The sequence below is a fragment of the Megalopta genalis genome, unplaced genomic scaffold (genome assembly GCF_051020955.1).
Source record: "Megalopta genalis isolate 19385.01 unplaced genomic scaffold, iyMegGena1_principal scaffold0059, whole genome shotgun sequence".
Lineage (NCBI taxonomy): Eukaryota > Metazoa > Arthropoda > Insecta > Hymenoptera > Halictidae > Megalopta > Megalopta genalis.
The window spans coordinates 162245-234333 of NW_027476128.1; positions in this window are offsets into that span (position 1 = coordinate 162245).

The window sequence follows — 72089 nt, forward strand, 5'->3', positions numbered from 1 at the left end:
CTTAATCATTTGTTCCGAATGGATTAGAAGCTAAGCCTTCTACTTCGCATTGATTTGAACCTAAATCATTTGTTTCGAATGGATTTCAACTAAGCCTTCTACTTCGCATTGATTTGAAGCTTAATCATGTGTATCGCATGGATTTTGAAGCTAAACCTTCTACATCGCATTGATTTGCTGCTAAATCATGTGTTTCGCATGGATTTGAAACTAACTCTTTTGTTGCGCATGCTGATGAATCTAAATAACGTATATCACAAGTATTTGTAGCTAAACCATTTGTTCCGTATGGATTTGAAGCTATTCCTTCTACTTCGAATTGATTTGTAGCTACATCATTTGTTTCGCATGGATTTCAAGCTTACTCGTTCGTTTCGCCTGCATTTGATGCTATATCACTCATATCGCAAGTATCTGATGCTAAATCATTTGTTTCACATGGATTTGAATCTAAACCTTCTACATCGCATTGATTTGCAGCTAAATCATGTGTTTCGAATGGATTTTGAAGCTAACTCGTTTGATTCGTCTGCAATTGAAGCTATATCACTTATATCCCAAGTGTTTGAAACTAAATCATTTGTTTCGCATGGATTTGAAGCTAAGCCTTCTACATCGCATTGTTTTGCAGCTACATCATGTGTTTTGCAAAGTTTTGAAGATAACTCGTTTGTTTCCTCTACATTCGAATATATATCACTTATATCCCAAGTATTTGAAGCTAAATCATTTGTGTCGCATTGATTTGAAGTTAAACCTTCTACATCGCATTGATGTGAAGCTAAACCGTCTACATCGCATTGATTTGAAGCCTAATCATTTGTTTCGCATGGATTTGAAGCTAACTCGTTTGTTTCCCCTGCATTTGAAGATATATCACTTATATCGCAAGAATCTGAAACTAAATTATTTGTCACGCATGGATTTGAAGCTAAGCCTTCTACTTCTTATCGATTTGAAGCTAAATGATGTGTATCGCATGGATGTTGAAACTAACTCGTTTGATTCGACTGCATTTGATCGCAAGGATTTGAAGCTAAATCATTTGTTTCGCATGGATTTGAAGCTAAACCTTCTACATCGCATTGATTTGCAGCTAAATCATGTGTTTCGCATGGATTTGAAGCTAACTCGTTTGTTTCGCATGCAGTTGCATCTATATCACCTATATCCCAAGTGTTTGAAGCTCAATCATTTGTTTCGCATAGATTTGAAGGTAAACCTTCTACATCGTATTAATTTGATGCTAAACCTTGTGTACCGCATGGATTTCAATCTAAACCTTCTACATCGCATTGATTTGCAGCTAAATCATGTGTTTTGAATGAATTTTGAAGCTAACTCGTTTGATTCGTCTGCATTTGAAGCTATATCACTTATATCCCAAGTGTTTGAAGCTAAATCATTTGTTTCGCATGGATTTGAAGCTAAACCTTCTACATCGCATTGATTTGCAGCTAAATCATGTGTTTCGCATGGATTTGAAGCTAACTCGTTCGTTTCGCCTGCATTTGACTCTATATCACTCATATCGCAAGTATCTGATGCTAAATCATTTGTTTCTCATGGATTTGAATCTAAACCTTCTACATCGCATTGATTTGCAGCTAAATCATGTGTTTCGAATGGATTTTGAAGCTAACTCGTTTGGCTCGTCTGCAATTGAAGCTATATTACTCATATCCCAAGTGTTTGAATCTAAATCATTTGTTTCGCGTGGATTTGAAGCTAAACCTTCTACATCGCATTGATTTGAACCTAAATCATTTGTTTCGCATGGATTTGAAGCTCAACCTTCTAAAGCGCATTTATTTGCAGCTAAATCATGTGATTCTCTTGTATTTGATACTATCTCGTTTGTTTCGATTGCATTTGAAGCTATGTCACTTATATCGCAAGTAACTGGCGCTAAATCATTGGTTTCGCATGATTTGAAGTTAGCTCGTTTGCTTCATCTGCATTTGAAGCTATATCACTTAAATTGCAAGTACCTGAAGCTAAATTATTTGTTACGCATGGATTTGAAGCTAAGCCTTCTACTTCTTATCGATTTGAAGCTAAATGATGTGTATCGCATGGATGTTGAAACTAACTCGTTTGATTCGACTGCATTTGATGCTATATCACTTATATCGCAAGGATTTGAAGCTAAATCATTTGTTCCCAATGGATTAGAAGCTAAGCCTTCTACTTCGCATTGATTTGAACCTAAATCATTTGTTTCGAATGGATTTGAAACTAAGCCTTCTACTTCGCATTGATTTGAAGCTTAATCATGTGTATCGTATGGATTTTGAAGTTAAACCTTCTACATCGCATTGTTTTGCAGCTAAATCATGTGTTTCGCATGGATTTGAAACTAACTCGTTTGTTGCGCATGCCGATGGATCTAAATAACGTATATCACAAGTATTTGTAGCTAAACCATTTGTTCCGTATGGATTTGAAGCTATTCCTTCTACTTCGGATTGATTTGTAGCTACATCATTTGTTCGCATGGATTTGAAGCTAACTCGTTTGTTTCGCACGCAGTTGCAGCTATATCACCAATATCCCAAGTATTTGAAGCTAAATCATTTGTGTCGCATTGATTTGAAGTTAAACCTTCTACATCGCATTGATGTGAAGCTAAACCGTCTACATCGCATTGATTTGAAGCCTAATCATTTGTTTCGCATGGATTTGAAGCTAACTCGTTTGTTCCCCTGCATTTGAAGATATATCACTTATATCGCAAGAATCTGAAACTAAATTATTTGTCACGCATGGATTTGAAGCTAAGCCTTCTACTTCTTATCGATTTGAAGCTAAATGATGTGTATCGCATGGATGTTGAAACTAACTCGTTTGATTCGACTGCATTTGATGCTATATCACTTATATCGCAAGGATTTGAAGCTAAATCATTTGTTTCGAATGGATTTGAAACTAAGCCTTCTACATCGCATTGATTTGAAGCTTAATCATGTGTATCGCATGGATTTTGAACCTAAACCTTCTACATCGCATTGATTTGCAGCGAAACCATGTGTTTCCGATGGATTTGAAACTATCTCTCTTGTTGCGCATGCTGATGAACCTAAATAACGTATATCACAATTATTTGTATCTAAAGCATTTGTTCCGTATGGATTTCAAGCTATTCCTTCTACTTGGAATTGATTTGTAGTTACATCATTTGTTTCGCATGGATTTGAAGCTAACTCGTTTGTTTCGCATGCAGTTGCAGATATATCACCTATATCACAAGTGTTTGAAGCTCAATCATTTGTTTCGCATAGATATGAAGCTAAACCTTCTACATCGCATTGATTTGCTGCTAAATCATGTGTTTCGCATGGATTTGAAACTAACTCTTTTGTTGCGCATGCTGATGAATCTAAATAACGTATATCACAAGTATTTGTAGCTAAACCATTTGTTCCGTATGGATTTGAAGCTATTCCTTCTACTTCGAATTGATTTGTAGCTACATCATTTGTTTCGCATGGATTTCAAGCTTACTCGTTCGTTTCGCCTGCATTTGATGCTATATCACTCATATCGCAAGTATCTGATGCTAAATCATTTGTTTCACATGGATTTGAATCTAAACCTTCTACATCGCATTGATTTGCAGCTAAATCATGTGTTTCGAATGGATTTTGAAGCTAACTCGTTTGATTCGTCTGCAATTGAAGCTATATCACTTATATCCCAAGTGTTTGAAACTAAATCATTTGTTTCGCATGGATTTGAAGCTAAGCCTTCTACATCGCATTTTTTTGCAGCTACATCATGTGTTTTGCAAAGTTTTGAAGATAACTCGTTTGTTTCCTCTACATTCGAATATATATCACTTATATCCCAAGTATTTGAAGCTAAATCATTTGTGTCGCATTGATTTGAAGTTAAACCTTCTACATCGCATTGATGTGAAGCTAAACCGTCTACATCGCATTGATTTGCAGCTAAATCATGTGTTTTGAATGAATTTTGAAGCTAACTCGTTTGATTCGTCTGCATTTGAAGCTATATCACTTATATCCCAAGTGTTTGAAGCTAAATCATTTGTTTCGCATGGATTTGAAGCTAAACCTTCTACATCGCATTGATTTGCAGCTAAATCATGTGTTTCGCATGGATTTGAAGCTAACTCGTTCGTTTCGCCTGCATTTGACTCTATATCACTCATATCGCAAGTATCTGATGCTAAACCATTTGTTTCTCATGGATTTGAATCTAAACCTTCTACATCGCATTGATTTGCAGCTAAATCATGTGTTTCGAATGGATTTTGAAGCTAACTCGTTTGGCTCGTCTGCAATTGAAGCTATATTACTCATATCCCAAGTGTTTGAATCTAAATCATTTGTTTCGCATGGATTTGAAGCTAAACTTTATACATCGCATTGATTTGAACCTAAATCATTTGTTTCGCATGGATTTGAAGCTCAACCTTCTAAAGCGCATTTATTTGCAGCTAAATCATGTGATTCTCTTGTATTTGATACTATCTCGTTTGTTTCGATTGCATTTGAAGCTATGTCACTTATATCGCAAGTAACTGGCGCTAAATCATTGGTTTCGCATGGCTTTGAAGCAAAAATTCTACATCGCATAGATTTGAAGTTAGCTCGTTTGCTTCATCTGCATTTGAAGCTATATCACTTAAATTGCAAGTATTTGAAGAAAAATCATGTGTTTTGCATGGATTTGAAGCTAACTCGTTAGTTGCGCCTGCATTTGAAGCTATATCAGTTTTATCGCAAGTATCTCAATCTAAATCATTTGTTTCGCATGGATTTGACGCTATACCTTCTACATCGCATTGATTTGCAGCTAAATCATGTGTTTCGAATGGATTTTGAAGCTAACTCGTTTGATTCGTCTGCATTTGAAGCTATATCACCTATATCCCAAGTGTTGAAGCTCAATCATTTGTTTCGAATAGATATGAAGCTAAACCTTCTACATCGCATTGATTTGATGCTCGACCTTGTGAACCGCATGGATTTCGATCTAAACCTTCTACATCGCATTGATTTGCAGCTATATCATGTGTTTCGAATGGATTTTGAAGCTAACTCGTTTGATTCGTCTTCATTTGAAGATATTTAAACTATATTCCAAGTGTTTGAAGCTCAATGATTTGTTTCGCATAGATACGAAGCTAAACCTTCTACATCGCATTGATTTGATGCTAAACCTTGTGTACCGCATGAATTTGAATCTAAACCTTCTACATCGCATTGATTTGCAGCTAAATCATGTGTTTCGAATGGATTGTGAAGCTAACTCGTTTGATTCGTCTTCATTTGAAGATATTTCAACTATATTCCAAGTGTTTGAAGCTCAATCATTTGTTTCGCATAGATATGAAGCTAAACCTTCTACATCGCATTGATTTGATGCTAAACCTTGTGTACCGCATGAATTTGAAGCTAAACCTTCTACAGCGCATTGATTTTCAGCTAAATCATGTGTTTCGCATGGATTTGAAGCTAACTCGTTCGTTTCGCCTTCATTTGATGCTATATCACTTATATCGCAAGTATCTGATTCTAAATCATTTGTTTCGCATGGATTTGAAGCTAAGCCTTCTACTTCGTATCGAGTTGAAGCTAAATGTTGTGTATCGCATGGATGTTGAAGCTAACTCGTTTGATTCGTCTGCATTTGATGCTATATCACTTATATCGCAAGGATTTGAAGCTAAATCATTTGTTTCTCATGGATTTGAATCTAAACCTTCTACATCGCATTGATTTGCAGCTAAATCATGTGTTTCGAATGGATTTTGAAGCTAACTCGTTTGGTTCGTCTGCAATTGAAGCTATATTACTTATATCCCAAGTGTTTGAATCTAAATCATTTGTTTCGCATGGATTTGAAGCTAAAACTTCTACATCGCATTGATTTGAACCTAAATCATTTGTTTCGCATGGATTTGAAGCTCAACCTTCTAAAGCGCATTTATTTGCAGCTAAATCATGTGATTCTCTTGTATTTGATACTATCTCGTTTGTTTCGATTGCATTTGAAGCTATGTCACTTATATCGCAAGTAACTGGCGCTAAATCATTGGTTTCGCATGGCTTTGAAGCAAAAATTCTACATCGCATAGATTTGAAGCTTGCTCGCTTGCTTCATCTGCATTTGAAGCTATATCACTTAAATCGCAAGTATTTGAAGAAAAATCATGTGTTTTGCATCGATTTGAAGCTAACTCGTTAGTTGCGCCTGCATTTGAAGCTATATCAGTTTTATCGCAAGTATCTGAATCTAAATCATTTGTTTCGCATGGATTTGACGCTATACCTTCTACATCGCATTGATTTGCAGCTAAATCATGTGTTTCGAATGGATTTTGAAGCTAACTCGTTTGATTCGTCTGCATTTGAAGCTATATCACCTATATCCCAAGTGTTGAAGCTCAATCATTTGTTTCGAATAGATATGAAGCTAAACCTTCTACATCGCATTGATTTGATGCTCCACCTTGTGAACCGCATGGATTTCGATCTAAACCTTCTACATCGCATTGATTTGCAGCTAAATCATGTGTTTCGAATGGATTTTGAAGCTAACTCGTTTGATTCGTCGGCATTTGAAGCTATATCACTTATATCCCAAGTGTTTAAAGCTAAATCAATTGTTTCGCATGGATTTGCAGCTAAACCTTCTACATCGCATTGATTTGCAGCTAAATCATGTGTTTCGCATGGATTTGAAGCTAACTCGTTCGTTTCGCCTGCCTTAGATGCTATATCACTTATATCGCAAGTATCTGATGCTAAATCATTTGTTTCTCATGGATTTGAAGCTGAACCTTCTATTTCGCATTAATAAGCATATAAATCATGTGTTTCGCTTGGATATGAAGCTAACTCGTTTGTTTCGTCTGCATTTGAAGCTATATCATTTATATCGCAAGCATCTGATGCTAAATCATATGTTTGGCATGGCTTTGAAGGAAAATTTCTACATCGCATAGATTTGAAGCTAGCTCGTTTGCTTCATCTGCATTTGAAGCTATATCACTTATATCGCAAATATTTGAAGAAAAATCATGTGTTTTGCATGGATTTTAAGCTAACTCGTTTGTTTCTCCTTCATTTGAAGCTATATCACTTAAATCGCACGTATCTGATGCTAACTCATTTGTGTCGCATGGATATGAAGCTGAACCTACTGCATCGCATTAATTTGCATATAAATCGTGTGTTTCGCTTGGATATGAAGCTAACTCGTTTGTTTCGTCTGCATTTGAAGCTATATCATTTATATCGCAAGCATCTGATGCTAAATCATTGTTTTCGCATGGCTTTGAAGCAAAAATTCCACATCGCATAGATTTGGAGCTAGCTCGTTTGCTTCATCTGCATTTGAAGCTATATCACTAATATCGCAAGTATTTGAAGAAAAGTCATGTGTTTTGCATGGATTTGAAGCTAACTCGTTAGTTGCGCCTGCATTTGGAGCTATATCAGTTATATCGCAAGTATATGAAGCTAAATCATTTGTTTCGCATGGATTTGAAGCTAAACATTCTACATCGCATTCATTTGCAGCTAAATCACGTGTTTCGCATGGATTTGAAGCTACCTCGTCAGTTTCGCCTGCATTTGAAGCTATGTCACTTATATCGCAAGTATTTGAAGAAAAATCATGTTTTTCGCTTGGATTTGAAGCTAAGCCTTCTACTTCGCATTGATTTGAAGCTAAATAATATGTTTCTCATGGGTTTGTAGCTACCTCGATTGTTTCGCCCGCATTTGAAGATATATCATTTATATCGCCAGCATTTCAAGATATATCATTTGTGTCGCATGGATTTGAAGCTAATCGTTCTACTTCGCATTGATTTGAAGCTAAAACAAGTGTTTCGCATGAATTTGAACCTAGATCTTGTCTTTCGCATGCATTCGAAGCTTAATCATGTGTTTTGCATGTATTTGAAGCAAACTCGTTTGTTTCTCCTGCAGTTGAAGCTATATCATTTATATCGCAAGTATCTGAACCTAAATCACTTGCTTCGCTTTGACTTGAAGCTAAACCTTCTACATCGCATTGATTTGCAGCTAAATCATATGTTTCGCGTGGATTTCAAGCTACACCTTCTACATCGCATTGATTTGTAGCTGAATCTTGTGCATCGCATGGATTTGGAGCTAACTCGTTTGTGTCTCCAGCATTTGAAGCTATATCACCTATATCCCAAGTGTTTGAAGCTAAATCATTTGTTCCGCATGGAATTGAAGCTAAGCCTTCTACATCGCATTGATTTGCAGCTAAATCATGCGTTTCGCTTGGATATGAAGCTAACTCGTTTGTTTCGCATGCAGATGAAGCTATATCACATATATCGCAATTATCTGAAGCTAGATCATTTGCGTCGCATGGATTTGAAGCTAAACCTTCTACATAGCATTGATTTGAAGCTTAAGCATGTGTATCTCATGGATTTGAAGCTAACTCGTTTGTTTCGCCTGCATTTGAAGCTAAGTCATGTATATCACAAGTATTTGAAGCTGAACCATTTTTTTCGCATGAATATTAAGCTAATCCATGTGTTTCGAATGAATTTGAAGCTAAATCATGTGTTTCGCTTGGATTTGAAGCTAACTCGTTTTTTTCGCCTGCATTTGAAGCTATATCACTTATATTCGTAACTATTTGAAACTAAATCATTCGTTTCGCTTGTATTCGAAGCTAATCCTTCTACTTCGCATCGAGTTAAAACTAACTCGTTTGTTTCGCATGCAGTTGAAGCTGAATCATGTATATCACAAGTATTTGAAGCTAGACCATTTGTTTTGCATTGATTTGAAGTTAAGGATTCTACTTCGCATTGATATGAAGCTAAATCATGTATTTCGCTTGGAATGGAAGCTAACTCGTTTGTTTCGCATGCAGTTGAAGCTATATCATGTTTATCACATGTATTTGAAGCTGAACCATTTGATTCGCATGAATATTAATCTAAACCACGTGTATCGCATGAATATTAAGCTAAAACATGTGTTTCGCATGAATTTGAAGCTAAATGGTGTGTTTCACGCGGATTTGAAGCTAACTCGTTTGTTTCCCCTGCATTTGAAGCTATATCACTTATATCGCAAGTATCTGAAGCTAAAACATTGGTTTCGAATGGATTTGAAGCTAAACATTCTACATCGCATTGATTTGCAGCTAAATCATGTGTTTCGCATGGATTTGAAGCTAACTCGTTTGTTTCGCATGCAGATGAAGCTATATCACAGATATCGCAATTATCTGAAGCTAAATCATTGGTTTCGCATGGATTTGAAGCTTAACCTTCGACATCCCATTGATTTGCTGTTAAATCATGCGTTTTGCATGTATTTGAAGCTAACTCGTTTGTTTCCCTTGCATTTGAAGCTATATCACTTATATCGCAATTATCTGATGCTAAATCATCAGTTTCGCATGGATTAGAGTAAAACCTTCTACATCGCATTGATTTGCAGCTAAATGATGTGTTTCGCACAAAGTTGAAGCTAATAGATGTGAATCGCATTAATTTTAAGCTAAATCATGTGTTACGTATGTAATTGAAGCTAACTGGTTTGTTTCGCATGCATTTGAAGCTATATAGCCTATATCCCAACTGTTTGAAGCTCAATCATTTGTTTCGCATGGATTTGAAGCTAAGCATTCTACATCGCATAGATTTGAACCATGCTCGTTTGTTCCGTCTGCATTTGAAACTATATCACTTATATCGCAAGTATCTGAAGCTAAATCATGTGTTTCGCATGGATTTGCTGCTAACTCGTTTCTTTCCCCTGCATTTGAAGCAATATCACTTATATCGCATGTATCTGATGCAAAATCATTTGCGTCGCATGGATTTTGAAGGTAACTTGTTTCGCCTGCATTTGAAGTTATATCACTTGTATCGCAAGTATTTGAAGAAAAATCATTTTTTTCGCACGGATTTGAAGCTAAACCTTCTACATCGCATTGATTTGCAGTTCAATCATGTGTTTCGCATGGATTTGAAGCTAACTCGTTTGTTTCGTCTGCATTTGAAGCTATATCACTTATATCCCAAGTGTTTGCAGCTCAATCATTTGTTTCGCATGGATTTGAAGCTAAACCTTCCAAATCGCATGAATTTTAAGCTCAATCATGTGTTCCGCATGGATTTGAAGCTAACTCGTTTGTTTCGTCTGCACTTGAAGCAATATCACATATATCGCTAGTATCTGAAGCTAAATCATTTGTTTCGCATGGATTTGAAGCTAAACCTTCATCGTCGCATTGATTTGCTTCTAAATCATGTGTGTCGCATGGATTTGAAGCTAAGCCTTCAACTTCGCTTTGATTGGAAGCTAAATCATATGGTTCGCATGGATTAGAAGCTAATTCGATTGTTTCGCGTACATTTGAAGTTATATCACTTATATCGCAATTATCAGAAGATAAATCATTTGTTTCTCATGTAGTTGAAGCTACTCCTTCTACTTCGCATTGATTTGAATCTAAATCATGTGTTTCGCTTGGATTTGAAGCTAACTCGTTTGTTTCCCCTGCATTTGAAGCTATATCACTTATATCGCAAGTATCTGATGCTAAATCATTTGTTTCGCATGGATTTGATGCTAAACCTTCTACATCGCATTGATTTGCAGCAAAATCATGTGTGTCCCTTGGATTTGAAGCTAACTCGTTTTTTTCATCTGCATTTGAAGCTATGTCACTTATATCGCAAGTATCTGAATCTATATCATTTGTGTCGCATGCATTTGAAGCTAAACTTGCATCACGGCATTGATTTGAAGTTTAATCATGTGTTTTGCATGGTATTGAGGCTAACTCGTTTGTTTCGCATGCAGTTGAAGCTATATCACATATATCGCAAGTATCTGAAGCTAAACCTTCGACATCGCATTGATTTGCTGTTAAATCATGTGTTTTGCACGGATTTGAAGCTAACTCGTTTGTTTCCCTTTCATTTGAAGCCTTACCACTTATATCGCAATTATCTAATGCTAAAAAATTAGATTCGCATGGATTTGAAGCAAAACCTTCTATACCGCATTGATTTGCAGCCAAATCATGTGTTTCGCACTAATTTGAAGCTAATAGATGTGTTTCGCATTAATTTTAAGCTAAATCATGTGTTACGTATGGAATTGAAGCTAACTGGTTTGTTTCGCCAGCATTTGAAGCTATTTAGCCTATATCCCAAGTGTTTGAAGCTCAATCATTTGTTTTGCATGGATTTGAAGCTAAACCTTCTAAGTCGCATTGATTTCAAGCTATATCATGTGTTTCGCTTGTATATGAAGCTAACTCGTTTGTTTCGCCTGCAGTTGAATCTATATCACTTATATCGCAAGTATATGAAGCTAAATCATTTGTTCGCATGCATTAGAAGCTAAGCCTTCTACTTCACATTGATTTCAAGCTAAATCGTTTGTGTCGCATGGATTTGGAGCTAACTCGTTTGTTTCGCCAGCATTTGAAGCTATATCACATATATCGCAATTATCTGGAGATAAATCATTTGTTTCTCATGTAGTTGAAGCAAATCCTTCTACTTCGCATTGATTTGAATCTAAATCATGTGTTTCGCACGGATTCGAAGATAAGCCGTATACTTCGCATTGATTTGAAGATAAATCGTGTGTTTCGCATGGATTTGAAGCTAACTCGTTTGTTTCGCCTGCATTTGAAGCAAAATCGTGTATATCACAAGTATTTGAAACTGAACCATTTGTTTGGCATGAATATTAAGCTAAACCATGTGTTTCGAATGAATTTGAAGCTAAATCATGTGTTTCGCTTGGATTTGAAGCTATGCCTGCTACTTCGCATTGATTTGAAGAAAAATCATTTGTTAAGTATGGATTTGAAGCTAACTCGATTATTTCGCCTCCATTTGAAGCTAAATCATGCATATCACAAGTATTTGATGCTAAACCATTTGTTTCGCATGGATTTGAAGCTAAGCCTTCAACTTCGCTTTGATTGGAAGCTAAATCATGTGGTTCGCATGGATTAGAAGCTAACTCGATTGTTTCGACTGCACTTGAAGCAATATCACTTATATCGCAATTATCTAAAGATAAATCATTTGTTTCCCATGTATTTGAAGCTAAGCCTTCTACTTCGCATTGATTTGAAACTAAATCATGTGATTCGCATGGATTTGAAGCTAACTTGTTTGTTTCGCCTGCATTTGAAGCTAAATCATGTATATCACAAGTATTTGAAGCTAAACTATTTGTTTCGCACGGATTCGAAGACAATCCATCTACTTCGCATTGATTTGAAGATAAATCATGTGTTTCGCATGGATTTGAAGCTAACTCGTTTGTTCCCCTGCATTTGAAGATATATCACTTATATCGCAAGAATCTGAAACTAAATTATTTGTCACGCATGGATTTGAAGCTAAGCCTTCTACTTCTTATCGATTTGAAGCTAAATGATGTGTATCGCATGGATGTTGAAACTAACTCGTTTGATTCGACTGCATTTGATGCTATATCACTTATATCGCAAGGATTTGAAGCTAAATCATTTGTTTCGAATGGATTTGAAACTAAGCCTTCTACATCGCATTGATTTGAAGCTTAATCATGTGTATCGCATGGATTTTGAACCTAAACCTTCTACATCGCATTGATTTGCAGCGAAACCATGTGTTTCCGATGGATTTGAAACTATCTCTCTTGTTGCGCATGCTGATGAACCTAAATAACGTATATCACAATTATTTGTATCTAAAGCATTTGTTCCGTATGGATTTCAAGCTATTCCTTCTACTTGGAATTGATTTGTAGTTACATCATTTGTTTCGCATGGATTTGAAGCTAACTCGTTTGTTTCGCATGCAGTTGCAGATATATCACCTATATCACAAGTGTTTGAAGCTCAATCATTTGTTTCGCATAGATATGAAGCTAAACCTTCTACATCGCATTGATTTGCTGCTAAATCATGTGTTTCGCATGGATTTGAAACTAACTCTTTTGTTGCGCATGCTGATGAATCTAAATAACGTATATCACAAGTATTTGTAGCTAAACCATTTGTTCCGTATGGATTTGAAGCTATTCCTTCTACTTCGAATTGATTTGTAGCTACATCATTTGTTTCGCATGGATTTCAAGCTTACTCGTTCGTTTCGCCTGCATTTGATGCTATATCACTCATATCGCAAGTATCTGATGCTAAATCATTTGTTTCACATGGATTTGAATCTAAACCTTCTACATCGCATTGATTTGCAGCTAAATCATGTGTTTCGAATGGATTTTGAAGCTAACTCGTTTGATTCGTCTGCAATTGAAGCTATATCACTTATATCCCAAGTGTTTGAAACTAAATCATTTGTTTCGCATGGATTTGAAGCTAAGCCTTCTACATCGCATTGTTTTGCAGCTACATCATGTGTTTTGCAAAGTTTTGAAGATAACTCGTTTGTTTCCTCTACATTCGAATATATATCACTTATATCCCAAGTATTTGAAGCTAAATCATTTGTGTCGCATTGATTTGAAGTTAAACCTTCTACATCGCATTGATGTGAAGCTAAACCGTCTACATCGCATTGATTTGCAGCTAAATCATGTGTTTTGAATGAATTTTGAAGCTAACTCGTTTGATTCGTCTGCATTTGAAGCTATATCACTTATATCCCAAGTGTTTGAAGCTAAATCATTTGTTTCGCATGGATTTGAAGCTAAACCTTCTACATCGCATTGATTTGCAGCTAAATCATGTGTTTCGCATGGATTTGAAGCTAACTCGTTCGTTTCGCCTGCATTTGACTCTATATCACTCATATCGCAAGTATCTGATGCTAAACCATTTGTTTCTCATGGATTTGAATCTAAACCTTCTACATCGCATTGATTTGCAGCTAAATCATGTGTTTCGAATGGATTTTGAAGCTAACTCGTTTGGCTCGTCTGCAATTGAAGCTATATTACTCATATCCCAAGTGTTTGAATCTAAATCATTTGTTTCGCATGGATTTGAAGCTAAACTTTATACATCGCATTGATTTGAACCTAAATCATTTGTTTCGCATGGATTTGAAGCTCAACCTTCTAAAGCGCATTTATTTGCAGCTAAATCATGTGATTCTCTTGTATTTGATACTATCTCGTTTGTTTCGATTGCATTTGAAGCTATGTCACTTATATCGCAAGTAACTGGCGCTAAATCATTGGTTTCGCATGGCTTTGAAGCAAAAATTCTACATCGCATAGATTTGAAGTTAGCTCGTTTGCTTCATCTGCATTTGAAGCTATATCACTTAAATTGCAAGTATTTGAAGAAAAATCATGTGTTTTGCATGGATTTGAAGCTAACTCGTTTGTTTCCCTTTCATTTGAAGCCTTACCACTTATATCGCAATTATCTAATGCTAAAAAATTAGATTCGCATGGATTTGAAGCAAAACCTTCTATACCGCATTGATTTGCAGCCAAATCATGTGTTTCGCACTAATTTGAAGCTAATAGATGTGTTTCGCATTAATTTTAAGCTAAATCATGTGTTACGTATGGAATTGAAGCTAACTGGTTTGTTTCGCCAGCATTTGAAGCTATTTAGCCTATATCCCAAGTGTTTGAAGCTCAATCATTTGTTTTGCATGGATTTGAAGCTAAACCTTCTAAGTCGCATTGATTTCAAGCTATATCATGTGTTTCGCTTGTATATGAAGCTAACTCGTTTGTTTCGCCTGCAGTTGAATCTATATCACTTATATCGCAAGTATATGAAGCTAAATCATTTGTTCGCATGCATTAGAAGCTAAGCCTTCTACTTCACATTGATTTCAAGCTAAATCGTTTGTGTCGCATGGATTTGGAGCTAACTCGTTTGTTTCGCCAGCATTTGAAGCTATATCACATATATCGCAATTATCTGGAGATAAATCATTTGTTTCTCATGTAGTTGAAGCAAATCCTTCTACTTCGCATTGATTTGAATCTAAATCATGTGTTTCGCACGGATTCGAAGATAAGCCGTATACTTCGCATTGATTTGAAGATAAATCGTGTGTTTCGCATGGATTTGAAGCTAACTCGTTTGTTTCGCCTGCATTTGAAGCAAAATCGTGTATATCACAAGTATTTGAAACTGAACCATTTGTTTGGCATGAATATTAAGCTAAACCATGTGTTTCGAATGAATTTGAAGCTAAATCATGTGTTTCGCTTGGATTTGAAGCTATGCCTGCTACTTCGCATTGATTTGAAGAAAAATCATTTGTTAAGTATGGATTTGAAGCTAACTCGATTATTTCGCCTCCATTTGAAGCTAAATCATGCATATCACAAGTATTTGATGCTAAACCATTTGTTTCGCATGGATTTGAAGCTAAGCCTTCAACTTCGCTTTGATTGGAAGCTAAATCATGTGGTTCGCATGGATTAGAAGCTAACTCGATTGTTTCGACTGCACTTGAAGCAATATCACTTATATCGCAATTATCTAAAGATAAATCATTTGTTTCCCATGTATTTGAAGCTAAGCCTTCTACTTCGCATTGATTTGAAACTAAATCATGTGATTCGCATGGATTTGAAGCTAACTTGTTTGTTTCGCCTGCATTTGAAGCTAAATCATGTATATCACAAGTATTTGAAGCTAAACTATTTGTTTCGCACGGATTCGAAGACAATCCATCTACTTCGCATTGATTTGAAGATAAATCATGTGTTTCGCATGGATTTGAAGCTAACTCGTTTGTTCCCCTGCATTTGAAGATATATCACTTATATCGCAAGAATCTGAAACTAAATTATTTGTCACGCATGGATTTGAAGCTAAGCCTTCTACTTCTTATCGATTTGAAGCTAAATGATGTGTATCGCATGGATGTTGAAACTAACTCGTTTGATTCGACTGCATTTGATGCTATATCACTTATATCGCAAGGATTTGAAGCTAAATCATTTGTTTCGAATGGATTTGAAACTAAGCCTTCTACATCGCATTGATTTGAAGCTTAATCATGTGTATCGCATGGATTTTGAACCTAAACCTTCTACATCGCATTGATTTGCAGCGAAACCATGTGTTTCCGATGGATTTGAAACTATCTCTCTTGTTGCGCATGCTGATGAACCTAAATAACGTATATCACAATTATTTGTATCTAAAGCATTTGTTCCGTATGGATTTCAAGCTATTCCTTCTACTTGGAATTGATTTGTAGTTACATCATTTGTTTCGCATGGATTTGAAGCTAACTCGTTTGTTTCGCATGCAGTTGCAGATATATCACCTATATCACAAGTGTTTGAAGCTCAATCATTTGTTTCGCATAGATATGAAGCTAAACCTTCTACATCGCATTGATTTGCTGCTAAATCATGTGTTTCGCATGGATTTGAAACTAACTCTTTTGTTGCGCATGCTGATGAATCTAAATAACGTATATCACAAGTATTTGTAGCTAAACCATTTGTTCCGTATGGATTTGAAGCTATTCCTTCTACTTCGAATTGATTTGTAGCTACATCATTTGTTTCGCATGGATTTCAAGCTTACTCGTTCGTTTCGCCTGCATTTGATGCTATATCACTCATATCGCAAGTATCTGATGCTAAATCATTTGTTTCACATGGATTTGAATCTAAACCTTCTACATCGCATTGATTTGCAGCTAAATCATGTGTTTCGAATGGATTTTGAAGCTAACTCGTTTGATTCGTCTGCAATTGAAGCTATATCACTTATATCCCAAGTGTTTGAAACTAAATCATTTGTTTCGCATGGATTTGAAGCTAAGCCTTCTACATCGCATTGTTTTGCAGCTACATCATGTGTTTTGCAAAGTTTTGAAGATAACTCGTTTGTTTCCTCTACATTCGAATATATATCACTTATATCCCAAGTATTTGAAGCTAAATCATTTGTGTCGCATTGATTTGAAGTTAAACCTTCTACATCGCATTGATGTGAAGCTAAACCGTCTACATCGCATTGATTTGCAGCTAAATCATGTGTTTTGAATGAATTTTGAAGCTAACTCGTTTGATTCGTCTGCATTTGAAGCTATATCACTTATATCCCAAGTGTTTGAAGCTAAATCATTTGTTTCGCATGGATTTGAAGCTAAACCTTCTACATCGCATTGATTTGCAGCTAAATCATGTGTTTCGCATGGATTTGAAGCTAACTCGTTCGTTTCGCCTGCATTTGACTCTATATCACTCATATCGCAAGTATCTGATGCTAAACCATTTGTTTCTCATGGATTTGAATCTAAACCTTCTACATCGCATTGATTTGCAGCTAAATCATGTGTTTCGAATGGATTTTGAAGCTAACTCGTTTGGCTCGTCTGCAATTGAAGCTATATTACTCATATCCCAAGTGTTTGAATCTAAATCATTTGTTTCGCATGGATTTGAAGCTAAACTTTATACATCGCATTGATTTGAACCTAAATCATTTGTTTCGCATGGATTTGAAGCTCAACCTTCTAAAGCGCATTTATTTGCAGCTAAATCATGTGATTCTCTTGTATTTGATACTATCTCGTTTGTTTCGATTGCATTTGAAGCTATGTCACTTATATCGCAAGTAACTGGCGCTAAATCATTGGTTTCGCATGGCTTTGAAGCAAAAATTCTACATCGCATAGATTTGAAGTTAGCTCGTTTGCTTCATCTGCATTTGAAGCTATATCACTTAAATTGCAAGTATTTGAAGAAAAATCATGTGTTTTGCATGGATTTGAAGCTAACTCGTTAGTTGCGCCTGCATTTGAAGCTATATCAGTTTTATCGCAAGTATCTCAATCTAAATCATTTGTTTCGCATGGATTTGACGCTATACCTTCTACATCGCATTGATTTGCAGCTAAATCATGTGTTTCGAATGGATTTTGAAGCTAACTCGTTTGATTCGTCTGCATTTGAAGCTATATCACCTATATCCCAAGTGTTGAAGCTCAATCATTTGTTTCGAATAGATATGAAGCTAAACCTTCTACATCGCATTGATTTGATGCTCGACCTTGTGAACCGCATGGATTTCGATCTAAACCTTCTACATCGCATTGATTTGCAGCTATATCATGTGTTTCGAATGGATTTTGAAGCTAACTCGTTTGATTCGTCTTCATTTGAAGATATTTAAACTATATTCCAAGTGTTTGAAGCTCAATGATTTGTTTCGCATAGATACGAAGCTAAACCTTCTACATCGCATTGATTTGATGCTAAACCTTGTGTACCGCATGAATTTGAATCTAAACCTTCTACATCGCATTGATTTGCAGCTAAATCATGTGTTTCGAATGGATTGTGAAGCTAACTCGTTTGATTCGTCTTCATTTGAAGATATTTCAACTATATTCCAAGTGTTTGAAGCTCAATCATTTGTTTCGCATAGATATGAAGCTAAACCTTCTACATCGCATTGATTTGATGCTAAACCTTGTGTACCGCATGAATTTGAAGCTAAACCTTCTACAGCGCATTGATTTGCAGCTAAATCATGTGTTTCGCATGGATTTGAAGCTAACTCGTTCGTTTCGCCTTCATTTGATGCTATATCACTTATATCGCAAGTATCTGATTCTAAATCATTTGTTTCGCATGGATTTGAAGCTAAGCCTTCTACTTCGTATCGAGTTGAAGCTAAATGTTGTGTATCGCATGGATGTTGAAGCTAACTCGTTTGATTCGTCTGCATTTGATGCTATATCACTTATATCGCAAGGATTTGAAGCTAAATCATTTGTTTCTCATGGATTTGAATCTAAACCTTCTACATCGCATTGATTTGCAGCTAAATCATGTGTTTCGAATGGATTTTGAAGCTAACTCGTTTGGTTCGTCTGCAATTGAAGCTATATTACTTATATCCCAAGTGTTTGAATCTAAATCATTTGTTTCGCATGGATTTGAAGCTAAAACTTCTACATCGCATTGATTTGAACCTAAATCATTTGTTTCGCATGGATTTGAAGCTCAACCTTCTAAAGCGCATTTATTTGCAGCTAAATCATGTGATTCTCTTGTATTTGATACTATCTCGTTTGTTTCGATTGCATTTGAAGCTATGTCACTTATATCGCAAGTAACTGGCGCTAAATCATTGGTTTCGCATGGCTTTGAAGCAAAAATTCTACATCGCATAGATTTGAAGCTTGCTCGCTTGCTTCATCTGCATTTGAAGCTATATCACTTAAATCGCAAGTATTTGAAGAAAAATCATGTGTTTTGCATCGATTTGAAGCTAACTCGTTAGTTGCGCCTGCATTTGAAGCTATATCAGTTTTATCGCAAGTATCTGAATCTAAATCATTTGTTTCGCATGGATTTGACGCTATACCTTCTACATCGCATTGATTTGCAGCTAAATCATGTGTTTCGAATGGATTTTGAAGCTAACTCGTTTGATTCGTCTGCATTTGAAGCTATATCACCTATATCCCAAGTGTTGAAGCTCAATCATTTGTTTCGAATAGATATGAAGCTAAACCTTCTACATCGCATTGATTTGATGCTCCACCTTGTGAACCGCATGGATTTCGATCTAAACCTTCTACATCGCATTGATTTGCAGCTAAATCATGTGTTTCGAATGGATTTTGAAGCTAACTCGTTTGATTCGTCGGCATTTGAAGCTATATCACTTATATCCCAAGTGTTTAAAGCTAAATCAATTGTTTCGCATGGATTTGCAGCTAAACCTTCTACATCGCATTGATTTGCAGCTAAATCATGTGTTTCGCATGGATTTGAAGCTAACTCGTTCGTTTCGCCTGCCTTAGATGCTATATCACTTATATCGCAAGTATCTGATGCTAAATCATTTGTTTCTCATGGATTTGAAGCTGAACCTTCTATTTCGCATTAATAAGCATATAAATCATGTGTTTCGCTTGGATATGAAGCTAACTCGTTTGTTTCGTCTGCATTTGAAGCTATATCATTTATATCGCAAGCATCTGATGCTAAATCATATGTTTGGCATGGCTTTGAAGGAAAATTTCTACATCGCATAGATTTGAAGCTAGCTCGTTTGCTTCATCTGCATTTGAAGCTATATCACTTATATCGCAAATATTTGAAGAAAAATCATGTGTTTTGCATGGATTTTAAGCTAACTCGTTTGTTTCTCCTTCATTTGAAGCTATATCACTTAAATCGCACGTATCTGATGCTAACTCATTTGTGTCGCATGGATATGAAGCTGAACCTACTGCATCGCATTAATTTGCATATAAATCGTGTGTTTCGCTTGGATATGAAGCTAACTCGTTTGTTTCGTCTGCATTTGAAGCTATATCATTTATATCGCAAGCATCTGATGCTAAATCATTGTTTTCGCATGGCTTTGAAGCAAAAATTCCACATCGCATAGATTTGGAGCTAGCTCGTTTGCTTCATCTGCATTTGAAGCTATATCACTAATATCGCAAGTATTTGAAGAAAAGTCATGTGTTTTGCATGGATTTGATGCTAACTCGTTAGTTGCGCCTGCATTTGGAGCTATATCAGTTATATCGCAAGTATATGAAGCTAAATCATTTGTTTCGCATGGATTTGAAGCTAAACATTCTACATCGCATTGATTTGCAGCTAAATCATGTGTTTCGCATGGATTTGAAGCTAACTCGTTTGTTTCGCATGCAGATGAAGCTATATCACAGATATCGCAATTATCTGAAGCTAAATCATTGGTTTCGCATGGATTTGAAGCTTAACCTTCGACATCCCATTGATTTGCTGTTAAATCATGCGTTTTGCATGTATTTGAAGCTAACTCGTTTGTTTCCCTTGCATTTGAAGCTATATCACTTATATCGCAATTATCTGATGCTAAATCATCAGTTTCGCATGGATTAGAGTAAAACCTTCTACATCGCATTGATTTGCAGCTAAATGATGTGTTTCGCACAAAGTTGAAGCTAATAGATGTGAATCGCATTAATTTTAAGCTAAATCATGTGTTACGTATGTAATTGAAGCTAACTGGTTTGTTTCGCATGCATTTGAAGCTATATAGCCTATATCCCAACTGTTTGAAGCTCAATCATTTGTTTCGCATGGATTTGAAGCTAAGCATTCTACATCGCATAGATTTGAACCATGCTCGTTTGTTCCGTCTGCATTTGAAACTATATCACTTATATCGCAAGTATCTGAAGCTAAATCATGTGTTTCGCATGGATTTGCTGCTAACTCGTTTCTTTCCCCTGCATTTGAAGCAATATCACTTATATCGCATGTATCTGATGCAAAATCATTTGCGTCGCATGGATTTTGAAGGTAACTTGTTTCGCCTGCATTTGAAGTTATATCACTTGTATCGCAAGTATTTGAAGAAAAATCATTTTTTTCGCACGGATTTGAAGCTAAACCTTCTACATCGCATTGATTTGCAGTTCAATCATGTGTTTCGCATGGATTTGAAGCTAACTCGTTTGTTTCGTCTGCATTTGAAGCTATATCACTTATATCCCAAGTGTTTGCAGCTCAATCATTTGTTTCGCATGGATTTGAAGCTAAACCTTCCAAATCGCATGAATTTTAAGCTCAATCATGTGTTCCGCATGGATTTGAAGCTAACTCGTTTGTTTCGTCTGCACTTGAAGCAATATCACATATATCGCTAGTATCTGAAGCTAAATCATTTGTTTCGCATGGATTTGAAGCTAAACCTTCATCGTCGCATTGATTTGCTTCTAAATCATGTGTGTCGCATGGATTTGAAGCTAAGCCTTCAACTTCGCTTTGATTGGAAGCTAAATCATATGGTTCGCATGGATTAGAAGCTAATTCGATTGTTTCGCGTACATTTGAAGTTATATCACTTATATCGCAATTATCAGAAGATAAATCATTTGTTTCTCATGTAGTTGAAGCTACTCCTTCTACTTCGCATTGATTTGAATCTAAATCATGTGTTTCGCTTGGATTTGAAGCTAACTCGTTTGTTTCCCCTGCATTTGAAGCTATATCACTTATATCGCAAGTATCTGATGCTAAATCATTTGTTTCGCATGGATTTGATGCTAAACCTTCTACATCGCATTGATTTGCAGCAAAATCATGTGTGTCCCTTGGATTTGAAGCTAACTCGTTTTTTTCATCTGCATTTGAAGCTATGTCACTTATATCGCAAGTATCTGAATCTATATCATTTGTGTCGCATGCATTTGAAGCTAAACTTGCATCACGGCATTGATTTGAAGTTTAATCATGTGTTTTGCATGGTATTGAGGCTAACTCGTTTGTTTCGCATGCAGTTGAAGCTATATCACATATATCGCAAGTATCTGAAGCTAAACCTTCGACATCGCATTGATTTGCTGTTAAATCATGTGTTTTGCACGGATTTGAAGCTAACTCGTTTGTTTCCCTTTCATTTGAAGCCTTACCACTTATATCGCAATTATCTAATGCTAAAAAATTAGATTCGCATGGATTTGAAGCAAAACCTTCTATACCGCATTGATTTGCAGCCAAATCATGTGTTTCGCACTAATTTGAAGCTAATAGATGTGTTTCGCATTAATTTTAAGCTAAATCATGTGTTACGTATGGAATTGAAGCTAACTGGTTTGTTTCGCCAGCATTTGAAGCTATTTAGCCTATATCCCAAGTGTTTGAAGCTCAATCATTTGTTTTGCATGGATTTGAAGCTAAACCTTCTAAGTCGCATTGATTTCAAGCTATATCATGTGTTTCGCTTGTATATGAAGCTAACTCGTTTGTTTCGCCTGCAGTTGAATCTATATCACTTATATCGCAAGTATATGAAGCTAAATCATTTGTTCGCATGCATTAGAAGCTAAGCCTTCTACTTCACATTGATTTCAAGCTAAATCGTTTGTGTCGCATGGATTTGGAGCTAACTCGTTTGTTTCGCCAGCATTTGAAGCTATATCACATATATCGCAATTATCTGGAGATAAATCATTTGTTTCTCATGTAGTTGAAGCAAATCCTTCTACTTCGCATTGATTTGAATCTAAATCATGTGTTTCGCACGGATTCGAAGATAAGCCGTATACTTCGCATTGATTTGAAGATAAATCGTGTGTTTCGCATGGATTTGAAGCTAACTCGTTTGTTTCGCCTGCATTTGAAGCAAAATCGTGTATATCACAAGTATTTGAAACTGAACCATTTGTTTGGCATGAATATTAAGCTAAACCATGTGTTTCGAATGAATTTGAAGCTAAATCATGTGTTTCGCTTGGATTTGAAGCTATGCCTGCTACTTCGCATTGATTTGAAGAAAAATCATTTGTTAAGTATGGATTTGAAGCTAACTCGATTATTTCGCCTCCATTTGAAGCTAAATCATGCATATCACAAGTATTTGATGCTAAACCATTTGTTTCGCATGGATTTGAAGCTAAGCCTTCAACTTCGCTTTGATTGGAAGCTAAATCATGTGGTTCGCATGGATTAGAAGCTAACTCGATTGTTTCGACTGCACTTGAAGCAATATCACTTATATCGCAATTATCTAAAGATAAATCATTTGTTTCCCATGTATTTGAAGCTAAGCCTTCTACTTCGCATTGATTTGAAACTAAATCATGTGATTCGCATGGATTTGAAGCTAACTTGTTTGTTTCGCCTGCATTTGAAGCTAAATCATGTATATCACAAGTATTTGAAGCTAAACTATTTGTTTCGCACGGATTCGAAGACAATCCATCTACTTCGCATTGATTTGAAGATAAATCATGTGTTTCGCATGGATTTGAAGCTAACTCGTTTGTTTCGCCTGCATTTGAAGCAAAATCATGTATATCACAAGTATTTGAAGTTGAACCATTAGTTTGGCAGGAATATTAAGCTAAACCATGTGTTTCGCATGAGTTTGAAGCTAAATCATGTGTTTCGCTTGGTTATGAAGCTAACTCGTTTGAGTCGCCTGCATTTGGAGCTAAATCATGTATATCACAAGTATTTGAAGCTAAACAATTTGTTTCGCATGGATTCGAAGGTGAGCCTCCTACTTCGCATTGATTTGAAGAAAAATCATGTGTTACGTTTGGATTTGAAGCTAACTCGATTATTTCGCCTCCATTTGAAGCTAAATCATGCATATCACAAGTATTTGATGCTAAACCATTTGCTTCGCATGGATTTGAAGCTAAGCCTTCAACTTCGCTTTGATTTGAAGCTAAATCATGTGTTTCGTTTGGATTTTAAGCTAACTCGTTTGTTGTGCATGCAGTTGAAGATAAGTAATGTAAAGAACAAGTATTTGAAGCTAAACAATACGTTTCGCATGGATTTGAAACTAAGCCTTCTACTTGGCATAGATTTGAAGCTGAATTATGTGTTTCGCTTGAATTTGAAGCTAACACGTTTGTTTCACGTGCAGTTGAAGCTAAATCATGTATATCACAAGTATTTCATGCTGAACCATTTGTTTCGCATGAATATTAAGCAAAACCATGTGCTTCGAACGAATTTGAAACTAAATCATGTGTTTCGCATGGGTTTAAAGCTAACTCGTTTGTTTCGCCTGAATGTGAAGCTGAATCATGTATATCTCAAGTACTTGAAGCTGAACCATTTGTTTCGCATGGATTCGAAGATAAGTCTTCTACTTCGCATTGACTTGAAGCTAAATCATGTGTTTCGCATGGATTTGAAGATAACTCGTTCGTTTCGCCTGCATTTGAAGCTGTATCATGTATATCATAAGTATTTGGACCTGAACCATATGTTTCGCGTGAATATTAAGCTAAATCATGTGTTTCGAATGAATTTTAAGCTAAATCATGTGTTTCGCATCGATTTGAAACGAACTTGTTTGTTTCGCATGGAGTTGAACCTAAATCATGTATACCATAAGTATTTGAAGCTAAACCATTTGCTTCGCATGGATTCGAAGATATGTCATCTACTTCGCATTGATTTGAACTAAATCATGTGTTTCGCATGGATTTGAAGCTTACTCATTTGTTTCGCCTGCATTTGAAGCTAAATCATGTATATCACAAGTATTTGAAGCTAAACCATTTAATTCGTATGGATTTGTAGCTAAATCTTCTTCTTCGCATTGATTTGAACAAAATTATGTCTTTCGCATGGACTTGAAGCTAAGCCTTCCACTTCGCATTGATTTGAAGCTAGATCATGTGTTTCGCTTGGATTTGAAGCTGAATCATGTGTTTCGCTTGGATTTGAAGCTAAGTCGTTTGCTTCGCATGCAGTTGAAGCTAAATCATGTATATCACAAGTATATAAAGCTGAAACATATCTTTCGCATGAATATTAAGCTAAACGATATGTTTCGTTTGAATTTGTAGATGAATCATGTGTTTCGCATGGAATTCAAGCTAACTCGCTTGTTTCGCCTGCATTTAAACCTATATCACTTATATTCGCAAGTATTTGAAACTAATTCATTCGTTTCGCGTTGATTTGAAGCTAAGACTTCAACATCGCATTAAATTGAAGATAAATAATGTGCTTCGCGTGGAATTGAAGCTAACTCGTAAGTTTGGCATGCAGTTGAATCTAAATCATGTTTATCACAAGTATATGAAAATAAACAATCTGTTTCGCAAGAATATGAAGCTATGAAGCTAAACCATGTGACCCGCATGAATGTGAAGCTAAATCATGTGTTTCGCATGGATTTGAAGCTAACTCGTTTGTTTCGCCTGCATTTGAAGTTTTATCCCTTATAATCGGAAGTATTTGAAACAAAATCATTCTTTTTGCATGGATTTGAAGCTAAGCCTCAACTACGCAGTGATTTGAATCTAAATCATGAGTTTCGCATGGATTTGAAGCTATCTCGTTTGTTTCGCCTGCATTTGAAGCTATATCACTTATATTCGCAAGTATTTGAAACTAAATCATTCGTTTCGCGTGGATTTGAAGCTAAGCCTTCAAATTCGCATTGATTTGAAGCTAAATCATGTGTTTCGCTTGCATTTGACGCTAACTCATTTGTTTCGCATGTATTCGAAGCTAATCCTTCTACTTCGCATGGATTTGAAGCTAACTCGTTTGTTTCGCCTGCATTTGAAGCTAAATCATGTATATCACGAGTATTTGAAGCTAAACCATTTGTTTCGCATGGATTTGTAAATAAGCCTCCTACTTCGCATTGATTTGCAGCTATATCATGTGTTTCGAATGGATTTTGAAGCTAACTCGTTTGATTCGTCTGCATTTGAAGCTATATCACCTATATCCCAAGTGTTTGTAGCTCAATCATTTGTTTCGCATAGATATGAAACTAAACATTCTACATCGCATTGATTTGATGCTAAACCTTGTGTACCGCATGGATTTGAACCTAAACCTTCTACATCGCATTGATTTGCAACTCAATCATTTGTTTCGAAAGGATTTTGAAGCTAACTCGTTTGACTCGTCGGCATTTGAAGCTATATCACCTATATCCCAAGTGTTTGAAGCTCAGTCATTTATTTCTCATAGATATGAAGCTAAACCTTCTACATCGCATTGATTTGATGCTAAACCTTGTGTACCGCATGGATTTCAATCTAAACCTTCTACATCGCATTGATTTGCAGCTAAATCATGTGTTTCGAATGGATTTTGAAGCTAACTCGTTTGATTCGTCTGCATTTGAAGCTATATCACTTATATCCCAAGTGTTTGAAGCTAAATCATTTGTTTCGCATGGATTTGAAGCTAAACCATCTATATCGCATTGATTTGTAGCTACATCATTTGTTTCGCATGGATTTGAAGCTAACTCATTTGTTTCGCATGCAGTTGCATCTATATCACCTATATCCCAAGTGTTTGAAGCTCAATCATTTGTTTCGCATAGATATGAAGCTAAACCTTCTACATCGCATTGATCTGATGTTAAACATTGTGTACCGCATGGATTCGAATCTAAACCTTCTACATCGCATTTATTTGCAACTCAATCATTTGTTTCGAAAGGATTTTGAAGCTAACTCGTTTGATTCGTCTGCATTTGAAGCTATATCACCTATATCCCAAGTGTTTGAAGCTCAATCATTTATTTCTCATAGATATGAAGCTAAACCTTCCGCATCGCATTGATTTGATGCTAAACCTTGGTGACCGCATGGATTTCAATCTAAACCTTCTACATCGCATTGATTTGCAGCTAAATCATGTGTTTCGAATGGATTTTGAAGCTAACTCGTTTGATTCGTCTGCATTTGAAGCTATATCACCTATATCCCAAGTGTTTGAAGCTCAATCATTTGTTTCACATAGATATGAAGCTAAACCTTCTACATCGCATTGATTTGATGCTAAACCTTGTGAACCGCATGGATTTCGATCTAAACCTTCTACATCGCATTGATTTGCAGCTAAATCATGTGTTTCGAATGAATTTTGAAGCTAACTCGTTTGATTCGTCTGCATTTGAAGCTATATCACTCATATCCCAAGTGTTTGAAGCTAAATCATTTGTTTCGCATGGATTTGAAGCAAAACCTTCTACATCGCATTGATTTGCAGCTAAATCATGTGTTTCGCATGGATTTGAACCTAACTCGTTCGTTTCGCCTGCATTTGATTCTATATCACTCATATCGCAAGTATCTGATGCTAAATCATTTGATTCTCATGGATTTGAATCTAAACCTTCTACATCGCATTGATTTGCAGCTAAATCATGTGTTTCGAATGGATATTGATGCTAACTCGTTTGATTCGTCTGCATTTGAAGCTATATCACTTATATCCCAAGTGTTTGAAGCTAAATCATTTGTTTCGCATGGATTTGAAGCTAAACCTTCTACGTCGCACTGATTTCCAGCTAAATCATTTGTTTCGCATGGATTTGAAGCTAAACCTTCTAAAGCGCATTTATTTGCAGCTAAATCATGTGATTCTCTTGGATTTGATGCTATTTCGTTTGTTTCGTCTGCATTTGAAGCTATGTCACTTATATCGCTAGTTTCTGACGCTAAATCATTGGTTTCGCATGGCTTTGAAGCAAAAATTCTACATCGCATTGATATGAAGCTAGCTCGTTTGCTTCTTCTGCATTTTAAGCTATATCACTTATACTGCAAGTATTTGAAGAAAAATCATGTGTTTTGCATGGATTTGAATCTAACTCTTTAGTTGCGCCTGCATTTGAAGCTATATCAGTTAGATCGCAAGTATCTGAAGCTAAATCATTTGTTTCGCATGGATTTGAAGCTATACCTTCTGCATCGCATTGATTTGCAGCTAAATCGTGTGTTTCGAATGGATTTGAAGCTAAATCGTTATTTTCGCCTGCATTTGAGGCTATATCACTTATATCACAATTATCTGACGCTAGATCATTTGAATCTAAACCTTCATGGATTTGAAGCTAAACCTTCTACATAGTATTGATTTGAAGCTAAATCATGTGTATCGCATGGATTTGAAGCTAACTCGTTTGCTTAGTCTGCATTTGAAGCTATATCACTTATATCGCAAGTATCTGAAGCTAAATCATTTGTTTCGCATGGATTTGAAGCTAAACCATCTGTATCGCATTGATTTGCAGCTAAATCATGTGTTTCGCATGGATTTGAAAGTAACTCGTTATTTTCGCCTGCATTTGAGGCTATATCACTTATATCACAATTATCTGACGCTAGATCATTTGAATCTAAACCTTCATGGATTTGAAGCTAAACCTTCTACATAGTATTGATTTGAAGCTAAATCATGTGTATCGCATGGATTTGAAGCTAACTCGTTTGCTTAGTCTGCATTTGAAGCAATATCACTTATATCGCAAGTATCTGAAGCTAAATCATTTGTTTCGCATGGATTTGAAGCTAAACCATCTGTATCGCATTGATTTGCAGCTAAATCATGTGTTTCGCATGGATTTGAAAGTAACTCGTTGGTTTCGCATGCAATCGAAGCTATATCACTTATAACGCAAGTACCTGAACCTAAATCATTTGTTTCGCATGGATTTAACGCTAAGGCTTCTACTTCGCATCTATTTGAAGCTAAATGTTGTGTATCGCATGGATTTTGTAGCTAACTCGTTTGATTCGTCTGCATTTGAAGCTATATCACTTATATACCAATTGTTTGAAGCTAAATCATTTGTTTCGCAAGGATTTGAAGCTAATCCGTTTGTTTCTCCTGCATTTCAAGTTATATCACTTGTATCGCAAGAAGTTGAAGAAAAATAATTTGTTTCGCATGGATTTGATGCCAAATCGTTTTTTTCTCCTGCATTTGAAGCTATATCACTTATATCGCAAGTATCTGAAGCTAAATCAATTGTGTCGCATTGATTTGAAGCTAAACCTTCTACATCGCATTGATTTGCAGCTAAATCATGTGTTTCGCATAGATTTGAAACTAAACCTTCTACATCGCATTGATTTGCAGCTAAATCATGTGTTTCGCATGGATTTGAAGCTAAACCATCTACATCGCATAGAATTGAAGCTAAATCAAGTATTTCGCTTGTATTTGAAGCTAATTCGTATGTTTCGTCAGCATTTGAAGCTATATCACAAATTTCGAGAGTATTTGAAGCTAAATCATTTGTTTTGCACAGATTTGAAGCTAAACCTTCTACATCGAATTGATTTGAAGCTAAAACTTTTACATCGCATGGATTTGAAACTAAACCTTCTACATAGTATTGATTTGAAGCTTAATCATGTGTCTCGCTTGGATTTGAAGCTAACTCGTTTGATTCGCCCGCATTTGAAGCTATATCACTTGTATCGCAAGCCTTTGAAGAAAAATCATTTGTTTCGCATGGATTTAAAGTTAAGCCTTCTACTTCACATCTATTTGAAGCTAAATGTTGTGTATCGCATGGATTTTGAAGCTAACTCGTTTGATTCGTCTGCATTTGAAGCTATATCATTTATATCGCAATTATCTGAATATAAGTCATTTGTTTCTCATGTATTTGAAGCTATGCCTTCTGCTTCGCATTGATTTGAAGCTAAATCATGTGGTTCGCGTGGATTTGAAGCTAACTCGTTTGTTTCGCATGCAGTTGAAGCTAAATCATGTATATCACAAGTATTTGAACCTATACCATTTGTTTCGCATGTATTTGAAGATAAGCCTTCTACTTCGCATTGAGTTGAAACTAAATCATGTGTTTCTCTAGAATTTGAAGCTAATTCATTTGTTTCGATGCAGTTGAAGCTAAATCATGTATATCACAAGTATTTGAAGCTATACCATTTGTTTCGCATGGTTATGAATATAAGCCCTCTACTTCGCATTGATTCGAAACTAAATCATGTGTTTCGCTTGGATTTGAAGCTAACTCGTTTGATTCGCATGCAGTTGAAGCAATATCACTTATATCGCAAGTATTTGATGCTATATCATGTGTGTCGCATGGATTCGAATCTAAATATTCTACTTCGCATTGATTTGAAGCTAAATCAAGTGTTCGCATGGATTTCAAGCTAACTCGTTTGTTTTGCTTGCAGTTGAAGCTAAATCATGAATATCACAAGTATTAGCAGCTGAACCATTTTTTCGCGTGAATATTAAGCTAAACCATGTGTGTCGAATGAATGTGAAGCTAAATCATGTGTTACGCATGGATTTAAAGCTAACTCGTTTGTTTCGCATGCAGTGGAAGCTAAGTCATGTATAAAACAAGCATTTGATGCTAAACTATTCATTAACCATGTGTTTCGAATGAATTTGAAGCTAAATCATGTGGTTCGCATGGATTAGAAGCTAACTCGATTGTTTCGACTGCACTTGAAGCAATATCACTTATATCGCAATTATCTAAAGATAAATCATTTGTTTCCCATGTATTTGAAGCTAAGCCTTCTACTTCGCATTGATTTGAAACTAAATCATGTGATTCGCATGGATTTGAAGCTAACTTGTTTGTTTCGCCTGCATTTGAAGCTAAATCATGTATATCACAAGTATTTGAAGCTAAACTATTTGTTTCGCATGGATTCGAAGGTGAGCCTCCTACTTCGCATTGATTTGAAGAAAAATCATGTGTTACGTTTGGATTTGAAGCTAACTCGATTATTTCGCCTCCATTTGAAGCTAAATCATGCATATCACAAGTATTTGATGCTAAACCATTTGCTTCGCATGGATTTGAAGCTAAGCCTTCAACTTCGCTTTGATTTGAAGCTAAATCATGTGTTTCGTTTGGATTTTAAGCTAACTCGTTTGTTGTGCATGCAGTTGAAGATAAGTAATGTAAAGAACAAGTATTTGAAGCTAAACAATACGTTTCGCATGGATTTGAAACTAAGCCTTCTACTTGGCATAGATTTGAAGCTGAATTATGTGTTTCGCTTGAATTTGAAGCTAACACGTTTGTTTCACGTGCAGTTGAAGCTAAATCATGTATATCACAAGTATTTCATGCTGAACCATTTGTTTCGCATGAATATTAAGCAAAACCATGTGCTTCGAACGAATTTGAAACTAAATCATGTGTTTCGCATGGGTTTAAAGCTAACTCGTTTGTTTCGCCTGAATGTGAAGCTGAATCATGTATATCTCAAGTACTTGAAGCTGAACCATTTGTTTCGCATGGATTCGAAGATAAGTCTTCTACTTCGCATTGACTTGAAGCTAAATCATGTGTTTCGCATGGATTTGAAGATAACTCGTTCGTTTCGCCTGCATTTGAAGCTGTATCATGTATATCATAAGTATTTGGACCTGAACCATATGTTTCGCGTGAATATTAAGCTAAATCATGTGTTTCGAATGAATTTTAAGCTAAATCATGTGTTTCGCATCGATTTGAAACGAACTTGTTTGTTTCGCATGGAGTTGAACCTAAATCATGTATACCATAAGTATTTGAAGCTAAACCATTTGCTTCGCATGGATTCGAAGATATGTCATCTACTTCGCATTGATTTGAACTAAATCATGTGTTTCGCGTGGATTTGAAGCTTACTCGTTTGTTTCGCCTGCATTTGAAGTTTTATCCCTTATAATCGGAAGTATTTGAAACAAAATCATTCTTTTTGCATGGATTTGAAGCTAAGCCTCAACTACGCAGTGATTTGAATCTAAATCATGAGTTTCGCATGGATTTGAAGCTATCTCGTTTGTTTCGCCTGCATTTGAAGCTATATCACTTATATTCGCAAGTATTTGAAACTAAATCATTCGTTTCGCGTGGATTTGAAGCTAAGCCTTCAAATTCGCATTGATTTGAAGCTAAATCATGTGTTTCGCTTGCATTTGACGCTAACTCATTTGTTTCGCATGTATTCGAAGCTAATCCTTCTACTTCGCATGGATTTGAAGCTAATTCGTTTGTTTCGCCTGCATTTGAAGCTAAATCATGTATATCACGAGTATTTGAAGCTAAACCATTTGTTTCGCATGGATTTGTAAATAAGCCTCCTACTTCGCATTGATTTGCAGCTATATCATGTGTTTCGAATGGATTTTGAAGCTAACTCGTTTGATTCGTCTGCATTTGAAGCTATATCACCTATATCCCAAGTGTTTGTAGCTCAATCATTTGTTTCGCATAGATATGAAACTAAACATTCTACATCGCATTGATTTGATGCTAAACCTTGTGTACCGCATGGATTTGAACCTAAACCTTCTACATCGCATTGATTTGCAACTCAATCATTTGTTTCGAAAGGATTTTGAAGCTAACTCGTTTGACTCGTCTGCATTTGAAGCTATATCACCTATATCCCAAGTGTTTGAAGCTCAGTCATTTATTTCTCATAGATATGAAGCTAAACCTTCTACATCGCATTGATTTGATGCTAAACCTTGTGTACCGCATGGATTTCAATCTAAACCTTCTACATCGCATTGATTTGCAGCTAAATCATGTGTTTCGAATGGATTTTGAAGCTAACTCGTTTGATTCGTCTGCATTTGAAGCTATATCACTTATATCCCAAGTGTTTGAAGCTAAATCATTTGTTTCGCATGGATTTGAAGCTAAACCATCTATATCGCATTGATTTGTAGCTACATCATTTGTTTCGCATGGATTTGAAGCTAACTCATTTGTTTCGCATGCAGTTGCATCTATATCACCTATATCCCAAGTGTTTGAAGCTCAATCATTTGTTTCGCATAGATATGAAGCTAAACCTTCTACATCGCATTGATCTGATGTTAAACATTGTGTACCGCATGGATTCGAATCTAAACCTTCTACATCGCATTTATTTGCAACTCAATCATTTGTTTCGAAAGGATTTTGAAGCTAACTCGTTTGATTCGTCTGCATTTGAAGCTATATCACCTATATCCCAAGTGTTTGAAGCTCAATCATTTATTTCTCATAGATATGAAGCTAAACCTTCCGCATCGCATTGATTTGATGCTAAACCTTGTGTACCGCATGGATTTGAACCTAAACCTTCTACATCGCATTGATTTGCAACTCAATCATTTGTTTCGAAAGGATTTTGAAGCTAACTCGTTTGATTCGTCTGCATTTGAAGCTATATCACCTATATCCCAAGTGTTTGAAGCTCAATCATTTGTTTCGCATAGATATGAAGCTAAACCTTCTACATCGCATTGATTTGATGCTAAACCTTGTGAACCGCATGGATTTCGATCTAAACCTTCTACATCGCATTGATTTGCAGCTAAATCATGTGTTGCGAATGAATTTTGAAGCTAACTCGTTTGATTCGTCTGCATTTGAAGCTATATCACTCATATCCCAAGTGTTTGAAGCTAAATCATTTGTTTCGCATGGATTTGAAGCAAAACCTTCTACATCGCATTGATTTGCAGCTAAATCATGTGTTTCGCATGGATTTGAACCTAACTCGTTCGTTTCGCCTGCATTTGATTCTATATCACTCATATCGCAAGTATCTGATGCTAAATCATTTGATTCTCATGGATTTGAATCTAAACCTTCTACATCGCATTGATTTGCAGCTAAATCATGTGTTTCGAATGGATATTGATGCTAACTCGTTTGATTCGTCTGCATTTGAAGCTATATCACTTATATCCCAAGTGTTTGAAGCTAAATCATTTGTTTCGCATGGATTTGAAGCTAAACCTTCTACGTCGCACTGATTTCCAGCTAAATCATTTGTTTCGCATGGATTTGAAGCTAAACCTTCTAAAGCGCATTTATTTGCAGCTAAATCATGTGATTCTCTTGGATTTGATGCTATTTCGTTTGTTTCGTCTGCATTTGAAGCTATGTCACTTATATCGCTAGTTTCTGACGCTAAATCATTGGTTTCGCATGGCTTTGAAGCAAAAATTCTACATCGCATTGATATGAAGCTAGCTCGTTTGCTTCTTCTGCATTTTAAGCTATATCACTTATACTGCAAGTATTTGAAGAAAAATCATGTGTTTTGCATGGATTTGAATCTAACTCTTTAGTTGCGCCTGCATTTGAAGCTATATCAGTTAGATCGCAAGTATCTGAAGCTAAATCATTTGTTTCGAATGGATTTGAAGCTATACCTTCTGCATCGCATTGATTTGCAGCTAAATCGTGTGTTTCGAATGGATTTGAAGCTAAATCGTTATTTTCGCCTGCATTTGAGGCTATATCACTTATATCACAATTATCTGACGCTAGATCATTTGAATCTAAACCTTCATGGATTTGAAGCTAAACCATCTACATAGTATTGATTTGAAGCTAAATCATGTGTATCGCATGGATTTGAAGCTAACTCGTTTGCTTATTCTGCATTTGAAGCTATATCACTTATATCGCAAGTATCTGAAGCTAAATCATTTGTTTCGCATGGATTTGAAGCTAAACCATCTGTATCGCATTGATTTGCAGCTAAATCATGTGTTTCGCATGGATTTGAAAGTAACTCGTTATTTTCGCCTGCATTTGAGGCTATATCACTTATATCACAATTATCTGACGCTAGATCATTTGAATCTAAACCTTCATGGATTTGAAGCTAAACCTTCTACATAGTATTGATTTGAAGCTAAATCATGTGTATCGCATGGATTTGAAGCTAACTCGTTTGCTTAGTCTGCATTTGAAGCAATATCACTTATATCGCAAGTATCTGAAGCTAAATCATTTGTTTCGCATGGATTTGAAGCTAAACCATCTGTATCGCATTGATTTGCAGCTAAATCATGTGTTTCGCATGGATTTGAAAGTAACTCGTTGGTTTCGCATGCAATCGAAGCTATATCACTTATAACGCAAGTACCTGAACCTAAATCATTTGTTTCGCATGGATTTAACGCTAAGGCTTCTACTTCGCATCTATTTGAAGCTAAATGTTGTGTATCGCATGGATTTTGTAGCTAACTCGTTTGATTCGTCTGCATTTGAAGCTATATCACTTATATACCAATTGTTTGAAGCTAAATCATTTGTTTCGCAAGGATTTGAAGCTAATCCGTTTGTTTCTCCTGCATTTCAAGTTATATCACTTGTATCGCAAGAAGTTGAAGAAAAATAATTTGTTTCGCATGGATTTGATGCCAAATCGTTTTTTTCTCCTGCATTTGAAGCTATATCACTTATATCGCAAGTATCTGAAGCTAAATCAATTGTGTCGCATTGATTTGAAGCTAAACCTTCTACATCGCATTGATTTGCAGCTAAATCATGTGTTTCGCATAGATTTGAAACTAAACCTTCTACATCGCATTGATTTGCAGCTAAATCATGTGTTTCGCATGGATTTGAAGCTAAACCATCTACATCGCATAGAATTGAAGCTAAATCAAGTATTTCGCTTGTATTTGAAGCTAATTCGTATGTTTCGTCAGCATTTGAAGCTATATCACAAATTTCGAGAGTATTTGAAGCTAAATCATTTGTTTTGCACAGATTTGAAGCTAAACCTTCTACATCGAATTGATTTGAAGCTAAAACTTTTACATCGCATGGATTTGAAACTAAACCTTCTACATAGTATTGATTTGAAGCTTAATCATGTGTCTCGCTTGGATTTGAAGCTAACTCGTTTGATTCGCCCGCATTTGAAGCTATATCACTTGTATCGCAAGCCTTTGAAGAAAAATCATTTGTTTCGCATGGATTTAAAGTTAAGCCTTCTACTTCACATCTATTTGAAGCTAAATGTTGTGTATCGCATGGATTTTGCAGCTAACTCGTTTGATTCGTCTGCATTTGAAGCTATATCATTTATATCGCAATTATCTGAATATAAGTCATTTGTTTCTCATGTATTTGAAGCTATGCCTTCTGCTTCGCATTGATTTGAAGCTAAATCATGTGGTTCGCGTGGATTTGAAGCTAACTCGTTTGTTTCGCATGCAGTTGAAGCTAAATCATGTATATCACAAGTATTTGAACCTATACCATTTGTTTCGCATGTATTTGAAGATAAGCCTTCTACTTCGCATTGATTTGAAACTAAATCATGTGTTTCTCTAGAATTTGAAGCTAATTCATTTGTTTCGATGCAGTTGAAGCTAAATCATGTATATCACAAGTATTTGAAGCTATACCATTTGTTTCGCATGGTTATGAATATAAGCCCTCTACTTCGCATTGATTCGAAACTAAATCATGTGTTTCGCTTGGATTTGAAGCTAACTCGTTTGATTCGCATGCAGTTGAAGCAATATCACTTATATCGCAAGTATTTGATGCTATATCATGTGTGTCGCATGGATTCGAATCTAAATATTCTACTTCGCATTGATTTGAAGATAAATCAAGTGTTCGCATGGATTTCAAGCTAACTCGTTTGTTTTGCTTGCAGTTGAAGCTAAATCATGAATATCACAAGTATTAGCAGCTGAACCATTTTTTCGCGTGATTATTAAGCTAAACCATGTGTGTCGAATGAATGTGAAGCTAAATCATGTGTTACGCATGGATTTAAAGCTAACTCGTTTGTTTCGCATGCAGTGGAAGCTAAGTCATGTATAAAACAAGCATTTGATGCTAAACTATTCATTAACCATGTGTTTCGAATGAATTTGAAGCTAAATCATGTGGTTCGAATGGATTTGAAGCTAACTCGTTTGTTTCGCCTGTATTTGAAGCTAAATCGTGTATATCAGAAACAGTTGAAACAAAACCATTTGTTTCGCATGGATTCGAAGATAAGCCATCAACATCAAATTGATTTAAAGCAAAATCATGTGTTTCGCATGGATTTATAGCTAACTCGATTGTTTCGCATGCAGCTGAAGCTGAAAAGAGAATATCAGAGGTATTTGAAGCTAAACCATTTGTTTCGCATGGATTTGAAGGTAAGCCTTCTATTTCGCATTGACTAGAAGCTAAATCATGTGTTTTGCATGGAATTGAAGCTAACTCGTTTGTTTCGCATGCTGTTGAAGCTAAATCATGTATACCACAAGTATTTGAAGCTAAACCACTTGTTTCGCATGGGTTGGAAAGTCAGCCTTCTACTTCGCAATGATTTGAAGCTAAATCATGTGTTTCGTTTGGATTTGAAGCTGACTCGTTTGTTTCGCATGCAGTTGAATCTAAATCATATATATCACAAGTACTTGAAGCTAAACCGTTTGATTCGCATGGATTTGAAGCTAAGCCTTCCACTTCGCATTAATTTTAAGCTAAATCATATGTTTCGCATGGATTTGAAGCTAACTCGTTTGTTTCGCATGCTGTTGAAGCTAAATCATGTATACCACAAGTATTTGAAGCTAAACCATTTGTTTCGCATGGGTTGGAAAGTCAGCCTTCAACTTCGCAATGATTTGAAGCTAAATCATGTGTTTCGTTTGGATTTGAAGCTGACTCGTTTGTTTCGCATGCAGTTGATGCTAAATCATGTATACCACAAGTACTTGAAGCTAAACAATTTGTTTCGCATGGATTCGAATATCAGCCTTCTACGTCGCATTGATTTGAAGCTAAATCATGTGTTTCGCTTGAATTTGAAGCTAACTCGTTTGTTTCGCATGCATTTGAAACTAAATCATGTATATCACAAGTATCTGGAGCTAAACCATCTGTTACGCAAGAATATGAAGCTATGAAGCTAAACCATGTAACTCGCACGAATTTGAAGCTAAATCATGAGTTTCGCATGGAATTGAAGCTAACTCGTTTGTTTCGCCTGTATTTGAAGCTATATCACTCATATTCGCAAGGAATTGAAACTAATTCATTCGTTTAGCATGGATTTGAAAATAAGCCTTCAACTTCCCATTGATTTGAAGCTAAATCATGTGTTTCGCTTGGATTTGAGGCTAAATCGATTGTTTCGCCTGCATTTGAAGCTATATCACTTATACTCGTAAGTATATGAAACTACATCATTCGTTTCTCGTTGATTTGAAGCTAAGCCTTCAAACTTCGCATTGATATGAAGCTAAATCATTGGTTTCGCATGGATTTGAAGCTAAACCTTCTACATCGAATTGATTTGCAGCTAAATTATGTGTTTCGCATGGATTTGAAGCTAACTCGTTTGTTTCGCATGCAGATGAGGCTATATCACATATATCGCAATTATTTGCAGCTAAATCATTGGTTTCGCATGGATTTGAAGCAAATCCTTCTACATCGCATTGATTTGCAGCTAAATCATGTGTTTCGCACGAATTTGAAGCTAATAGATGTGTTTCGCATTAATTTTAAGCTAAATCATTTGTTACGTATGGAATTGAATCTAACTGGTTTGTTACGCCTGCATTTGAAGCTATATAGCCTATATCCCAACTGTTCGAAGCTCAATCATTTGTTTCGCATGGATTTGAAGCTAACTCGTTTGTTGCGCATGAAGTTGAATCTAAATAACGTATATCACAAGTATCTGAATCTGTATTTTTTTGGCATGGATTTGAATCTAATCCACGTGTATCGCATGAGTTTTAATCTAAATCATGTGTTCCGCATGGATTTGAAGCTAACTCGTTTGTTTCGACAGCACTTGAAGCAATAACGCTTATATCGCTAGTATCTGAAGCTGTAATCATTTGTTTCGCATGGATCTGAAGCTAACTCGTTTGTTTCGTCTGCATTTGAAGCTATATCACTTATATCCCAAGTGTTTGAAGCTAAATCATTTGTTTCGCATGGATTTGAAGCTAAACCTTCTACATCGCATGGACTTCAAGCTAACTCGTTTGTTTCGCATGCAGCTGAAGCTGTATCACATATATCGCAATTATCTGAAGCTAAATCATTGGTTTCGCATGGATTTGAAGCTAAACCTTCTACATCGAATTTATTTGCAGCTAAATCATGTGTTTCGCATGGATTTGAAGCTAACTCGTTTGTTTCGCATGCAGATGAATCTATATCACATATATCGCAGTTATCTGCAGCTAAATCATTGGTTTCGCATGGATTTGAAGTAAAACCTTCTACATCGCATTGATTTGCAGCTAAATCATGTGTTTCGCACGAAGTTGAAGCTAATAGATGTGTTTCGCATTAATTTTAAGCTAAATCATTTGTTACGTATGGAATTGAAGCTAACTGGTTTGTTACGCCTGCATTTGAAGCTATATAGCCTATATCCCAACTGTTCGAAGCTCAATCATTTGTTTCGCATGGATTTGAAGCTAACTCGTTTGTTGCGCATGAAGTTGAATCTAAATAACGTATATCACAAGTATCTGAATCTAAAGTATTTGTTTGGCATGGATTTGAATCTAATCCACCTGTATCTCATGAGTTTTAAGCTAAATCATGTGTTCCGCATGGATTTGAAGCTAACTCGTTTGTTCCGTCTGCATTTGAAGGTATATAGCCTATATCCCAACTGTTTGAAGCTCAATCATTTGTTTCGCATGGATTTGAAGCTAAGCCTTCTACTTCGCATTGATTTGAAGTTAAACCTTCTTCATCGCATTGATATGCTGTTAAATCATGTGTTTTGCATCGATTTGAAGCTAACTCGTTTGTTCCCCTGCATTTGCAGCTATATCACTTATATCGCAAGAATCTGATGCTAAATCATTTGTTTCGCATGCATTTGAAGCTAAGGCTTCTACTTCGCATTGATCTGACGCAAAATCAGGTGTTTCGCTTGGATTTCAAGCTAACTCGTTTGTTTCTCATGCATTTGAAGCTATATCACTTATATCGCAAGTATCTGAACCTAAATCCTTTGTTTCGCAAGGATTTGAAGCTAACTCGTTTGCTTCGTCTGCATTTGAAGGTATATCACTTATATCGCTAGTATCTGAAGCTATAATCATTTGTTTCGCATGGATTTGAAGCTAAACCTTCAACGTCGCATTGATTTGCATCTAAATCATGTGTTTCCGCATGGATTTGCAGCTAACTCGTTCGTTTCGCCTGCATTTGATGCTATATCACTTATATCGCAAGTATCTGTAACTAAATACTTTGTTACCATGGATTTGAAGCTAAACCTTCTTCATCGCATTGATTTGCTGTTAAATCATGTGTTTTGCATGGATTTGAAGCTAACTCGTTTGTTCCCCTTGCATTTGCAGCTATATCAATTATATCGCAAGAATCTGATGCTAAATCATTTGTTTCGCATGGATTTGAAGCTAAGCCTTCTACTTCGCATTGATCTGACGCAAAATCAGGTGTTTCGCTTGGATTTCAAGATAACTCGTTTGTTTCTCATGCATTTGAAGCTATATCACTTATATCGCAAGTATCTGAACCTAAATTCTTTGTTTCGCAAGGATTTGAAGCTAACTCGTTTGTTACGTCTGCATTTGAAGCTATATAGCCTATATCCCAACTGTTTGAAGCTCAATCATTTGTTTCGCATGGATTTGAAGGTAAGCCTTCTACTTCGCATTGATTTGAAGTTAAACCTTCTTCATCGCATTAATTTGAAGCTAAATCATGTGTTTCGCATGGAGTTGTAGCTAAACCGTCTACATCGCATTGATTTGAAGCTAAACCTTCTACATCGCATTGATTTGCTGCAAAATCATGTGTTTCGCATGGATTTGAAGCTAACTCGTTTGTTCCGTATGCAGATGAAGCTATATCACATATATCGCAATTATCTGAAGCTAAATCATTGGTTTCGCATGGATTTGAAGCTAAACCTTCTACATCGAATTGATTTGCAGCTAAATCATGTGTTTCGCATGGATTTGAAGCTAACTCGTTTGTTTCGCATGCAGATGAGGCTATATCACATATATCGCAATTATCTGCAGCTAAATCATTGGTTTGCATGGATTTGAAGCAAATTCTTCTACATCGCATTGATTTGCAGCTAAATCATGTGTTTCGCACGAATTTGCAGCTAAATCATGTGTATCGCACGAATTTGAAGCTAATAGATGTGTTTCGCATTAATTTTACGCTAAATCATTTGTTACGTATGGAATTGAAGCTAACTGGTTTGTTTCGCCTGCATTTGAAGCTATATAGCCTATATCCCAACTGTTCGAAGCTCAATCATTTGTTTCGCATGGATTTGAAGCTAAACCTTCAACGTCGCATTGATTTGCATCTAAATCATGTGTTTCGCATGGATTTGCAGCTAACTCGTTCGTTTCGCCTGCATTTGATGCTATATCACTTATATCGCAAGTATCTGTAGCTAAATACTTTGTTTACCATGGATTTGAAGCTAAACCTTCTACATCGCATTGATTTGCTGTTAAATCATGTGTTTCGCATGGATTTGAAGCAAACTCGTTTGTTTCCCCAGCATTTGAAGCTATATCACTTATATCGCAAGTATCTGATGCTAAATCATTTGTTTCGCATGGACTTGACGCTAAACCTTCTACATTGCATTGATTTTCATCTAAATCATGTGTTTCGCAAGGATTTGAAGCTAACTCGTTTGTTTCGTCTGCATTTGAAGGTATATCTTCTTACATCCCAAGTGTTTGAAGCTAAATCATTGGTTCCGCATGGATTTGATGCTAAACCTTCTACATCGCATTGATTTGAAGCTATATCATGTGTTTCGCATGGAGTTGTAGCTAAACCTTCTACATCGCATTGATTTGCTTCTAGATCATTTGTTTCGCATGGATTTGTATCTTACTCGTTTGTTTCGTCTGCACTTGAAGCAATATCACATATATCGCTAGTATCTGAAGCGAAATCATTTGTTTCGCATGGATTTGAAGCTAAACCTTCTTCATTGCATTGATTTGACGATAAATCATGTGTTTCGCTTGGATATGAAGCTAACTCGTTTGTTTCGCATGCAGTTGAAGCTGTATCACATATGTCGCAAGTATCTGAAGCCAAATCATTGGTTTCGAATGGATTTGAAGCTGAACATTCTACATCGCATTGATTTGCTGCTAAATCATGTGTTTCGCATGGATTTGCAGGTAACTCGTTCGTTTCACATGCATTTGATGCTTTATCACTTATATCGCAAGTATCTGAAGCTAAATCATTTGTTTCGCATGGATTTGAAGCTAAACCTTCTACATCGCATTGATTTGCAGCCAGATCATGTGTTTCGCATGGATATGAAGCTTACTCGTTTGTTTCGCATGCAGATGAAGCTATATCACATATATCGCAATTATCTGAAGCTAAATCATTGTTTTCGCATGGATTTGAAGCCAAACCTTCGACATCGCATTGATTTGCAGCTAAAACATGTGTTTCGCACGAATTTGAAGCTAATTGATGTCTTTCGTATTAATTTTAAGCTAAATCAGGTGTTACGTATGGAATTGAAGCTAACTTGTTTGTTTCCCCTGCATTTGAAGCAATATCACTTATATCGCAAGTATCTGATGCTAAATCATTTGTTTCGCATGGATTTGACGCTAAACCTTCTACATCGCATTGATTTGCAGCAAAATCATGTGTTTCGCTTGGATTTGAAGCTAACTCGTTTGTTTCGCATGCAGTTGAAGCTATATCACATATGTCGCAAGTATCTAAAGCTAAATCATTGGTTTCGATTGGATTTGAAGCTGAACATTCTACATCGCATTGATTTGCTGCTAAATCATGTGTTTCGCATGGATTTGCAGGTAACTCGTTCGTTTCACATGCATTTGATGCTTTATCACTTATATCGCAAGTATCTGAAGCTAAATCATTTGTTTCGCATGGATTTGAAGCTAAACCTTCTACATCGCATTGATTTGCAGCCAGATCATGTGTTTCGCATGGATGTGAAGCTTACTCGTTTGTTTCGCATGCAGATGAAGCTATATCACATATATCGCAATTATCTGAAGCTGAATCATTGTTTTCGCATGGATTTGAAGCCAAACCTTCGACATCGCATTGATTTGCAGCTAAAACATGTGTTTCGCACGAATTTGAAGCTAATTGATGTCTTTGGCATTAATTTTAAGCTAAATCAGGTGTTACGTATGGAATTGAAGCTAACTTGTTTGTTTCGCCTGCATTTGAAGCTATATAGCCTATATCCCAACTGTTTGAAGCTCAATCATTTGTTTCGCATGGATTTGAAGCTAAACCTTCTAAATCGCATTGATTTCAAGCTATATCATCTGTTTCCCATGGACTTGAAGCTAAACCTTCTACATGGCATTGATTTGCAGCAAAATCCTGTGTTTCGCATGGATTTGAAGCTTACTCGTCTGTTTCGTCTGCATTTGAAGCTATATCACGTATATCGCAAGTATCTGGACCTAAATCATTTGTTTCGCATGCATTTGAAGCTAAGCATTCTACATCGCATTGATTTGCTGCTAAATCATGTGTTTCGCATGGATTTGAATATTACTCGTTTGTTTCGTCTGCTCTTGAAGCAATATCACTTATATCGCTAGTATCTGAAGCTAAATCATTTGTTTCCTATGGATTTGAAGCTAAACCTTCTTCATTGCATTGATTTGCAGCTAAATCATGTGTTTCGCATGGATTTGAAGCTAACTCGTTTGTTTCCCCTGCATTTCAAGCTATATCACTTATATCACAATTACCTGATGCTAAATCATTAGTTTGGCATGGATTTGAAGCAAAACCTTCTACATCGCATTGATTTGCAGCTAAATCCTGTGTTTCGGATGGATTTGAAGCTTACTCGTCTGTTTCGTCTGCATTTGAAGCTATATCACTTATATCCCGAGTGTTTGAAGCTAAATCAGTTGTTTCGCATGGATTCGAAGCTAAACCTTCTACGTCGCATTGATTTGAAGCTAAATCATGTGTTTCGCTTGTATATGAAGCTAACTCGTTTTTTTTCGCCTGCAGTTGAATCTATATCACTTATATCGCAAGTATGTGAAGCTAAATCATTTGTTCCGCATGGATTAGAAGCTAAGCATTCTACTGCGAATTGATTTGAAGCTAAATCGTTTGTTTCGCATGGATTTGGAGTTAACTCGTTTGTTTCGTCTGCATTTGAAGCTATGTCACTTATATCGCAAGTATCTGAAGCTAAATCATTTGTGTCGCATGCATTTGAAGCTAAACTTGCCACACAGCATTGATTTGAAGCTTAATCATGTGTTTTGCATGGATTTGAAGCTAAATCATTTGTTTCGCATGGATTCGAAGATAAGCCTTCTATTTCGCATTGATTTCAAGCCGAATCATGTGTTTCGCTTGGGTTTGAAGCTAACTCGTTTGTTCGCACGCAGTTGAAGCTAAATCATGTATATCAAGGGTATTTGATGCTAAACCATTTGTTTCGCATGAATATGAAGATAAACCATGTGTTTCGAACGAATTTGAAGCTAAATCACGTGTTTCGTATGGATTTGAAGCTAACTCGTTTGCTTCACCTGCATTTGAAGATAAGTCATGTATATCACAGGTATTTGAAGCTAAAGCATTTGATTTGCATGAATATTAAGGTGATCCATGTGTTTCGAATGAAATTGAAGCTAAATTATGTGTTTCGAAAGAATTTAAAGCTAACTCGTTATTTCGCATGCAGTTGAAGTTAAATCATGTATATCACAAGTATTTGAAGCTGAACCATTCCTTTCGCATGAATATTAACCTATACGATGTCTTTCGTTTGAATTTGAAGCTGAATGATGTGTTTCGCTTGTATATGAAGCTAAGTCGTTTGTTTCGTCTGCATTTGAAGCTATGTCACTTATATCGCAAGTATCTGAAGCTAAATCATTTGTTTCTCATGGATTTGAAGCTAAACCTTCTAAATCGCATGAATTTTAAGCTCAATCATGTTTTCCGCATGGATTTGAAGCTAACTCGTTTGTTTCGTCTGCACTTGAAGCAATATCACATATATCGCTAGTATCTGAAGCTAAATCATTTGTTTCGCATGGATTTGAAGCTAAACCTTCTAAATCGCATTGATTTGCAGCTATATCATGTGTTTCGCATGGATTTGAAGCTAACTCGTTTGTATCCCCTGCATTTCAAGCTATATCACTTATATCACAATTACCTGATGCTAAATCATTAGTTTGGCATGGATTTGAAGCAAAACCTTCTACATCGCATTGATTTGCAGCTAAATCCTGTGTTTCGGATGGATTTGAAGCTTACTCGTCTGTTTCGTCTGCATTTGAAGCTATATCACTTATATCCCGAGTGTTTGAAGCTAAATCAGTTGTTTCGCATGGATTCGAAGCTAAACCTTCTACATCGCATTGAATTGCATCTAAATCATGTGTTTCGCATGGATTTGAAGCTAAACATTCTACATCGCATAGATTTGAAGCTTGCTCGTTTGTTCCGTCTGCATTTGAAACTATATCACTTATATCGCAAGTATCTGAAACTAAATCATTGGTTTCGCATGGATTTGTTGCTAAATCTTCGACATCGCATTGATTTGAAGCTAAATCATGTGTTTCGCATGGAGTTGTAGCTAAACCTTCTACATCGCATTGATTTGCTTCTAAATCATTTGTTTCGCATGGATTTGAAGCTAACTCGTTTGTTTCCCCTGCATTTGAAGCTATATCACTTATATCGCAGGTTCATGTGCTAAATCATGTGTTTCGCTTTGACTTGAAGCTATACCTTCTACATCGCATTCATTTGCAGCTAAATCATGTGTTTTGCATGGGTTTGAAGCTAACTCGTTTGTTTCCCCTGCATTTGAAGCTATGTCACTTATATCGCGAGTAACTGATGCTAAATCACTTGATTCGCATGGATTTGAAGCTAAACCTTCTACATCGCATTGATTTGCATCTAAATCATGTGTTTCGCATGGATTTGAAGCTTACTCGTTTGTTTCCCCTGCATTTGAAGCTATATCACTTATATCGCAAGTATCTAATGCTAAATCATTTGTTTCGCATGGATTTGACTCTAAACTTTCTACATCGCATTGATTTGCAGCAAAATCATGTGTTTCGCTTGGATTTGAAGCTAACTCGTTTGTTTCGCATGCAGTTGAAGCTATATCACTTATATCCCAAGTATCTGAAGCTAAACCATTTGCTTCGCATGGATTTGAAGCTAATCATTCTACACCACATTGATGTGCAGCTAAATCATGTGTTTGGCATGGATTTGAAACTAACTCGTTTGTTTGGCCTCCATTTGCAGCTATATCACTTACATTCGCAAGTATTTGAAGCCAAATCAGTTGTTTCGCATGGATTGGAAGCTAAACCATCTACATCGCATTGAATTGAAGCTAAATCAAGTATTTCGCTTGGATTAGAAGCTACTCGTATGTTACGTCAGCATTTGAAGCTATATCTCAAATATCGAGAGTATTTGAAGCTAAATCATTTGTTTTGCACAGATTTGAAGCTAAACCTTCTACAGCGAATTGATTTGATGCTAAATCGTCGGTTTCGCTTGCATATGAACCTAAACCATGTGTTTCGCATGGATTTTGATGCTAACTCGTTTGACTCGTCTGCATTTGAAGCTATATCACTTGTATCGCAATTATCTGACGCTGGATCATTTGTGTCGCATGAATTTGAAGCTAAACCTTCTATATAGCATTGATTTGAAGCTTAGTCATGTGTTTTGCACGGATTTTGAAGCTAACTCGTTTGATTCGTCTGCATTTGAAGCTATATCACTTATATCGCAATTATCTGACGCTAGATCATTTGTATCGCATGGATTTGAAGCTAAACCTTCTACATAGTATTGATTTGAAGCTAAATCATGTGTATCACATGGATTTGAAGCTAACTCGTTTGCTTAGTCTGCAATCGAAGCTATATCACTTATATCGCAAGTACCTGAACCTAAATCACTTGTTTCGCATGGATTTAAAGCTAAGGCTTCTACTTCGCATCTATTTGAAGCTAAATGTTTTGTATCGCCTGGATTTTGAAGCTAACTCGTTAGATTCGACTGCATTTGAAGCTATATCACTTATATACCAATTGTTTGAAGCAAAATCATTTGTTTCGCAAGGATTTGAAGCTAATCCTTCTACATCGCATTGATTTGATCCTAAATCATTTGTTTTGCATGGATTTAGTGCTAACTCGTTAATTTCGTCTGCATTTGAAGCTATATCACTTATATCCCAAGTGTTTGAGCTAAATCATTTGTTTCGCATGAATTTGAAGCTGATCCTTCTACTATGAATTGATTTGAAGCTAAATCGTGTGTTTTGCATGGATTTGAAGGTAACTCGTTAGTTTCGCCTGCAATCGAAGCTATATCACCTACATCGCAAGTACCTGTATCTAAATCATTAGTTTCGCATGGATTTAAAGCTAAGGCTTCTACTTCGCATCTATTTGAAGCTAAATGTTGTGTATCGCATGGATTTTGCAGCTAACTCGTTTGATTCGTCTGCATTTGAAGCTATACCACTTATATACCAATTGTTTGAAGCTAAATCATTTGTTTCGCAAGAATTTGAAGCAAACCTCCTACATCGTATTGATTTGCAGCTAAATCATGTGTTTCGCATGGATTTGAAGCTAAACCTTCTACATCGCATTGATTTGAATCAAAATCATATGTTTCGCATGTATTTGAAATTAACTCGTTTGTTTCGCCTCCATTTGAAGCTATATCACTTACATTCGCAAGTATTTGAAGCCAAATCAGTTGTTTCGCATGGATTTGAAGCTAAACCATCTACATCGCATAGAATTGAAGCTAAATCAAGTATTTCGCTTGGATTTGAAGCTAATTCGTATGTTTCGTCAGCATTTGAAGCTATATCACAAATTTCGAGAGTATTTGAAGCTAAATCAATTGTTTTGCACAGATTTGAAGCTAAACCTTCTACATCGAATTGATTTGAAGCTAAAACTTTTACATCGCATGGATTTGAAACTAAACCTTCTACATAGTATTGATTTGAAGCTTAATCATGTGTCTCGCTTGGATTTGAAGCTAACTCGTTTGATTCGCCCGCATTTGAAGCTATATCACTTGTATCGCAAGCCTTTGAAGAAAAATCATTTGTTTCGCATGGATTTAAAGTTAAGCCTTCTACTTCACATCTATTTGAAGCTAAATGTTGTGTATCACAAGTATTTGAACCTATACCATTTGTTTCGCATGTATTTGAAGATAAGCCTTCTACTTCGCATTGATTTGAAACTAAATCATGTGTTTCTCTAGAATTTGAAGCTAATTCATTTGTTTCGATGCAGTTGAAGCTAAATCATGTATATCACAAGTATTTGAAGCTATACCATTTGTTTCGCATGGTTATGAATATAAGCCCTCTACTTCGCATTGATTCGAAACTAAATCATGTGTTTCGCTTGGATTTGAAGCTAACTCGTTTGATTCGCATGCAGTTGAAGCAATATCACTTATATCGCAAGTATTTGATGCTATATCATGTGTATCGCATGGATTCGAATCTAAATATTCTACTTCGCATTGATTTGAAGCTAAATCAAGTGTTCGCATGGATTTCAAGCTAACTCGTATGTTTTGCTTGCAGTTGAAGCTAAATCATGAATATCACAAGTATTTGCAGCTGAACCATTTTTTCGCTTGAATATTAAGCTAAACCATGTGTGTCGAATGAATGTGAAGCTAAATCATGTGTTACGCATGGATTTAAAGCTAACTCGTTTGTTCCGCATGCAGATGAATCTATATCACATATATCGCAATTATCTGAAGCTAAATCATTGGTTTCGCATGGATTTGAAGCTAAACCTTCTACATCGAATTGATTTGCAGCTAAATTATGTGTTTCGCATGGATTTGAAGCTAACTCGTTTGTTTCGCATGCAGATGAGGCTATATCACATATATCGCAATTATCTGCAGCTAAATCATTGGTTTCGCATGGATTTGAAGCAAATCCTTCTACATCGCATTGATTTGCAGCTAAATCATGTGTTTCGCACGAATTTGAAGCTAACTCGTTTGGTTCGTCTGCAATTGAAGCTATATTACTTATATCCTAAGTGTTTGAATCTAAATCATGTGTTTTGCATGGATTTGAAGCTAACTCGTTAGTTGCGCCTGCATTTGAAGCTATATCATTTATATCGCAAGTATCTGAAGCTAAATCATTTGTTTCGAATGGATTTGAAGCTAACTCTCTTGTTTCCCCTGCATTTGAAGCTATGCCACTTATATCGCGAGTAACTGATGCTAAATCACTTGATTTGCATGGATTTGAAGCTAAACCTTCTACATCGCATTGAATTGAATCTAAATCATGTGTTTCGCATGGATTTGAAGCTAAACATTCTACATCGCATAGATTTGAAGCTTGCTCGTTTGTTCCGTCTGCATTTGAAACTATATCACTTATATCGCAAGTATCTGAAACTAAATCATTGGTTTCGCATGGATTTGTTGCTAAACCTTCTACATCGCATTGATTTGAAGCTAAATCATGTGTTTCGCATGGAGTTGTAGCTAAACCTTCTACATCGCATTGATTTGCTTCTAAATCATTTGTTTCGCTTGGATTTGAAGCTAACTCGTTTGTTTCGCATGCAGTTGAAGCTATATCACTTATATCCCAAGTATCTGAAGCTAAACCATTTGCTTCGCATGGATTTGAAGCTAATCATTCTACACCACATTGATTTGCAGCTAAATCATGTGTTTGGCATGGATTTGAAACTAACTCGTTTGTTTGGCCTCCATTTGCAGCTATATCACTTACATTCGCAAGTATTTGAAGCCAAATCAGTTGTTTCGCATGGATTGGAAGCTAAACCATCTACATCGCATTGAATTGAAGCTAAATCAAGTATTTCGCTTGGATTAGAAGCTACTCGTATGTTACGTCAGCATTTGAAGCTATATCACAAATATCGAGAGTATTTGAAGCTAAATCATTTGTTTTGCACAGATTTGAAGCTAAACCTTCTACAGCGAATTGATTTGATGCTAAATCGTCGGTTTCGCTTGCATATGAACCTAAACCATGTGTTTCGCATGGATTTTGATGCTAACTCGTTTGACTCGTCTGCATTTGAAGCTATATCACTTGTATCGCAATTATCTGACGCTGGATCATTTGTGTCGCATGAATTTGAAGCTAAACCTTCTACATAGCATTGATTTGAAGCTTAGTCATGTGTTTTGCACGGATTTTGAAGCTAACTCGTTTGATTCGTCTGCATTTGAAGCTATATCACTTATATCGCAATTATCTGACGCTAGATCATTTGTATCGCATGGATTTGAAGCTAAACCTTCTACATAGTATTGATTTGAAGCTAAATCATGTGTATCACATGGATTTGAAGCTAACTCGTTTGCTTAGTCTGCAATCGAAGCTATATCACTTATATCGCAAGTACCTGAACCTAAATCACTTGTTTCGCATGGATTTAAAGCTAAGGCTTCTACTTCGCATCTATTTGAAGCTAAATGTTTTGTATCGCCTGGATTTTGAAGCTAACTCGTTAGATTCGACTGCATTTGAAGCTATATCACTTATATCCCAGGTGTTTGAGCTAAATCATTTGTTTCGCATGAATTTGCAGCTGATCCTTCTACTATGAATTGATTTGAAGCTAAATCGTGTGTTTCGCATGGATTTGAAGGTAACTCGTTAGTTTCGCCTGCAATCGAAGCTATATCACCTACATCGCAAGTACCTGTATCTAAATCATTAGTTTCGCATGGATTTAAAGCTAAGGCTTCTACTTCGCATCTATTTGAAGCTAAATGTTGTGTATCGCATGGATTTTGCAGCTAACTCGTTTGATTCGTCTGCATTTGAAGCTATACCACTTATATACCAATTGTTTGAAGCTAAATCATTTGTTTCGCAAGAATTTGAAGCAAACCTCCTACATCGTATTGATTTGCAGCTAAATCATGTGTTTCGCATGGATTTGAAGCTAAACCTTCTACATCGCATTGATTTGAATCAAAATCATATGTTTCGCATGTATTTGAAATTAACTCGTTTGTTTCGCCTCCATTTGAAGCTATATCACTTACATTCGCAAGTATTTGAAGCCAAATCAGTTGTTTCGCATGGATTTGAAGCTAAACCATCTACATCGCATAGAATTGAAGCTAAATCAAGTAGTTCGCTTGGATTTGAAGCTAATTCGTATGTTTCGTCAGCATTTGAAGCTATATCACAAATTTCGAGAGTATTTGAAGCTAAATCATTTGTTTTGCACAGATTTGAAGCTAAACCTTCTACATCGAATTGATTTGAAGCTAAAACTTTTACATCGCATGGATTTGAAACTAAACCTTCTACATAGTATTGATTTGAAGCTTAATCATGTGTCTCGCTTGGATTTGAAGCTAACTCGTTTGATTCGCCCGCATTTGAAGCTATATCACTTGTATCGCAAGCCTTTGAAGAAAAATCATTTGTTTCGCATGGATTTAAAGTTAAGCCTTCTACTTCACATCTATTTGAAGCTAAATGTTGTGTATCACAAGTATTTGAACCTATACCATTTGTTTCGCATGTATTTGAAGATAAGCCTTCTACTTCGCATTGATTTGAAACTAAATCATGTGTTTCTCTAGAATTTGAAGCTAATTCATTTGTTTCGATGCAGTTGAAGCTAAATCATGTATATCACAAGTATTTGAAGCTATACCATTTGTTTCGCATGGTTATGAATATAAGCCCTCTACTTCGCATTGATTCGAAACTAAATCATGTGTTTCGCTTGGATTTGAAGCTAACTCGTTTGATTCGCATGCAGTTGAAGCAATATCACTTATATCGCAAGTATTTGATGCTATATCATGTGTATCGCATGGATTCGAATCTAAATATTCTACTTCGCATTGATTTGAAGCTAAATCAAGTGTTCGCATGGATTTCAAGCTAACTCGTATGTTTTGCTTGCAGTTGAAGCTAAATCATGAATATCACAAGTATTTGCAGCTGAACCATTTTTTCGCTTGAATATTAAGCTAAACCATGTGTGTCGAATGAATGTGAAGCTAAATCATGTGTTACGCATGGATTTAAAGCTAACTCGTTTGTTCCGCATGCAGATGAAGCTATATCACATATATCGCAATTATCTGAAGCTAAATCATTGGTTTCGCATGGATTTGAAGCTAAACCTTCTACATCGAATTGATTTGCAGCTAAATTATGTGTTTCGCATGGATTTGAAGCTAACTCGTTTGTTTCGCATGCAGATGAGGCTATATCACATATATCGCAATTATCTGCAGTTAAATCATTGGTTTCGCATGGATTTGAGGCAAATCCTTCTACATCGCATTGATTTGCAGCTAAATCATGTGTTTCGCACGAATTTGAAGCTATTAGATGTGTTTCGCATTAATTTTAAGCTAAATCATTTGTTACGTATGGAATTGAAGCTAACTGGTTTGTTTCGCCTGCATTTGAAGCTATATAGCCAATATCCCAACTGTTCGAAGCTCTATCATTTGTTTCGCATGGATTTGAAGCTAAGTCGTTTGTTGCGCATGCAGTTGAATCTAAATAACGTATATCACAAGTATCTGAATCTAAAGTATTTGTTTGGCATGGATTTGAATCTAATCCACGTGCATCGCATGAGTTTTAAGCTAAATCATGTGTTCCGCATGGATTTGCAGCTAACTCGTTCGTTTCGCCTGCATTTGATGCTATATCACTTATATCGCAAGTATCTGAAGCTAAATACTTTGTTTACCATGGATTTGAAGCTAAACCATCTACATCGCATTGATTTGCTGTTAAATCATGTGTTTCGCATGGATTTGAAGCTAACTCGTTTGTTTCCTCAGCATTTGAAGCTATATCACTTATATCGCAAGTATCTGATACTAAATCATTTGTTTCGCATGGACTTGACGCTAAACCTTCTACATCGCATTGATTTTCATCTAAATCATGTGTTTCGCAAGGATTTGAAGCTAACTCGTTTGTTTCGTCTGCATTTGAAGGTATATCACTTATATCGCTAGTATCTGAAACTATAATCATTTGTTTCGCATGGATTTGAAGCTAAACCTTCAACGTCGCATTGATTTGCATCTAAATCATGTGTTTCGCACGGATTTGCAGCTAACTCGTTCGTTTCGCCTGCATTTGATGCTATATCACTTATATCGCAAGTATCTGTAGCTAAATACTTTGTTTCGCATGGATTTGACGCTAAACCTTCTACATCGCATTGATTTGCAGCTATATCATGTGTTTCGCTTGGATTTGAAGCTAACTCGTTTGTTTCGCATGCATTTGAAGCTATATCACTTATATAGCAAGTATCCGAAGCTAAATCATTTGTGTCGCATGGATTTGAAGCTAAACCTACTACATAGCATTGATTTGAAGCTCAATCATTTGTTTCGCATGGATTTGAAGCTAACTCTCTTGTTTCCCCTGCATTTGAAGCTACGTCACTTATATCGCGAGTAACTGATGCTAAATCACTTGATTCGCATGGATTTGAAGCTAAACCTTCTACATCGCATTGTTTTGCATCTAAATCATGTGTTTCGCATGGATTTGATGCTAAACATTCTACATCGCATAGATTTGAAGCTTGCTCGTTTGTTCCGTCTGCATTCGAAACTATATCACTTATATCGCAAGTATCTGAAGCTAAATCATTGGTTTCGCATGGAGTTGTAGCTAAACCTTCTACATCGCATTGATTTGCTTCTAAATCATTTGTTTCGCATGGAATTGAAGCTAACTCGTTTGTTTCCCCTGCATTTGAAGCTATATCACTTATATCGCAGGTTCATGTGCTAAATCATGTGTTTCGCTTTGACTTGAAGCTATACCTTCTACATCGCATTGATTTGCAGCTAAATCATGTGTTTCGCATGGGTTTGAAGCTAACTCGTTTATTTCCCCTGCATTTGAAGCTATATCACTTATATCGCAAGTATCTGATGCTAAATCATTTGTTTCGCATGGATTTGACGCTAAACCTTCTACATCGCATTGATTTGCAGCAAAATCATGTGTTTCGCTTGGATTTGAAGCTAACTCGTTTGTTTCGCATGAAGTTGAAGCTATATCACATATATCGCAAGTATCTGAAGCTAAATCATTGGGTTCGCATGGATTTGACGTTAAACCATCTACATCGGATTGATTTGCAGCAAAATCATGTGTTTCGCTTGGATTTGAAGCTAACTCGTTTGTTTCGCATGCAGTTGAAGCTATATCACTTGTATAGCAAGTATCCGAAGCTAAATCATTTGTGTCGGATGGATTTGAAGCTAAACCTACTACATAGCATTGATTTGAAGCTCAATCATGTGTTTTGCATGGATTTGAAGCTAACTCGCTTGTTTCCCCTGCATTTGAAGCTATGCCACTTATATCGCAAGTATCTAATGCTAAATCATTTGTTTCGCATGGATTTGACTCTAAACTTTCTACATCGCATTGATTTGCAGCAAAATCATGTGTTTCGCTTGGATTTGAATCTAACTCGTTTGTTTCGCATGCAGTTGAAGCTATATCACTTATATCCCAAGTATCTGAAGCTAAACCATTTGCTTCGCATGGATTTGAAGCTAATCATTCTACACCACATTGATTTGCAGCTAAATCATGTGTTTGGCATGGATTTGAAACTAACTCGTTTGTTTGGCCTCCATTTGCAGCTATATCACTTACATTCGCAAGTATTTGAAGCCAAATCAGTTGTTTCGCATGGATTGGAAGCTAAACCATCTACATCGCATTGAATTGAAGCTAAATCAAGTATTTCGCTTGGATTAGAAGCTACTCGTATGTTACGTCAGCATTTGAAGCTATATCACAAATATCGAGAGTATTTGAAGCTAAATCATTTGTTTTGCACAGATTTGAAGCTAAACCTTCTACAGCGAATTGATTTGATGCTAAATCGTCGGTTTCGCTTGCATATGAACCTAAACCATGTGTTTCGCATGGATTTTGATGCTAACTCGTTTGACTCGTCTGCATTTGAAGCTATATCACTTGTATCGCAATTATCTGACGCTGGATCATTTGTGTCGCATGAATTTGAAGCTAAACCTTCTACATAGCATTGATTTGAAGCTTAGTCATGTGTTTTGCACGGATTTTGAAGCTAACTCGTTTGATTCGTCTGCATTTGAAGCTATATCACTTATATCGCAATTATCTGACGCTAGATCATTTGTATCGCATGGATTTGAAGCTAAACCTTCTACATAGTATTGATTTGAAGCTAAATCATGTGTATCACATGGATTTGAAGCTAACTCGTTTGCTTAGTCTGCAATCGAAGCTATATCACTTATATCGCAAGTACCTGAACCTAAATCACTTGTTTCGCATGGATTTAAAGCTAAGGCTTCTACTTCGCATCTATTTGAAGCTAAATGTTTTGTATCGCCTGGATTTTGAAGCTAACTCGTTAGATTCGACTGCATTTGAAGCTATATCACTTATATACCAATTGTTTGAAGCAAAATCATTTGTTTCGCAAGGATTTGAAGCTAATCCTTCTACATCGCATTGATTTGATCCTAAATCATTTGTTTTGCATGGATTTAGTGCTAACTCGTTAGTTTCGTCTGCATTTGAAGCTATATCACTTATATCCCAAGTGTTTGAGCTAAATCATTTGTTTCGCATGAATTTGAAGCTGATCCTTCTACTATGAATTGATTTGAAGCTAAATCGTGTGTTTCGCATGGATTTGAAGGTAACTCGTTAGTTTCGCCTGCAATCGAAGCTATATCACCTACATCGCAAGTACCTGTATCTAAATCATTAGCTTCGCATGGATTTAAAGCTAAGGCTTCTACTTCGCATCTATTTGAAGCTAAATGTTGTGTATCGCATGGATTTTGCAGCTAACTCGTTTGATTCGTCTGCATTTGAAGCTATACCACTTATATACCAATTGTTTGAAGCTAAATCATTTGTTTCGCAAGAATTTGAAGCAAACCTCCTACATCTATTGATTTGCAGCTAAATCATGTGTTTCGCATGGATTTGAAGCTAAACCTTCTACATCGCATTGATTTGAATCAAAATCATATGTTTCGCATGTATTTGAAATTAACTCGTTTGTTTCGCCTCCATTTGAAGCTATATCACTTACATTCGCAAGTATTTGAAGCCAAATCAGTTGTTTCGCATGGATTTGAAGCTAAACCATCTACATCGCATAGAATTGAAGCTAAATCAAGTATTTCGCTTGGATTTGAAGCTAATTCGTATGATTCGTCAGCATTTGAAGCTATATCACAAATTTCGAGAGTATTTGAAGCTAAATCATTTGTTTTGCACAGATTTGAAGCTAAACCTTCTACATCGAATTGATTTGAAGCTAAAACTTTTACATCGCATGGATTTGAAACTAAACCTTCTACATAGTATTGATTTGAAGCTTAATCATGTGTCTCGCTTGGATTTGAAGCTAACTCGTTTGATTCGCCCGCATTTGAAGCTATATCACTTGTATCGCAAGCCTTTGAAGAAAAATCATTTGTTTCGCATGGATTTAAAGTTAGGCCTTCTACTTCACATCTATTTGAAGCTAAATGTTGTGTATCACAAGTATTTGAACCTATACCATTTGTTTCGCATGTATTTGAAGATAAGCCTTCTACTTCGCATTGATTTGAAACTAAAACATGTGTTTCTCTAGAATTTGAAGCTAATTCATTTGTTTCGATGCAGTTGAAGCTAAATCATGTATATCACAAGTATTTGAAGCTATACCATTTGTTTCGCATGGTTATGAATATAAGCCCTCTACTTCGCATTGATTCGAAACTAAATCATGTGTTTCGCTTGGATTTGAAGCTAACTCGTTTGATTCGCATGCAGTTGAAGCAATATCACTTATATCGCAAGTATTTGATGCTATATCATGTGTATCGCATGGATTCGAATCTAAATATTCTACTTCGCATTGATTTGAAGCTAAATCAAGTGTTCGCATGGATTTCAAGCTAACTCGTATGTTTTGCTTGCAGTTGAAGCTAAATCATGAATATCACAAGTATTTGCAGCTGAACCATTTTTTCGCTTGAATATTAAGCTAAACCATGTGTGTCGAATGAATGTGAAGCTAAATCATGTGTTACGCATGGATTTAAAGCTAACTCGTTTGTTCCGCATGCAGATGAAGCTATATCACATATATCGCAATTATCTGAAGCTAAATCATTGGTTTCGCATGGATTTGAAGCTAAACCTTCTACATCGAATTGATTTGCAGCTAAATTATGTGTTTCGCATGCATTTGAAGCTAACTCGTTTGTTTCGCATGCAGATGAGGCTATATCACATATATCGCAATTATCTGCAGTTAAATCATTGGTTTCGCATGGATTTGAGGCAAATCCTTCTACATCGCATTGATTTGCAGCTAAATCATGTGTTTCGCACGAATTTGAAGCTATTAGATGTGTTTCGCATTAATTTTAAGCTAAATCATTTGTTACGTATGGAATTGAAGCTAACTGGTTTGTTTCGCCTGCATTTGAAGCTATATAGCCAATATCCCAACTGTTCGAAGCTCTATCATTTGTTTCGCATGGATTTGAAGCTAAGTCGTTTGTTGCGCATGCAGTTGAATCTAAATAACGTATATCACAAGTATCTGAATCTAAAGTATTTGTTTGGCATGGATTTGAATCTAATCCACGTGCATCGCATGAGTTTTAAGCTAAATCATGTGTTCCGCATGGATTTGCAGCTAACTCGTTCGTTTCGCCTGCATTTGATGCTATATCACTTATATCGCAAGTATCTGAAGCTAAATACTTTGTTTACCATGGATTTGAAGCTAAACCATCTACATCGCATTGATTTGCTGTTAAATCATGTGTTTCGCATGGATTTGAAGCTAACTCGTTTGTTTCCTCAGCATTTGAAGCTATATCACTTATATCGCAAGTATCTGATACTAAATCATTTGTTTCGCATGGACTTGACGCTAAACCTTCTACATCGCATTGATTTTCATCTAAATCAAGTGTTTCGCAAGGATTTGAAGCTAACTCGTTTGTTTCGTCTGCATTTGAAGGTATATCACTTATATCGCTAGTATCTGAAACTATAATCATTTGTTTCGCATGGATTTGAAGCTAAACCTTCAACGTCGCATTGATTTGCATCTAAATCATGTGTTTCGCATGGATTTGCAGCTAACTCGTTCGTTTCGCCTGCATTTGATGCTATATCACTTATATCGCAAGTATCTGTAGCTAAATACTTTGTTTCGCATGGATTTGACGCTAAACCTTCTACATCGCATTGATTTGCAGCTATATCATGTGTTTCGCTTGGATTTGAAGCTAACTCGTTTGTTTCGCATGCATTTGAAGCTATATCACTTATATAGCAAGTATCCGAAGCTAAATCATTTGTGTCGCATGGATTTGAAGCTAAACCTACTACATAGCATTGATTTGAAGCTCAATCATTTGTTTCGCATGGATTTGAAGCTAACTCTCTTGTTTCCCCTGCATTTGAAGCTACGTCACTTATATCGCGAGTAACTGATGCTAAATCACTTGATTCGCATGGATTTGAAGCAAAACCTTTTACATCGCATTGATTTGCATCTAAATCATGTGTTTCGCATGGATTTGAAGCTAAACATTCTACATCGCATAGATTTGAAGCTTCCTCGTTTGTTCCGTCTGCATTTGAAACTATATCACTTATATCGCAAGTATCTGAAACTAAATCATTGGTTTCGCATGGATTTGTTGCTAAACCTTCTACATCGCATTGATTTGAAGCTAAATCATGTGTTTCGCATGGAGTTGTTGCTAAACCTTCTACATCGCATTGATTTGCTTCTAAATCATTTGTTTCGCATGGATTTGAAGCTAACTCGTTTGTTTCCCCTGCATTTGAAGCTATATCACTTATATCGCAAGTATCTGATGCTAAATCATTTGTTTCCCATGGATTTGACGCTAAACCTTCTACATCGCATTGATTTGCAGCTATATCATGTGTTTCGCATGGATTTGAAGCTTACTCGTTTGTTTCCCCTGCATTTGAAGCTATATCACTTATATCGCAAGTATCTAATGCTAAATCATTTGTTTCGCATGGATTTGACTCTAAACTTTCTACATCGCATTGATTTGCAGTAAAATCATGTGTTTCGCTTGGATTTGAAGCTAACTCGTTTGTTTCGCATGCAGTTGAAGCTATATCACATATATCGCAAGTATCTGAAGCTAAATCATTGGGTTCGCATGGATTTGAAGCTAAACCATCGACATCGCATTGATTTGAAGCTAAATCATTTGTTTCGCATGGATTTGAAGCTAAACCTTCTACATCGCATTGATTTGCATCTAAATCATGTGTTTCGCATGGATTTGAAGCTAAACATTCTACATCGCATAGATTTGAAGCTTGCTCGTTTGTTCCGTTTGCATTTGAAACTATATCACTTATATCCCAAGTGTTTGAAGCTAAATCATTTGTGTCGGATGGATTTGAAGCTAAACCTACTACATAGCATTGATTTGAAGCTCAATCATGTGTTTTGCATGGATTTGAAGCTAACTCGCTTGTTTCCCCTGCATTTGAAGCTATGCCACTTATATCGCGAGTAACTGATGCTAAATCACTTGATTCGCATGGATTTGAAGCAAAACCTTCTACATCGCATTGATTTGCTGCTAAATCATGTGTTTCGCATGGATTTGCAGCTAACTCGTTCGTTTCACCCGCATTTGATGCTTTATCACTTATATCGCAAGTATCTGAAGCTAAATCATTTGTTTCGAATGGATTTGAAGCTAAACCTACTACACAGTATTGATTTGAAGCTCAATCATTTGTTTAGCGTGGATTTGAAGCTAACTCGTTTGTTCCCCTTGCATTTGAAGCTATATCACTTACATCGCTAGTATCTGATGCTAAATCATTTGTTTCGCATGGATTTGAATCTAAGCCTTCTACCTCGCATTGATTTGAATCAAAATCATGTGTTTCGCTTGGATTTTCGAGCTAACTCGTTTCTTTCCCCTGCATTTGAAGCTATATCACTTATATCGCAAGTATCTAATGTTAAATCATTTGTTTCGCATGGATTTGACGCTAAACCTTCTACATCGCATTGATTTGCAGCAAAATCATGTTTTTCGCTTGGATTTGAAGCTAACTCGTTTGTTTCGCATGCAGTTGAAGCTATATCACATATATCGCAAGTATCTGAAGCTAAATCATTGGTTTCGCATGGATTTGAAGCTAAACCATCGACATCGCATTGATTTGCTGTTAAATCATGTGTTTTGCATGGATTTGAATCTAAGCCTTCTACCTCGCATTGATTTTAATCAAAATCATGTGTTTCGCTTGGATTTCGAGCTAAATCGTTTGATTCTCCTGCATTTGAAGCTATAGCACTTATATCGCAAGTGTCTGAACCTAAATCCTTTGTTTTTCAAGGATTTGAAGCTAACTCGTTTGTTCCGTCTGCATTTGAAGCTATATCACTTATATCGCAAGTATCTGAACCTAAAACATTTGTTTCGCATGGATTTGAAGCTAAGCCATCTACTTCGCATTGATTTGAAGCTAAATCATGTGTATCGCATGGATTTTGCAGCTAACTCGTTCGTTTCGCCTGCATTTGATGCTATACCACTTATATCGCAAGTATCTGTAGCTAAATACTTTGTTTCGCATGGATTTGACGCTAAACCTTCTACATCGCATTGATTTGCAGCTATATCATGTGTTTCGCTTGGATTTGAAGCTAACTCGTTTGTTTCGCATGCATTTGAAGCTATATCACTTATATAGCAATTATCCGAAGCTAAATCATTTGTGTCGCATGGATTTGAAGCTAAACCTACTACATAGCATTGATTTGAAGCTCAATCATGTGTTTTGCATGGATTTGAAGCTAACTCTCTTGTTTCCCCTGCATTTGAAGCTACGTCACTTATATCGCGAGTAACTGATGCTAAATCACTTGATTCGCATGGATTTGAAGCTAAACCTTCTACATCGCATTGTTTTGCATCTAAATCATGTGTTTCGCATGGATTTGAAGCTAAACATTCTACATCGCATAGATTTGAAGCTTGCTCGTTTGTTCCGTCTGCATTCGAAACTATATCACTTATATCGCAAGTATCTGAAGCTAAATCATTGGTTTCGCATGGAGTTGTAGCTAAACCTTCTACATCGCATTGATTTGCTTCTAAATCATTTGTTTCGCATGGAATTGAAGCTAACTCGTTTGTTTCCCCTGCATTTGAAGCTATATCACTTATATCGCAGGTTCATGTGCTAAATCATGTGTTTCGCTTTGACTTGAAGCTATACCTTCTACATCGCATTGATTTGCAGCTAAATCATGTGTTTCGCATGGGTTTGAAGCTAACTCGTTTGTTTCGCATGCAGTTGAAGCTATATCACTTATATCGCAAGTATCTGATGCTAAATCATTTGTTTCGCATGGATCTGACGTTAAACCATCTACATCGGATTGATTTGCAGCAAAATCATGTGTTTCGCTTGGATTTGAAGCTAACTCGTTTGTTTCGCATGCAGTTGAAGCTATATCACTTATATAGCAAGTATCCGAAGTTAAATCATTTGTGTCGCATGGATTTGAAGCTAAACCTACTACATAGCATTGATTTGAAGCTCAATCATGTGTTTTGCATGGATTTGAAGCTAACTCGCTTGTTTCCCTTGCATTTGAAGCTATGTCACTTATATCGCGAGTAACTGATGCTAAATCACTTGATTCGCATGGATTTGAAGCTAAACCTTCTACATCGCATTGATTTGCATCTAAATCATGTGTTTCGCATGGATTTGAAGCTAAACATTCTATATCGCATAGATTTGAAGCTTGCTCGTTTGTTCCGTCTGCATTCGAAACTATATCACTTATATCGCAAGTATCTGATGCTAAATCATTTGTTTCGCATGGATTTGACGCTAAACCTTCTACATCGCATTGATTTGCAGCAAAATCATGTGTTTCGCTTGGATTTGAAGCTAACTCGTTTGTTTCGCATGAAGTTGAAGCTATATCACATATATCGCAAGTATCTGAAGCTAAATCATTGGGTTCGCATGGATTTGACGTTAAACCATCTACATCGGATTGATTTGCAGCAAAATCATGTGTTTCGCTTGGATTTGAAGCTAACTCGTTTGTTTCGCATGCAGTTGAAGCTATATCACTTGTATAGCAAGTATCCGAAGCTAAATCATTTGTGTCGGATGGATTTGAAGCTAAACCTACTACATAGCATTGATTTGAAGCTCAATCATGTGTTTTGCATGGATTTGAAGCTAACTCGCTTGTTTCCCCTGCATTTGAAGCTATGCCACTTATATCGCGAGTAACTGATGCTAAATCACTTGATTCGCATGGATTTGAAGCAAAACCTTTTACATCGCATTGATTTGCATCTAAATCATGTGTTTCGCATGGATTTGAAGCTAAACATTCTACATCGCATAGATTTGAAGCTTCCTCGTTTGTTCCGTCTGCATTTGAAACTATATCACTTATATCGCAAGTATCTGAAACTAAATCATTGGTTTCGCATGGATTTGTTGCTAAACCTTCTACATCGCATTGATTTGAAGCTAAATCATGTGTTTCGCATGGAGTTGTAGCTAAACCTTCTACATCGCATTGATTTGCTTCTAAATCATTTGTTTCGCATGGATTTGAAGCTAACTCGTTTGTTTCCCCTGCATTTGAAGCTATATCACTTATATCGCAAGTATCTGATGCTAAATCATTTGTTTCCCATGGATTTGACGCTAAACCTTCTACATCGCATTGATTTGCAGCTATATCATGTGTTTCGCATGGATTTGAAGCTTACTCGTTTGTTTCCCCTGCATTTGAAGCTATATCACTTATATCGCAAGTATCTAATGCTAAATCATTTGTTTCGCATGGATTTGACTCTAAACTTTCTACATCGCATTGATTTGCAGCAAAATCATGTGTTTCGCTTGGATTTGAAGCTAACTCGTTTGTTTCGCATGCAGTTGAAGCTATATCACATATATCGCAAGTATCTGAAGCTAAATCATTGGGTTCGCATGGATTTGAAGCTAAACCATCGACATCGCATTGATTTGAAGCTAAATCATTTGTTTCGCATGGATTTGAAGCTAAACCTTCTACATCGCATTGATTTGCATCTAAATCATGTGTTTCGCATGGATTTGAAGCTAAACATTCTACATCGCATAGATTTGAAGCTTGCTCGTTTGTTCCGTTTGCATTTGAAACTATATCACTTATATCCCAAGTGTTTGAAGCTAAATCATTTGTGTCGGATGGATTTGAAGCTAAACCTACTACATAGCATTGATTTGAAGCTCAATCATGTGTTTTGCATGGATTTGAAGCTAACTCGCTTGTTTCCCCTGCATTTGAAGCTATGCCACTTATATCGCGAGTAACTGATGCTAAATCACTTGATTCGCATGGATTTGAAGCAAAACCTTCTACATCGCATTGATTTGCTGCTAAATCATGTGTTTCGCATGGATTTGCAGCTAACTCGTTCGTTTCACCCGCATTTGATGCTTTATCACTTATATCGCAAGTATCTGAAGCTAAATCATTTGTTTCGAATGGATTTGAAGCTAAACCTACTACACAGTATTGATTTGAAGCTCAATCATTTGTTTAGCGTGGATTTGAAGCTAACTCGTTTGTTCCCCTTGCATTTGAAGCTATATCACTTACATCGCTAGTATCTGATGCTAAATCATTTGTTTCGCATGGATTTGAATCTAAGCCTTCTACCTCGCATTGATTTGAATCAAAATCATGTGTTTCGCTTGGATTTTCGAGCTAACTCGTTTCTTTCCCCTGCATTTGAAGCTATATCACTTATATCGCAAGTATCTAATGTTAAATCATTTGTTTCGCATGGATTTGACGCTAAACCTTCTACATCGCATTGATTTGCAGCAAAATCATGTTTTTCGCTTGGATTTGAAGCTAACTCGTTTGTTTCGCATGCAGTTGAAGCTATATCACATATATCGCAAGTATCTGAAGCTAAATCATTGGTTTCGCATGGATTTGAAGCTAAACCATCGACATCGCATTGATTTGCTGTTAAATCATGTGTTTTGCATGGATTTGAATCTAAGCCTTCTACCTCGCATTGATTTTAATCAAAATCATGTGTTTCGCTTGGATTTCGAGCTAAATCGTTTGATTCTCCTGCATTTGAAGCTATAGCACTTATATCGCAAGTGTCTGAACCTAAATCCTTTGTTTTTCAAGGATTTGAAGCTAACTCGTTTGTTCCGTCTGCATTTGAAGCTATATCACTTATATCGCAAGTATCTGAACCTAAAACATTTGTTTCGCATGGATTTGAAGCTAAGCCATCTACTTCGCATTGATTTGAAGCTAAATCATGTGTATCGCATGGATTTTGCAGCTAACTCGTTTGATTCGTCTGCATTCGAAGCAATATCACTTATATCGCAAGTATCCGAAGCTAAATCATTTGTGTCTCATGGATTTGAAGCTAAACCTACTACATGGCATTGATTTGAAGCTCAATCATGTGTTTTGCATGGATTTGAAGCTAACTCGCTTGTTTCCACTGCATTTGAAGCTATGTCACTTATATCGCGAGTAACTGATGCTAAATCACTTGATTCGCATGGATTTGAAGCTAAACCTTCTAAATCGCATTGATTTCAAGCTATATCATATGTTTCGCATGGACTTGAAGCTAACTCTTTTGTTTCACCTTCATTTTAAGCTATATCAATTATATCACAAGTATCTCATGCTTAATCATTTGTTTTGCATGGATTTGAAGCTAAACCTTCTACATCGCATTGATTTGCAGCTAAATCCTGTGTTTCGCATGGATTTGAAGGTTACTCGTCTGTTTCGTCTGCATTTGAAGCTATATCAATTATATTCCGAGCGTTTGTAGCTAAATCAGTTGTTTCGCATGGATTCGAAGCTAAACCTTCTTCATCGCATTGATTTGCTTCTAAATCATTTGTTTCGCATGGAATTGAAGCTAACTCGTTTGTTTCCCCTGCATTTGAAGCTATATCACTTATATCGCAGGTTCATGTGCTAAATCATGTGTTTCGCTTTGACTTGAAGCTATACCTTCTACATCGCCTTAATTTGCAGCTAAATCATGTGTTTCGCATGGCTTTGAAGCTAACTCGTTTGTTTCGCATGCAGTTGAAGCTATATCACTTATATAGCAAGTATCCGAAGCTAAATCATTTGTGTCGCATGGATTTGAAGCTAAACCTACTACATAGCATTGATTTGAAGCTCAATCATGTGTTTTGCATGGATTTGAAGCTAACTCGCTTGTTTCCCCTGCATTTGAAGCTATGTCACTTATATCGCGAGTAACTGATGCTAAATCACTTGATTCGCATGGATTTGAAGCTAAACCTTCTACATCGCATTGATTTGCATCTAAATCATGTTTTTCGCATGGATTTGAAGCTAAACATTCTACATCGCATAGATTTGAAGCTTGCTCGTTTGTTCCGTCTGCATTCGAAACTATATCACTTATATCGCAAGTATCTGATGCTAAATCATTTGTTTCGCATGGATTTGACGCTAAACCTTCTACATCGCATTGATTTGCAGCAAAATCATGTGTTTCGCTTGGATTTGAAGCTAACTCGTTTGTTTCGCATGAAGTTGAAGCTATATCACATATATCGCAAGTATCTGAAGCTAAATCATTGGGTTCGCATGGATTTGACGTTAAACCATCTACATCGGATTGATTTGCAGCAAAATCATGTCTTTCGCTTGGATTTGAAGCTAACTCGTTTGTTTCGCATGCAGTTGAAGCTATATCACTTATATAGCAAGTATCCGAAGCTAAATCATTTGTGTCGGATGGATTTGAAGCTAAACCTACTACATAGCATTGATTTGAAGCCCAATCATGTGTTTTGCATGGATTTGAAGCTAACTCGCTTGTTTCCCCTGCATTTGAAGCTATGCCACTTATATCGCGAGTAACTGATGCTAAATCACTTGATTCGCATGGATTTGAAGCAAAACCTTCTACATCGCATTGATTTGCATCTAAATCATGTGTTTCGCATGGATTTGAAGCTAAACATTCTACATCGCATAGATTTGAAGCTTCCTCGTTTGTTCCGTCTGCATTTGAAACTATATCACTTATATCGCAAGCATCTGAAACTAAATCATTGGTTTCGCATGGATTTGTTGCTAAACCTTCTACATCGCATTGATTTGAAGCTAAATCATGTGTTTCGCATGGAGTTGTAGCTAATCCTTCTACATCGCATTGATTTGCTTCTAAATCATTTGTTTCGCATGGATTTGAAGCTAACTCGTTTGTTTCCCCTGCATTTGAAGCTATATCACTTATATCGCAAGTATCTGATGCTAAATCATTTGTTTCCCATGGATTTGACGCTAAACCTTCTACATCGCATTGATTTGCAGCTATATCATGTGTTTCGCATGGATTTGAAGCTTACTCGTTTGTTTCCCTGCATTTGAAGCTATATCACTTATATCGCAAGTATCTAATGCCAAATCATTTGTTTCGCATGGATTTGGCTCTAAACTTTCTACATCGCATTGATTTGCAGCAAAATCATGTGTTTCGCTTGGATTTTCGAGCTAACTCGTTTCTTTCCCCTGCATTTGAAGCTATATCACTTATATCGCAAGTATCTAATGTTAAATCATTTGTTTCGCATGGATTTGACGCTAAACCTTCTACATCGCATTGATTTGCAGCAAAATCATGTTTTTCGCTTGGATTTGAAGCTAACTCGTTTGTTTCGCATGCAGTTGAAGCTATATCACATATATCGCAAGTATCTGAAGCTAAATCATTGGTTTCGCATGGATTTGAAGCTAAACCATCGACATCGCATTGATTTGCTGTTAAATCATGTGTTTTGTATGGATTTGAATCTAAGCCTTCTACCTCGCATTGATTTTAATCAAAATCATGTGTTTCGCTTGGATTTCGAGCTAAATCGTTTGATTCTCCTGCATTTGAAGCTATGGCACTTATATCGCAAGTGTCTGAACCTAAATCCTTTGTTTTTCAAGGATTTGAAGCTAACTCGTTTGTTCCGTCTGCATTTGAAGCTATATCACTTATATCGCAAGTATCTGAACCTAAAACATTTGTTTCGCATGGATTTGAAGCTAAGCCATCTACTTCTCATTGATTTGAAGCTAAATCATGTGTTTCGCATGGATTTTGCAGCTAACTCGTTTGATTCGTCTGCATTCGAAGCAATATCACTTATATCGCAAGTATCCGAAGCTAAATCATTTGTGTCTCATGGATTTGAAGCTAAACCTACTACGTGGCATTGATTTGAAGCTCAATCATGTGTTTTGCATGGATTTGAAGCTAACTCGCTTGTTTCCACTGCATTTGAAGCTATGTCACTTATATCGCGAGTAACTGATGCTAAATCACTTGATTCGCATGGATTTGAAGCTAAACCTTCTAAATCGCATTGATTTCAAGCTATATCATATGTTTCGCATGGACTTGAAGCTAACTCTTTTGTTTCACCTTCATTTTAAGCTATATCAATTATATCACAAGTATCTCATGCTTAATCATTTGTTTTGCATGGATTTGAAGCTAAACCTTCTACATCGCATTGATTTGCAGCTAAATCCTGTGTTTCGCATGGATTTGAAGCTTACTCGTCTGTTTCGTCTGCATTTGAAGCTATATCAATTATATCCCGAGCGTTTGTAGCTAAATCAGTTGTTTCGCATGGATTCGAAGCTAAACCTTCTACATCGCATAGATTTGAAGCTAAATCATGTGTTTCGCTTGTATATGAAGCTAACTCGTTTGTTTCGCCTGCATTGGAAGCTATATCACAAATGGAATGTATGTGACCCTAAATCATTTGTTTCGCGTGGGTTTGAAGCTAAGCATTCTACATCGCATTGATTTGCTGCTAAATCATGTGTTTCGCATGGATTTGAAGCTAACTCGTTTGTTTCGTCTTCATTTAGAGCTATATCTCTTATATCCCAAGTGTTTGCAGCTCAATCATTTGTTTCTCATGGATTTGAAGCTAAACCTTCTAAATCGCATTGATTTGCAGCTATATCATGTGTTTCGCATGGATTTGAAGCTAACTCGTTTGTTTCCCCTGCATTTGAAGCTATATCGCCTATATCGCAAGTATCTGAAGCTAAATCATTTGTTTCGCATGGATTTGAAGCTAACTCGTTTGTTTCGGCGCCATTTGAAGCTATATCACTTATATCGCAAGTATCTGAAGCTAAATCATTGGTTTCGCATGGATTTGATGCTAAACCTTCTACATCGCATTGATTTGCTTCTAAATCATTTGTTTCGCATGGATTTGAATCTTACTCGTTTGTTTCGTCTGCACTTGAAGCAATATCACTTATATCGCTAGTATCTGAAGATAAATCATTTGTTTCCCATGGATTTGAAGCTAAACCTTCTTCATTGCATTGATTTGCAGCTAAATCATGTGTTTCGCATGGATATGAAGCTAACTCGTTTGTTTCCCCTGCATTTGAAGCAATATCACTTATATCGCAAGTATCTGATGCTAAATCATTTGTTTCGCATGGATTTGACGCTAAACCTTCTACATCGCATTGATTTGCAGCTAAATCCTGTGTTTCGGATGGATTTGAAGCTTACTCGTCTGTTTCGTCTGCATTTGAAGCTATATCACTTATATCCCGAGTGTTTGAAGCTAAATCACTTGTTTCGCATGGATTCGAAGCTAAACCTTCTACGTCGCATTGATTTGAAGCTAAATCATGTGTTTCGCTTGTATATGAAGCTAACTCGTTTTTTTTCGCCTGCAGTTGAATCTATATCACTTATATCGCAAGTATATGAAGCTAAATCATTTGTTCCGCATGGATTAGAAGCTAAGCATTCTACTGCGTATTGATTTGAAGCTAAATCGTTTGTTTCGCATGGATTTGGAGTTAACTCGTTTGTTTCGTCTGCATTTGAAGCTATGTCACTTATATCGCAAGTATCTGAAGCTAAATCATTTGTGTCGCATGCATTTGAAGCTAAACTTGCCACACAGCATTGATTTGAAGCTTAATCATGTGTTTTGCATGGTATTGAGGCTAACTCGTTTGTTTCTCCTGCATTTGAAGGTATATCACATATATCGCAAGTATCTGAAGGTAAATCATTGGTTTCGCATGGATTTGAAGCAAAACCTTCTACTTCGCATTGATTTGCAGCTAAATCATGTGTTTCGCACGAATTTGAAGCTAATAGGTGTGTTTCGCATTAATTTTAAGCTAAATCATGTGTTACGTATGGAATTGAAGCTAACTGGTTTGTTTCGCCAGCATTTGAAGCTATATAGCCTATATCCCAAGTGTTTGAAGCTCAATCATTTGTTTCGCATGGATTTGAAGCTAAACCTTCTAAATCGCATTGATTTCAAGCTATATCATGTGTTTCGCATGGACTTGAAGCTAACTCTTTTGTTTCCCCATCATTTTAAGCTATATCAATTACATCACAAGTATCTCATGCATAATCATCTGTTTCGCATGGATTTGAAGCTAAACCTTCTACATCGCATTGATTTGCAGCTAAATCATGTATTTGGCATGGATTTGAATCTTACTCGTTTGTTTCGTCTGCACTTGAAGCAATATCACTTATATCGCTAGTATCTGAAGCTAAATCATTTGTTTCCCATGGATATGAAGCTAAACCTTCTTCATTGCATTGATTTGCAGCTAAATCATGTGTTTCGCATGGATTTGAAGCTAACTCGTTTGTTTCCGCTGCATTTGAAGCTATATCACTTATATCGCAAGTAGCTGATGCTAAATCATTTGTTTCGCATGGATTTGAAGCAAAACCTTCTACATCGCTTTGATTTGCAGCTAAATCATGTGTTTCGCACGAATTTGAAGCTAATAGATGTGTTTCGCATTATTTTTAAGCTAAATCATGTGTTACGTATGGAATTGAAGCTAACTGGTTTATTTCGCCAGCATTTGAATCTATGTAGCCTATATCCCAACTGTTTGAAGCTCAATCATTTGTTTCGCATGGATTTGAAGCTAATCCTCCTACATCGCATTGATTTGCAGCTAAGTGCTGCGTTTCGCATGGATTTGAAGCTTACTCGTCTGTTTCGTCTGCATTTGAAGCTATATAGTATCTGATGGTAAATCATTTGTTTCGCATGGACATGACGCTAAACCTTCTACATCGCATTGATTTGCAGCAAAATCATGTGATTCGCTTGGATTTGAAGCTAACTCGTTTGTTTCGCATGCAGTTGAAGGTATATCACATATATCGCAAGTATCTGAAGCTAAATCATTGGTTTCGCATGGATTTGAAGCTAAGCCTTCTACTTCGCATCGATTTGAAGCTAAATCATGTGTTTTTGGCTTGGATTTGAATCTAAACCTTGTACATCGCATTGATTTGAAGCTAAATCATGTGTTTCGTTTGGATTTGAAGCTGACTCGTTTGTTTCGCATGCAATTGATGCTAAATCATGTATACCAAAAGTACTTGAAGCTAAACAATTTGTTTCGCATGGATTCGAATATCAGCCTTCTACGTCGCATTGATTTGAAGCTAAATCATGTGTTTCGCATGGATTTGAAGCTAAGTCGTTTGTACGCACGCTGTTGAAGCTAATTCACGTATATCACAAGGGTTTGAAGCTAAACCATTTGTTTCGTAAGGATTCGAAGATCACCCTTCTATTTCGTATTGATTTGAAGCTAAATCATGTGTTTCCCATGGATTTGAAGCTAAATCATTTGTTTCGCATGGATTCGAAGATAAGCCTTCTATTTCGCATTGATTTCAAGCTGAATCATGTGTTTCGCTTGGGTTTGAAGCTAACTCGTTTGTTCGCATGCAGTTGAAGCTAAATCATGTATATCAAGGGTATTTGATGCTAAACCATTTGTTTCGCATGAATATGAAGATAAACCATGTGTTTCGAACGAATTTGAAGCTAAATCACGTGTTTCGTATGCATTTGAAGCTAACTCGTTTGCTTCACCTGCATTTGAAGATAAGTCATGTATATCACAGGTATTTGAAGCTGAACCATTCCTTTCGCATGAATATTAACATATACGATGTCTTTCGTTTGAATTTGAAGCTGAATCATGTGTTTCGCATGGATTTGAAGCTAACTCCTTTGTTTCGCCTGCATTTAAAGCTATATCACTTATATTCGCAAGTATTTGAAACTAAATCATTCGTTTCGCATGAATTGAAACTATGCCTCCAACTTCGCATTGATTTGAATCTAAATCACGTTTTTCGCTTGGATTTGAAGCTAACTCGTTTGTTTCGTCTGCATTTAGAGCTATATCTCTTATATCCCAAGTGTTTGCAGTTCAATCATTTGTTTCTCATGGATTTGAAGCTAAACCTTCTAAATCGCATGAATTTTAAGCTCAATCATGTTTTCCGCATGGATTTGAAGCTAACTCGTTTGTTTCGTCTGCACTTGAAGCAATATCACATATATCGCTAGTGTCTGAAGCTAAATCATTTGTTTCGCATGGATTTGAAGCTAAACCTTCTAAATCGCATTGATTTGCAGCTATATCATGTGTTTCGCAAGGATTTGAAGCTAACTCGTTTGTTTCTCCTGCATTTGAAGGTATATCACATATATCGCAAGTATCTGAAGGTAAATCATTGGTTTCGCATGGATTTGAAGCAAAACCTTCTACTTCGCATTGATTTGCAGCTAAATCATGTGTTTCGCACGAATTTGAAGCTAATAGGTGTGTTTCGCATTAATTTTAAGCTAAATCATGTGTTACGTATGGAATTGAAGCTAACTGGGTTGTTTCGCCAGCATTTGAAGCTATATAGCCTATATCCCAAGTGTTTGAAGCTCAATCATTTGTTTCGCATGGATTTGAAGCTAAACCTTCTAAATCGCATTGATTTCAAGCTATATCATGTGTTTCGCATGGACTTGAAGCTAA